This window comes from Talpa europaea (assembly GCF_964194135.1).
Source record: "Talpa europaea genome assembly, chromosome: 8".
Taxonomy (NCBI): domain Eukaryota; kingdom Metazoa; phylum Chordata; class Mammalia; order Eulipotyphla; family Talpidae; genus Talpa; species Talpa europaea.
In genome coordinates this window covers 35,293,342-35,365,430 of record NC_140075.1, presented here as the reverse complement: position 1 = coordinate 35,365,430, position 72,089 = coordinate 35,293,342, and the positions used below count along the sequence as shown (strand labels likewise).

The 72,089-nt window shown below is 42.1% G+C and overlaps 1 protein-coding gene across 1 annotated transcript; it reads right to left on the bottom strand.

The window, feature by feature from the left end:
- Positions 1-47,070: 47,070 nt before the first annotated feature.
- Positions 47,071-68,449, bottom strand: SQOR (sulfide quinone oxidoreductase; the record flags this gene model as incomplete). Its single annotated transcript, XM_084239989.1, has 9 exons — positions 47,071-47,233; positions 48,525-48,703; positions 49,001-49,068; positions 53,305-53,488; positions 55,499-55,708; positions 58,584-58,778; positions 61,169-61,222; positions 65,314-65,484; positions 68,216-68,449. 9 exons carry the CDS (start codon positions 68,447-68,449, stop codon positions 47,176-47,178), a joined length of 1,353 nt encoding a protein of 450 aa, XP_084096115.1. The 3' UTR covers positions 47,071-47,175.
- Between the last annotated feature and the right edge of the window lie 3,640 nt (positions 68,450-72,089).

The following is a 72,089-nucleotide window of genomic DNA, read 5'->3' as shown; positions in this document are numbered from 1 at the left end:
TCAAATAATTCTGACATCTACTATTTTCTCTCCCTCTTAATAAAAAAATACTCTCAGGATCTAATAGGGGTCAGTCATACTTTAGTGTGAATTGAGTCAATCTGGAATCTTAATGGAACCTGAAAGATTTTTCAACCAAAAAAGAAATCCTTTGGGGAAGGAGGGCATTCCCCGGTGTCACTGAAGTCGCAATAATCTTTTTTAACCTAGAGCCCTCCTTAAACTTATGATTATGATCTGGGAGCCATGCTCAGGGGCTGGGTTTCAGTTTTCTCTGTCCAGCCCTAATCACAATCACAACCTCCACTCCATCTGGGGAAGGAGAAAGCACTGAATTTTTTAGGCACGAGTCTCTGGCCTGCAGGTACCTACCGCATAGTCTTAGAAAACTCAATTATTAATGTGAGTAAATGAACATCATTTTCTTGTGATTAGATTTCACTTTAATTTAAATTTTGTTAAAGCCACAAGGGAGCAAAGAAGCAGTCTCGTGAAATAAACTAGTCAGTCTCAGTTTTATTTTTCATGTTGGCATGCCAGGATTATTGGCAAATCTTATCAGTCAGGCAGCAAATTACCAAGGACTACATTAAAAATGTGTATAGTCATTTTCATTTTTGAAAGATTCAAGACTATAAATAATTAAATGCATTAGACATCTGTTATTTATGAGCTGAAATGACAGTTTTAATTTAGTTCTTCATCTAGCTAGGCTTGACGTATAGTGACTCTAAAGGAAAACACAGGAAGTATCTAAAAATGACATCTTACAGCGCCTGCAGTGACCAGAGGTGCAACTCAAAGCCTGGTTAGTTGCACTTCCCTTCAAGGCCTGTCAAGACACAGTCTCCATCCATGACCTTGTGGTGTCTATCCTCGGGAATTCTGACTGGCTGACAGAACAGGCTGTATCTGCTTGTTTCACAGTGTAAATCAGGCAGCTTAGTCGGAGCTGTGAACATGCTCCCAATTCATTATAATTGTGAAACTAAGTCACTACACCACATCTACAGCACACTTCAGGAGCATGCCGAGAACTCAAAGCACCTATTTGGGTTTCCCAAAGATGTGCAAAACCTCATGGATTCTGGAAAGGAAGAGACAAGAAACAGATGCAGGGGGTGTGATGTTAATAATTAAGGATGTTAATAATTAAGGTGCACTGCAGTCACTAACTAAAGTGAGAAAGTGAGAGAATCATTTTTGGAAATGTAGGCTCCCTAAAACACAGTCCCACAAACCCACACACATCAGCACATGCCCTGTGACAAGATTTTGGATTTCTGGCTAAGAGGAAACAGAGTTTTCTTCAGTTTGGAGCATTTGAAAGCTACAGCGAATCCTGGGGTGACCTTGGCCTTAGGTGATGGAGAATCACCTTAGCCTTTGTCAGAGCTCCTGAAAGTATGGCAGGTCACATTACCTGTCCTGGGCCAGCTAGGATATGCACCATTTGATTGAGCTTGTCAAGCATTGAAGATTACTGCAGTACTCAATGTTTGCTGATTCCAGTCAGGTAACTGAGTGGTTGGTTTGTGGTTTTTTATCTTAAACAATGGAGAATTGTATCTATGGTGTGTGTTTTTTATGTATGCAGTGCTTAAAGCTTTAAGACTCCTAAAGTAAACTGACTAGAACAGAATTAGGTGAATGCTGACCCCCTTAGACTTGTTTACCAGGTTAACGTGGACATACATTTCAGGATCATTTGCAATTACTTCTTTTTGGGGGAAGGAGGACCAATGTGCTGGATTTTTTCCCAATATGCAAAATATAAGTCAGAAAACAAATCAGTATATTCCAGCAGAAATGATGCACATAAGGTAGTAATCCCTGGATCCCAACTCCTGCATCTATCCAAACTCCCAGTCAGGGCCATTTTGCCCTTTCTCATAGCTGAAGAAATGGAAGCACTTCTGGGGCTCAGGGACTCACTTTTGTTGAGCCCAGAGGTGCTCCTGCCCTGACCCTGTATCCCAGATCCAGAGCCAGGATTCCTTGATTTCCTTCTTACAACAAAAGTCAGCCTTACCAACCAGTATCCATGTGGTCCTCAGAATTCCCAAATCCTTGCCTTCATCTCCCCTCATCTTGCTTGACCTTCTGTACTAGTCCCCCACTAACTAGTGTTCTATCCCTTTAGCCTACCGCCAACAATGAGGCCAGACTCCAGATGCAGCCAGGCTGAATGCCTGCCAGGATCTTCCTGAGGCTCCCTAGGCCCAGCCAGGACAGTTATTGGTCACCTCTGATGAAATTCCCCCTTCACTTGCCCCAAAGGACTGGGTTTCTCAGGCTCCAAGGCTGGCCTATTCTCATAATGGCATCCTTTATCTGACAGCTAGGTATTTAGGCTTCTCTGTGTAATTTTTCCTCTGCTCCATCCAAGAAGCCTGACTGACAGCTTTTCTGGGATTTCTGACTTCCCCAGCTGCTAATCCTGCTCCTCACCCAGCTCTGTATTCCCCTGTTCCAATTAATCTAGGCAGGAGCTGATTCGGCTTGTAATGTGAGGTTAATTACAGAAATGATAACATTTCTAAATAAGAATGAGCTCAACTTCAAAAATCTAAATTAAAATAAAACCAGAAGGAAATCATTTTGGGTTACAAGATACAACGACAACTCCTGATGCGTGTAAGCATTTTCCAGCCAGCAGAGCTCACCCTGGTCAGCACAGCCAGCTTGAGCAGTCACAAAGGACCTTGCCTTCAGAAGGACCCCGTCCTAGGTTAATGCACTTCTCTTTCTGCCTAAAGAGTCTTCATTTTATCTTCGAACTTGTGTTTCACAAGTGAAGCCCAATGGGACAAGGGAACAACATGCACATTCCCTACCATTCCCTGCTGCCCGACAAGCACGGCACTCCAGTGCACCCGCCCTGCCACAGTAAAACTCAAAGTGACAGAGCCTCCCCTGGTGGTGCAGGCAGTTGAGCACTGCTCTGTGAAGCTGTCTGCAGCCTCTGCAGCATGAGTTCGATCCCAGACGGCCAGGGAGCAACCCACATGGCGACACAGACCTCTCCTGACTCGTCCGCTGCTCCCCTCAGCAGTGTACTTTGGTTGATCTGCCTGTTCTGTATCCCCACTCTGTCTCTGGTGAATCCTCTCACCCTCCCACACATCTGGCCTGTACCATGGTTCTGTTGTGCCCAAGATCAGCAGACTCGGCGAGCATAGCCTCCAAGAATCCAAAGACAGCTGATGTAAATGCAAAAGGGAGTTTATTACGGGCTCGAGTCCGGGCCCTCGACACGCACCGATGCAACGGCAGAGGTCGAGAGCCTCGAACAGAGGAAGCTGGCGCGAATTTTGAAAGAAGCTGGCAATTATTCACTGGCTACTACAAAGGCATTTTGGCGCGCACGGTTACAGTTTCAAACTGATTGGACGGTTAGAGATGCTGCCCCATTTATGGACAGGACTGCCCTCATTGGCGGCTGGGGTGGTCTGCTTTTTCGTCACCAAGTGGAGTGAGGGTTGTGACTGCTGAAACTATCTCCGGAATGCGGCTGGACAAGGACTAACATATCAAGGTGGAGGATATACAAAATGGCGAAACCTTGGCTAAGCTTGGTTCCACAGTTCCTGTATAAAATAAATAAATCTTGAAAAAAAAAACTCAAAGTGACTATAAGGTACATGTTACATCTACAACTGACTAAACAGGGGGTGCTGACATCCCCAAAGGCCCACCACTTCTGTTCAATCAAACCAGAGCTTGCTTCCACCATGGGGACTCCCCAGCCCTCTTTGTTCTCGGGATGTAGTCTTGGTACCCAAATTTCCTGCTGGTCAAGCTGAAATGTAGAGTCAGGCAGGGGGCCTCTCACCAGGACAAAAGTGTTGGTATTAGGATAGCTGCTGAAAACAGCAGGCAGACATTATGGTCAGATTAGCATAACCAGCTAGACTACCACCGGGTTGACAGGAAGTCAAGCATAAGCAGGGACTAGAGATATACTGTTTTAATCAGCAGAACCAATGTAGCCCCAGGCAACAGCCCCTTTTTACTCCCCATTAGTTTGTGCCAGACTATTGTGCATCCCCAATACACATTGTGACCACTCACATTCCTCCACACATCCCAACACCGACTTGCCCACCTTCCCTGAATCTGACACCCAAAAAATGTGAGATTGGACCCGAAAATCCAATGCTGGAGGGGCTGCATCTCCAGACCCTCTAGATCTCTCTCTCTCTCTACTTGGACTTTGAGTTGTCTTTCCTCCATCCCGCACCACTCCCAACACTGCCACACTGCAAGGTGACACCACTACAGAAAGAATGTAATGGTGTCCAGAGAATCAAGAATACTTGGGGACCCTATCACACATTCTGCTTTCCTTTTTTACTTATTTGGTTTCCTACCAATTATGTCCAACCATTTCCAGTGAAAATGATGATGCAAAAGAAAAGGGAAATTGAGGGCACCCACCATTCCCTCCCCTACTCCTCAATAAAGCAAAGGTTTGGAAGGACGTGCGCACATCAAGAAGTGAAATGAGTACAGTTGTGTTTGTTTTGTGTGTGGTTCCCAGTTCTGACCAGAAAAAAAAAATACATATGCATGCATTTTGCTTAAAATACAAATTGTGTCATTTCAGGGAATCTATATATGAGTTAAATGTTCATATTTGATGGCCAACAGGCATATGAAAAAATGTTCAACATCACTTGTAATCAGGGAAATGCAAATCAAAACTACCATGAGATACCATCTTACACCAGTGAGAATGGCACAAATTAGAAAAACTAGCAACAACAAATGTTGTCGAGGGTGTGGAGAAAAAGGAACTCTCCTGCACTGTTGGTGGGAGTGCAAACTGGTCCAACCACTATGGAGAGCTGTGTGGAGATTTCTGGACCTACTAAACATAGAGCTTCCATATGATCCAGCAATTCCACTCCTAGGTATTTACCCAAAGGACACAGAAACATCAATTCCAAAGAGCACCTGCACCCCTGTGTTTATAGCAGCACTGTTTACAATAGCTAAGCTTTGGAACCAGCCCAAATGCCCAAAAATAGATGACTGGATCAAGAAGATGTGGTACATATATACCATGGAATATTACTCAGCATTCAAAAAAGATAAACACATGCAATTGCAGCAACATGGATGGCGCTGGAAGGGATCATGCTCAGCGAAATAAGCCAGAAAGAAAAAGAAAAATACCGGATGGTCTCACTCATAGCAGGAATCTAGAAAACTTAAATAAGGGACCAGGAAAATGAATAACTATAAGAAAGTGAAAATCAAAATCAACAATAAACTATGAACCAGAGACACTCTATGGGGGGGGCGGGGAGGGGAGGGATTGGGGTCAAAATAAGGGGGCTGCAATTGTATGGGGAATATAAAAATAAAATTTATTTAAAAATAAATAAATAAAATAAAATAAATGTTCATATATATGCATTTAAAACTGGCTTTGTATAATATAAAGTTAAACAGTAAAATTCATGCTAATAATCTAAAATTTCTCTTTGTCTTTTAATTAGAAAGACATTAAATAGCAAATAAAGATGACCATGGCAAATGTGAGAGAGACCTGGGATAAAGAAAAAAGTTGTGTATTTTAGTACTCTAGCTGGATCGGTTCCATTTTGTAATAAAAACTCCCCTAGACCAAAATTTAGGATTAAGTAGAATTGAAACTCTAACCACCCTTTGTTCTGTCTTCCCCCACTCACCTCCTTGTGATTGACCTTCAACTTGCAACTAATGCATTTCTCTCCAACCACATTCCCAGAAACTTGGGAAACTTGGAAAACTGATTGTATTACATCCCTAACAAACATTTTCTGTGCTTCTTTGAGGCTGATGGTAACATAAAAAACAAACACCTGCTGATTGTTGCCAGGCAATGACCCAAAGGAGACACTCACTGCAGAGAAGGCCAAACACCTTGACTCACGATGTCTAGCTTGCCCTGTACTAAATCAGACTTGGAAACTCAAATCCCCCCACTTCCATTTGGTGGAAGCCTTGACTATAGTCCTCTGTGAAAAGATTTTCTTATAGTTCAGAGTTTGCTTTCTGGGTGGCCAGCAAAAGACCTAGTCTGGTCACTTTTAGTACTTTTCATATCACTTTTTTCTGCATTTTTAACAAGGGACCCCACATTTTCATTCTGCTCTAGACCTAGTCAGGAGCAGACTAGTTGGGCAGGCAGACACTAACCAACTCTTGAAGGCCCCTCAGTCCCAGAATGTTTCCAACTCTGACCTTGAGTTTCAGCTCCGCAGTCTAACGTGGGCTTGAGTCTCCTATGGTGGACTCCAATGTGGCACAATTTTGGCTCCTGCCAAAACCCTCGGCTGCCAACCCTGAGGCCCGAGCCACACCACCTCTCCATCTCCGGCTCACTCTCTTCACACCAATCTTCTGCATTGTCTACCTTGCCAAACTTGCTACATTGCCCTGCCTCCCAACAGCTGTTGTCTTTCCAGGTCTTCTAAGCAGCAGGGCCAGTTCTTGGCCACCAGACCCCTTGCTGGTTCAATTCCTATTTTGGTCTTTCTGTCACCAGGCATCTAGCACTTCACCACTTCCCCTCCTGCATGTGATCACAGTGTGGGGATCAGAGCGGGGTGGGCAGTGTTGACTGGAGCCAGTTTCCATGTGGGAGGTGAAAGGGGGCATTGGGGGCACCCTGCCCAGTGAGAGAAGCCTCACAAGTCCATCAAATGTTACTTGGCTTTGGAACCAAAATCCAATCATCCAAAGACAGTTCCCATCAGAGGTTGGCCGCCTCTGATGCAATGAATCCAATGGATTCCATCCATTGGAATCACCTGAGGAGATTTTAATACACACAGGCTCCTGCCCAAATTTCTAATTGAACTGATCTGGGGTCAGGCTCAACACGTATTTTTTTACACCTTTCTAAAGGTTTGTAATGTACATCCAATGCATCCAGCCATAACATAAAAAACTTAACTGAGCCAAAGGAGCAAAGCTAAGAATAGAAGACAGAGGGGCCTCCCCGGTGACGCAGCGGCTGAGCTCTGGGCTGCAAAGCTGCCCGCAGCCTCTGCAGCGCCGGTTCGATCCCCGGCCACCGGCGAGGGTCCCACATGGCGAGCAGACCTCTCCTGGCGCCCGCTGCTCCCCTCAGCAGTGTCCTTTGTCAGTGTGCTTGTTCTGCTCCCCGCTCTGGCTCTGGTGAATTCTCTCACCCTCCCGTGCTTCTGACTGTGCCCAGTGCTTGTATAAATAAATAAATCTTAAAAAATTTAAAAAAAAAAATAGAAGACAGAATCAACACAGTTACCTCGAGATCACTGCTTGGTCCCAGGTCTCTTGTGGCTCTGGGCAAACCACTTATGTCACTGAACCTCACTTTCTCCCTGTGCAAAGCAGAAGTAATTTTATAAAATCCTGTTACTGATGCTATAAAAGTAGAACACTAAAACATTCCTCGCATTTTGGGTCATGATTTACAATTCCCAGCATTATTTTAGCTATCAAACCCTGAGATTATCCAGGCACACTGGGTCTACAATGTGAATGTTTGTGCTCCCCAAAAACTCATCTATTGAAACCTAACCCCCAAAGTGCTGGTAAATGCAAAAGGGATCTTTTAAAGGTGATTGGGTCATAAGGACACCACCCTTATAAAAAAGATTCCAGGAAGTTGTCTTGCCCCTCCAATCATATGAGGTTATAACAAAAAAGACCACTATCTATCACTAGCTCTCACCCCACGCCTTGAATTTGGACTGCCAGCTTCCAGAACTGTGAGAAATAATTTCTGTTGCTTATAAAGCCTCCCTGTCTATGATATTCTGTTCCAGCAGACAGACCAGAGCAAGGCAGTCGGGGAGGCGGGACATGTATTGATAAGCATGGACCACCTGGTTAGTGTCCTGAGGACACCTGGCGGGGACCTTTGCTCCATCTCTGAAAATTCTCCACTGACACTTATTTTGATAAATGAGTATGCTAGTAAGACACAAACTCAAAATTCATCAGTAACACTCTCAATTGTTCCTGGTACTGTTTTTTTTTAATATATTCCCTTATTCATAGAGAGATTTCTATTAAAACATTATGATGGGTGTAGGGTAAAGAAAAAATGTCAGGCTTTTCTGCCCTCCCACCATCAGGATAGATGATGGATCCTTGCAGTCCTAAATGCGTGCCTGAAGGCGGGCACCTGGAATAGGGTGTGGGCATAGGTAGATGGGATTCACCTGGGCTGAGACTGGGCTTTTAAGGGCGGCGTCATGGGGACGCCAGCAGAAGCCGAAAGAGAAGCCGAGACAGGAGCAGAGAAGCCGAGACAGGAGCAGCAGAAATTGAGAGAGAAGCAGAGAAGGCCGGAGAGCCCAGATAGAGTGAAAAATTGCTGGGGGGCTGGGAGGCCTGCCAGCCTCCCAGCCCCCCAGCCTGCTGTGTACTGGGTAAATTCCAATAAAAACCTGCAAAAAAACACTGAGAACTCTGACTCCCACTTTACCTGCTCTGCTGGATCATAGAAAACCTGCTCAGTGGCCCGTTCCTGACCCTACAACGGGCCTCCCCCGTGGCGCAGCGGGTTGAGCGCCGCGCTGTGAAGCTGTCTGCAGTGTCTGCAGTGCAGGTTCGATCCCGGCCGGCTGGCGAGAATCCCACAAGTTGCATCAGACCTCTCCTGTCGCGCCCGCTGCTCCTCAGCAGTGTACTTCAGTCAGTCTAACTGTTCTGTTCCCCTCTCTGTCTCTGGTGAATCCTCTCACCCTCCCAAGCCTCTGGCCTGTACCCCAACTCTTACATAAAAATAAATAAATCTTTTAAAATAAATAAAAGGTTATGACTGCTTAATGAACTGCCCCATTCTGTTCTTTAATTTAAAACACCTTGGTCAAGGGCTTTAAGGAATCTGACTAGAATAGCGTGTCATCTTTGGGCCTCCCCAGTGGCGCAGTGGTTGAGCGCTGGGTTGTGAAGCTGCCCGCAGCCTCTGCAGCGCCGGTTCGATCCCCGGCTGCTCCCCGGCCACCAGAGGAGAGTCCCACATGGCGCGCAGACCTCTCCTGCCGCCCGCTGCTCCCCTCAGCAGTGTACTTCGGTCCTTCTGCCTGCTCTGCTCCCCGCTCTGGCTCTGGTGAATTCTCTCACCCTCCTGCGCTTCTGACTGTCCCCAGTGCATGTTTAAACAAAACAAACAAATAAATAAATAGAACATGCCTCTATTAAAAAAAAAAATCTTAAAAAAAAAAAAGCGCGTCATCTTCTATCTTGTTGCTAACTTCTCACTATTTCTCCCTTTCTTTCCTTTCCTCCCTGAAGCTCCCCTACTCTTTCCTGGCTTCAGCTTTCTTTGCCTCCTCTTTCAACTTCTCTCAGAGACTCACCTTAGAAGGGCCTTTTCTCATGGTATCTAGTCCAATTACTTGGCTGATTACACTACTAAGCAGCTCTGCTGAAATGACAGTCAGCCATCTCTGGACTTAATCCTACAGTCCAGTGCATCCTCCTCAGAGTCATGAGGAGCCTTAGACTATACAACGCAAAATTTTCACTGCTGTTCTTGTTACCTGAGCTCCCCTTCCTTCCTTGATGATAATTGGTTTCCAGCCTGCCTCAAAGTTGATTGCAGTGGAATCAGCTGGTAGAGCCTGGCAACTGTAAACAATGGCAGAGAACAAGTCTGGGGCAACTTGGGCTTGATAGGCAATTTATGGGCTATGGAAGGACACTTTACTCTCAGAAGCTGGCAGCCCTGGTCAGCCCAGACTGTCCTTAGGGCAAGAATCAAAGATTGATTCTTCCTGTTTACACCTGCAGTAGAAAATACAAAATGTTATCAGAAAAGGCCACAAGAAGGATATTTGTTTTCTTGCTATGCCTTTTTCCTAGTTTATAAACACACATATACATTCACACTCTACATCTATCTCTTAATTTTCCTTCTCAGTTTCCTCTATTCCTTTTCCTTCCCAGCTTTCTTTCTTTACACATAAGCACTGAGTTTAATAAAACCTAAGGATATTCATCTTCATTAAGTAACTGGTGAGACACCTAAAAGACAATTAATTGTGATCACTGGGGAAAATAAAACACTTTATCAGAATCCACTTTGGGTTTTTTTTCTTAATAAACATTACTTTTAGAGCAGTTTTACCTTCTCAGCTAAACTGAGAGAAAGATACAGTTTCTACATAGCCCCTGTTCCCATATTTGCACACACTGTCCCCACCTCATTGAGCTAAGCTCCAAGCTGGCAAATGCAGAGGAGGAGCATGACCTAGAGGAGACCTCCAATAAAAATTTAAAATCTCACTTATCTGAAAAAGAAAAGAAACCTCATCATAATCCTCCATGTATGGACTGTCCTGTAACTATCCAGTGAACTTCAAACAAGTTTACTATTCTTTGCCCTTAACCCACTCCTCAACCAGTAAAATTTTTTTTAAATAATGAATTTTATTTTTATATTCCCCATTCAATTGCAACCCCCCCCATTCTGACCCCAATCCCTCCCCTCCCGCCCCCCACCCCCCAAAAAGTGTCTCTGGTTCATAGTTTTTTGTTGATTTTGATTTTCACTTTCTTATTTATTTTCCTGGTCCCTTATTTAAGTTTTCTAGATTCCTGCTATGAGTGAGACCATCCGGTATTTTTCTTTTTCTTTCTGGCTTATTTCGCTGAGCATGATCCCTTCCAGCACCATCCATGTTGCTGCAAATTGCATGTGTTTATCTTTTTTGAATTCAGCCAGTAAAATTTAACTCCTTTGTTCTCCCCCGAAACCCTATTAGCCCCTCCCCCTAACTAGACAGGATGGCAACTTTGAGTTTTTCTCTTGCCTCTTTGCTCATCAACCTTCAATAAACTTTTTCTGCTCTCAAAACTGGCATCATGAGATAGCAGTCCTTTGCTCAATAACAGCTTAATAGTTCATTTCTTTTAGTCCTGAATAATATTTCATTACCTATATGTACACAAGTTTATTCATCCACCTACTGGAAGACATGTCAGTTGCTTCCAAGTTTTGGCCATTATGAAAAAACTACGATAAGCATCCATGTGCAGGTTTCTATGTGGACATAAATTTTTTATATATTATTTAATTCATTTGCTAATATTTTGTTGAGGATTTTTGCAGAAATTCCTTGCCTATATGCCAACAATGAACAGTAGAATTCACGATAGGTACTGGTCTGCAGTTTTCTCTTCTTGTAATGTCTTTGTCTGATTTTGACATCAGGGAAATGCTAGCTTCAGAATAATAACTCAGGAAATATTCCTCTGCTTTGAGCTCCTGAAACAGGAGCTGGTATAAAAACTGGTATAAAATTCTTCCATAAATTCATCAGTGAACGCTTTTGGGCTTGGTGCTTTCTATTTTTGAAGATTATTAATTATTGATTCATTTACATTAAAATATATAGGCATATTTAGATTTTCTAGTAGTTCTTGTGGAGTTATGACTGTGCCTTTAATAATCATGTTACTAAATCTGCAGACAAAGTTGTCTCATTTCTTTATTATCCTCTTTGTGTCTATGGCATCTGTAGTGGTGTCCCCTTTTCATCGCTGATATTAGCAATTGTGACTTTTTTTTTTTTTTTTTAGTTAGGCTAAAGTTTTATCAATTCTATTGATTTTACCAAAGAAATAGTTTCTGGCTTTGTTTTTTCTATTAATTTCCTGTTTCAATTTCATTGATTTCTGCCTTACATTTATTATTTCCCTTCTTCTTCTTTAGATTTAATCAATCTTATTTTTCCAGTTCCCTAAGATAGAAACTTAGATGATTGATTTTTAGATCTTTCTCTTTTCTATATCATATATATTCAATACTATCCATTTTCCTCTAAGCACTACTTTCACATTTTTGAAATGCTGTGTTTTCATTTATTTCAAAATATATTTAATTTTTCTTGAGATTTCTTCTTTGTTCTATGTGTTACTTGTAAGTGTGTTATTTAATCTTCAAGTATCTGGAATTTTCCAGTTATCTTTTTTTTTTTTTTTTGTACTTCTAGGTTAATGCCATTGTGTCTAAGAACATACATTGTGTAGTCTCTCTTTTGTAAAGATATTTTTATGGCACAGAATGCAGTCAATTTTGCTCAAGGTAAACTTGAGAAGAATGTGTATTCTGCTATTATTGGAAGAAGTATTCTACAGATGTTAGTAATATCCAGTTGATAGATGATATTACTGAGTTCATCTATGTCCTTACTGATTTTCTGCTTGCTGGATTTATTTCTGATAGAGCAGTGTTGAAGTCTCCAACTTTCAATTGTTGATTTATCTGTCCTGTTTCTTTTCAAAGTCCTATCAGTTTCTCCCTCACATCTGTTGACTCTTTTTCATTTGGTGCATATACATTATTACAACTTCTTGGAGAACTGACCCTTTGTCATTATGTAATGTGCCCCTCTTTCCTTGCTCTGAAGTCTGCTCGAACAAGTAAGACCCTCCATTTTCAGTGTCACTGAAGTAGGAACTTGCGGAGGCCCCTAATTATGAAGAATTCCCAGGGCATGTGCACACACTCTATGGTGTGGTACAATGAGCCAACTTCATTTTGCAAACCATAGAGTGTTGTAAGGAATTAGTACACATGGATCAACCTGAGTCTGTTTACCAATCCAGTCTATTCTTATCTGAGTGGCTAGAACAAGGACTTGAGCTTCCTTCAAACTCTCCCCCTCTTACTCTATGATACATGAGGTCAATCCCTCATGACATGATCTTTTTCTTCCTGCTAAGAACACGAGTTTACCTGGGGTGGGTGATGTGCTCCATCTAGCACAAAAAGCTCTGGACATTCAACTTTTTTTGGAGACATCATATGAGTGGACAAGTATGGACTTTGGGGTCACAGGCCTCAGTTTTCTCATCTGTAAAGTAAGAGAGGAAGTTCTTCATAGTTTGTTATGAAGATTAAGTGAGGTACAGTATATAAAATATCTAACATGGGAACTTAGCAAATGTTCAGAAAATGATAGGGAAGTGTCTCCCCAGAACTGGTCATCTATTACAAAGGGAAAAACAGTAACTTAACAGTAGAAAACCATGAATGATATTACTTCAACATTAATATCACTAATAATGAGACAATCTGAGGTCAAGTGCATCCCAATGTGCATTTCTATTACATTCCTGCCAAATATATATAATTGAATCTAATTAAGAAAAAAATATCAGGCAAATCCAAGTGAAGTGACAGTCTACAAAATAGCTGGCCTATATTCTTCAAAAATGTCAGAGTCATTAAAGACAATAATACTGAAGGACTATCCAAGATTATAGGACTAAAGAGACATAACTAAATGCAGTGCATGATCTTGTGTTGAATCCAGTACAACAGAAAACAATAGCTATGAAAGATATTATAAGGACAAATGGTGAAATTTTAATATGGGATATATGTTAGACTATATGTTAGAGTTAAATTTTGTGAATCTGATCACTATGTTGTGGCTATATAAAAGAATATCTTTCATTCTGAAGTATTTATTGGCAAAGGTGCATCATGTCTGCATCTTACCATCAAATGGCTCAGAAAAAAAAATCATTTTTAACAGATAGGTGAATTGAGGGAAAAAAGCCAAAATACTAACAAATGGATCAGGGTAAAGTATATACAGAAGTCCTTTGTGCAACTTTCTGTTTTGTGTGTTGCAGCTTTTCCATATGTTTTAATTTATTTCAAAATAAAATGGGAATCAGTTCTAATTGGGAAAAGAAATCAAGGTATACTGCCACATTCTCAAAAAGGAAGAGGATCTCTTGGGGAAGGACTTTCTAATCTCGGTGTAACACTGTTTTCAGTCACACCGTATCTGAGCAGTTCCACCCAAAGCAATGTTCTGGAATTTGTGCTGGCAAACCATTTCCTTATGGAGCAGTGGCTCTCCAGAATATGCACACACACACACAAGATGCATACACACATCTTGGCACACACTGTGCCAACACATACATATACAACACTGCACACACACACACAGATCACAAACAAGCATACTATATGCACACTATGTGCACACAGAGATGCAAATACACAAACATACACTGAGATACACACATTCAAGCACATAAACATTCAGGGACAAACTATAATTGGCAATGGAATTTCAAGCTATGTCTTCTTAAAGTCCAATATATCCATTGTATCTCTAACCTAGAGCCTTATATTATCACCTAACTGGTCTACTGTTTTCACTCTTTTCTTCCTCCAGTTTATCTCTTCTACATTCTTCTTTCTAGTATCAGTAAAAAATAAATATGGTCATGTCATTCATTTGTTTAAAAAGCTTCAACACTTCCCAATCGTTAAACTAATTCCTTCTCTTACTTTCCTCAGAGCATCTGCAATGTGAGGCAGCTGTGTGCAGATTTCTCCTGAAAGATGGGAGGTAATTGGAGGGACATTACATTGCACGGCAGCAAATCATTCAAAATTGAAAAAGATTACCATTTATTTTTCTTGAAGCAGAGTAATTTGACTTTTTTTTTCCTTAACCGAAACTACCTTGGAACATCCTAAAGATAACTGATTCAGAGTTTGTCCTTTCCGCAGTGATTCGTCACCCCGACTGTGCACTGAAATGCCATAGGGAGCTGGAACCACACCCCAAACCAGGTGTGGAATCAGAATGTCAAGAGATATGTCTCCTCCCACATCCCTACACCTAAAAGCAAGAAAAACAACATAAAGATGCATCCTCCTTTAGAGCAAGTGCCCAGGTCGTGGTGGTTTCATTTATACACTCTGTGGTCCATCAGCATCTCAAGAACCGATGCTCCATGCTATCTTTTTTGTCAGACACCAAGCTAGACCTTAAGGAACTTACAGTGTCCTCAACAGGTCATATTATTCAGCAATCAAAAAAGATAAACACATGCAATTTGCAGCAACATGGATGGCGCTGGAAGGGATCATGCTCAGCAAAATAAGCCAGAAAGAAAAAGAAAAATACCGGATGGTCTCACTCATAGCAGGAATCTAGAAAACTTAAATAAGGGAGCAGGAAAAAGAATAACTATAAGAAAGTAAAAATCAAAATCAACAAAAAACTATGAACCAGAGACACTCTATGGGGCATGGGGGGCGGGAAGGGGGGGGATTGGGGTCAAAATAAGGGGGTTGCATTTGTACGGGGAATATAAAAATAAAATTTATTTTTAAAAAAAAGTTACTCTTTTTTGTAACACATGTAGATTGGGCATTTTATATATTTTACCTTATTAAACAGATCATAGTGAGAACTGGTATTATTAGATCAGATCATTAAATAATAATTACAGATCATTATAATAGGCATTGTCATCTCCATGTTATGGATGATGAAACTGAGGGTCTAGGGAATAACTGATGAGCATCAGGTCACATTCACACTTTAGTAAGTGATGTTGCCCAAATCTGAACTCCCATCCTTCTCACTTCCAAGTCCTTGATATTTCTACTACATCCTCCCACAATGTATCATTAGACTCAAGTAAGAAAAAATCTTTGACATTTCTTTTGCTATAAAATTCCTAATTATTTCAAACAATTCATGAGTTCTGGTTGCAGCTTATATATTTCCTTAGAATTCACATCAGAAATAATCTTTGATAGTGCACTATTATAGATAACCCTGGTCCCCAAGGATGAGTGTCACAATGCATCATTCCCATCCAAACTTGCATTTCACATGACTGAGCAAAGGAGTATGGGACTGATTGCTTCTGAATGTCCAAATGAATACATCTCAAATAGCAGATGAGGAGTACATCCTAAAAAGTTCAGAACCATGGGAGAGGGGGCGGAGCAACATGGCGGCGAGGAGACGCTGCGAGTAAGATCTCCCATTAAAAAAAGTTAATAGGGAGGAAAAGCGGCAGGTCCCAGTGAGAACTGGGACACGGAAGATAAACAGACGACTCCAGCAAACTGCCCGAAGAAGAAAGTTGCCATAAAAGAGGACGAGAAGGGAGGGAAGCGCAGAACCCTGCTCCCCTCCCCCGCCCACAGAGGCGGCACTCTCCGACCGGCAGAGACGAGGGAAACAACAAACCAAAACGCCCAACAAGAAAAACGGATGCAGCAAGTGGGACTGTGAGTGGAAAGGAACTATTTCAGCCACCACACCCCGTGAACGGGAGCTGAGGCGAACCCTGCAGGATCCGCCGCGGAGGTGAGCTCCAGGCGCCTTTAAAGAGAGCCCCGCCCACCAGGAGGAGACCAGCACCAGCACACAGCCCCGGCTGGTAAGCTTGCGCGAAAGCGCTGCTCGGATTGCAGCTGCCCAGGCACCTGCGCCTGCGACCTAGGCTTGCGGGGAGACAGCGGAGGCCCTCCCTGAGTGAGCAGGAACAAGGTGCCCAGGCAGGGGAGCGGGATTCAAAAGGCGCCATTCCCGCGCCACTGATCTGGGCTACAGCCCGCGTCCTGGAACTGAGGGCTTTGGAACTGAGACCCTGGCGGAGGCCCTCCCTGAGTGAGCAGGAACAAGGCGCCCAGGCAGGGGAGCGGGATTCAAAAGGCGCCATTCCCGCGCCACTGATCTGGGCTACAGCCCGCGTCCTGGAACTGAGGGCTTTGGAACTGAGACCCGGGGCACGAAATTAGGGGCGTGGGTTCCCCACGACGGTGGGGCACAAGGCAGACACAGCACCCCAAAGCCGTTGAGGTGTACCCTACCATCCCCGCTCTGCTCCCTGTCCCACGGGGTGGAAAATCAGCTCCCCAAGGGCTCTAGGAGAGATCTCTGGTGCCACCTAGCGACTTGACCCCAGCACAGGCTACTGAAGGAGCTAGTGGCCAGCTGGGGAGTTAGCCCACACCGGGCCCCTTCTGAACAAGTAGTCTGAGCCCACAGGGAGAGCGAGCACCCACAGCCGGGGCAGACCAGGCGCGCAGAAGAGTGTGCCTGAGACCAGAAGCGCAGGGAGTGTCCCACATCACCATTTTAGAACAGGGACATTTCTTCAGTAAAGACTACCTGCAGAAGGCTTCCTCAGGAGCCAGAGGTGAGCGGGGGAAGTTCGCCCACGCCAGACCCCCTCTGGCCTGCAGTCCAAGCCCAGAGGGGAGCAGGAACCCACCGCCGGGGCAGACCAGGCGCACAGGGGAGTGTGTCCCCACATCGGCATTTTAGAACAGGGACCTTTCTCCAGTAAAGGCTGCTTGAAACTGACAGATGACTCCTGGAAGAACCAGAGGGGAACAGAGAAGCCCACCCAAGATGCCGGCCAGTCCCAACAACACAGTGTCCCAACGCATACGGCAAATTAGAAAACAGACAGTAGGGAGGAGAAGAACCACACGCAACCTAGCAACTCTCCAGAAAAAAAGCACACCACAAAAAGAAAGCCAGCCCCCAGATTGCAACGACAATAACTTGGAAGAATTTCTGAGCCTTCCAGAAAGAGAATTTAAAATTGCCGTGATTAAAAAACTGACAGAAGTCATAAAGGAAAACAATGATAAGGGAAAAATAATCAACGATCAGAAGAATGCAATTGAGTCCCTAGAGAGGGAAAACAATGGTCAGAAGAAAGAAATTGAGTCCCTAAAGAGGGAAGTAAAAGAAATGCAGGAGATCAAAGAATTAATGGAAGAACTAAAGAATTCTGGGGAAAGCAATGAAAGCAGAATAGAAGAAATGGAAGAACGAATAAGTAATCTTGAAGACACAGAAATAAAAAGAACCAAAACAGAAAAGGAAAGAGAAGTACGAAGGAAAAAGAACGAAGAAAGACTTCGGGAACTATCTGACTCCATGAGGAAAGGAAATATAAGAGTTATAGGAATACCAGAAGGAGAGGAGAGAGATGTAGGAACAGAGAAAATATTCAAAGAGATAATTGAAGAGAACTTCCCAAATGTGAAGAAGGAGCTGAAAATTGATATACAAGAAGCAAGAAGAACACCAAACTTCCACGACGAAAGGAAAAATACAGCAAGACACATAATAGTAAAGCTCCCAAGAATCCAGGACAAGGAAAAAATAATGAAGCTGGCAAGAGGGAAGAAACAGATAACATTCAAAGGAAAACCAATCAGGCTGACATCAGACTTCTCCGAAGAAACACTACGGGCAAGGAGAGAGTGGAGGGACATAGTCAACAGACTCCAAGAAAACAGATGCCAACCAAGAATACTCTATCCCGCAAAGCTCTCCTTCCTCTTTGAAGAAAGAATATGGACCTTCCCAGACAAACAGAAACTCCGGAATTTCATTGCAACTAAACCCCCACTCCAAAAAATACTACAAGGAGTCCTAAAGCCAGAACCTCAGAGCGATGAATAACAATGAAAGAAGGCCAAAAAAAAAAAAAGTTATTAAAAGAATAAATAAATAAAATCAAAGGAAAGACAAACACAATGGCAAATACAGATGTTAACATATCAATATTAACTCTAAATGTAAATGGCCTAAACTCTTCAATAAAAAGACACAGAGTTGCAGCCTGGATTAAGAAACAAAACCCAACCTTTTGCTGTCTCCAGGAAACACATTTAGCTACAAAAGATAAAAATAGGCTCAAAGTTAAAGGATGGAAAACAATCCTACAAGCAAATGGACCAAAAAAGAAAGCAGGAACAGCTATACTTATATCAGATAAAACAGATTTCAAACTCAAAAAGATAAAAAGAGACCCCAATGGTCACTACATTATGATCAAGGGGACAATACTTCAAGAAGAAATAACACTCATTAACATATACTCACCAAACGAAGGAGCACCAAAATATATCAGACAACTGTTGTCCTCTCTGAAAACAGACATCAGAGAAAACACATACGTAGTGGGAGACTTCAACACACCACTATCAACAATGGATAGATCAACAAGACAAAAAATAAGTAAAGAAACCAAAGCTCTAAATAAAGACCTAGAGCAATTGGGCTTAACAGACATCTATAGAACACTAAACCCCAAAAAAACGGAGTACACATTTTTCTCAAGCGCACACGGATCATTCTCCAGGATCGATCACATACTGGGGCACAAGACAAACATCAACAGATACACCAAGATTGAAATCATATCAACCATCTTTTCTGACCATGAAGGCATCAAACTAGAAATAAACCATAAAAAGAAGGCAAGGAACTTTCCTACCTCATGGAGATTAAAAACCACACTACTGGAAGACCATTGGACTAATGAGGAGATCAAAGAAATTAAAAAATTTTTTGAATTGAACGACAAGGAGGACACCAATATCCTAAATGTATGGGATGCAGCAAAAGCAGTAATAAGAGGAAAATATATAGCAATAGAAGCTCACATCAAGAAACAAGAAAGAACGCAAAGAAACAACCTAATCTCGAAGCTCAAAGATCTAGAAAAAGAACAACAAAAAAACCCCAAAACCAGTAGAAGAAAAGAAATAATAAAAACCAAAGCAGAAATAAATGAAATTGAAACTAAAAAAACAATCCAAAAGATCAATGAAACCAAGAGCTGGTTCTTTGAAAAAATAAATAAAATAGACAAACCCCTAGCCAGGCTCACAAAGGAAAAAAGGGAGAAAGCACAAATAAACAGGATCATCAATGAAAGAGGAGAAATCAAAACGGACACAGCAGAAATCAAAAGAATAATCAGTAACTACTATGAACAGTTATATGGAAACAAGTTTAACAATCTAGAGGAGATGGACAAATTCCTACAACTCTACAATCACCCAAAGCTAGATAAAGAAGAAATAGAACACCTAAACAGACCAATTACAATTAGCGAAATTGAAATGGTAATCAAAAACCTCCCCAAAAACAAAAGCCCAGGACCTGATGGATTTACAAATGAATTCTACCAAACATTCAGAGACGAATTAGTGCCTATCCTTCACAAACTCTTCCAAAAAATTGAGAAGGAAGGGACAATACCAAACACGTTCTATGAAGCCAACATTACACTAATACCAAAACCGAACAAGGACAACACAAAAAAGGAAAACTACAGGCCAATCTCCCTAATGAACACTGATGCAAAAATCCTCAATAAAATTTTAGCTATCAGAATCCAACAATGTATCCATAAGATAATTCACCACGACCAAGTTGGATTCATTCCAGGGGCACAAGGATGGTTTAACATCCGAAAATCAATCAACGTTATCCAACACATCAACAAAAAGAAATATAAAAACCATATGATAATATCAATAGATGCTGAGAAAGCCTTCGACAAAGTGCAACACCCATTCATGATAAAAGCCCTTGAAATTCTTGGGATACAAGGAACATACCTCAACATCATAAAGGCCATCTATGACAAGCCAACAGCCAGTATCATTCTCAATGGTGAAAAGCTGAAAGCAATTCCATTAAGATCTGGAACAAGACAAGGATGTCCACTCTCACCATTGCTTTTCAATATAATACTGGAAGTCCTAGCCAGGGCAATAAGACAAGAGAAAGACATCCAAGGAATCCAAATAGGAAAAGAAGAAGTCAAACTATCACTATTTGCAGACGATATGATATTATACATAGAGAACCCCAAAAACTCCACAGAAAAGCTAATTCAACTCATCAATCAGTTCAGTAAAGTGGCAGGATACAAAATCAACACGCAAAAATCAGTAGCCTTCCTATACACAAACAATAAATCTGAAGAAGAAGAAATCAAAAAGACCATCCCTTTTGTTATTGAAACAAAAAAAATCAAATATTTGGGAATAAATCTAACAAAAGAGGTAAAGGACCTATACAAAGAAAACTACAAAACACTGTTAAAAGAAATAGAAGAAGACACAAAGAAATGGAGAGACATCCCCTGCTCATGGATTGGAAGAATAAACATTATTAAAATGGCCATCCTTCCAAAAGCAATATACAGATTCAATGCTATTCCAATCAAAATTTCAATGTCATTCTTCAAAGAAAAAGAACAATTATTGATGAAATTCATATGGAATCACAAAAAACCCCGAATAGCCAAAGCTCTCCTGAAAAAAAAAGAAGGGAATGGAGGCATCACACTCCCAGACTTCAAACTATACTACAAAGCCATAATCATCAAAACTGCATGGTATTGGAACAAGAACAGACATACAGACCAATGGAATCGAATAGAAAATCCAGAAATAAACCCACAGATTTATGGTCAACTAATCTTTGACAAAGGAGCAAAGAATATGCATTGGAGCAAAGAAAGTTTGTTCAATAAATGGTGCTGGGAAAACTGGGTCGCTACATGCAAAAGAATGAAGCTTGACCACCACCTCACACCATACACAAAAATCAACTCAAAATGGATTAAAGAACTAGACATAAGACCTGAAACCATAAAATATATAGAAGGAAATATAGGCGAAACACTACGTGATTTGCACATCAAAGACATCTTTACAGACACATCACCCAAAGCAGTGATAGTGAAGGCAAAGATAAACAGCTGGGACTATATCAAATTAAAGAGCTTTTGCACAGCAAAAGAGACAATAACAAAAACAAAGAGAAACCCCACCAACTGGGAGAACATTTTTGCACCCAACACTAATGATAAAGGACTGATCACAAAAATCTGCAAAGAGCTGATGAGACTCAACAACAACAAAGAAAATAATCCAGTCAAAAAATGGGCAGAAGAGCTTAAAAGAAACTTCTCTGAAGAGGAAATGCAAATGACCAACAGGCATATGAAAAAATGTTCAACATCACTTGTCATCAGGGAAATGCAAATCAAAACTACCATGAGATACCATCTTACACCAGTGAGAATGGCACATATTAAAAAAACTAGCAACAACAAATGTTGGCGAGGGTGTGGAGAAAAAGGAACTCTTCTGCACTGTTGGTGGGAGTGCAAACTGGTCCAACCACTGTGGAAAGCTGTGTGGAGATTTCTGGACCTACTAAACATAGAGCTTCCATATGACCCAGCAATTCCACTCCTAGGTATTTACCCAAAGGACACAGAAACATCAATTCCAAAGAACACCTGCACCCCTATGTTTATAGCAGCACTGTTTACAATAGCTAAGCTTTGGAAACAACCCAAATGCCCAAAAATAGATGACTGGATCAAGAAGATGTGGTACATATATACCATGGAATATTACTCAGCATTCAAAAAAGATAAACACATGCAATTTGCTGCAACATGGATGGCGCTGGAAGGGATCATGCTCAGCGAAATAAGCCAAAAAGAAAAAGAAAAATACCGGATGGTCTCACTCATAGCAGGAATCTAGAGAACTTAAATAAGGGACCAGGAAAATGAATAACTATAAGAAAGTGAAAATCAAAATCAACAAAAAACTATGAACCAGAGACACTTTTAGGGGGGCGGGGGCGGGAGGGGAGGGATTGGGGTCAGAATGGGGGGCTGCAATTGTATGGGGCATATAACAATAAAATTTATAAAAAAAAAAAAAAAAAGTTCAGAACCATGTGGAAATTTATGAGATCTCACATAGAACTTCCATGTGCTCCAAGTCTTAACTGTGAGTGGCAGAATAAGTAAGCTCTGCTTGATTGTGGAGGTAACCTGTTAACATTGGAAGCTTTGGATAAAGATGTTATTTCTTGAGGTTTGTTCACAGTAAAATGTGGCAAATAAATAACTCTTTGGTAGTTTGTTGTATTAGATGGAATATCTAAGGTGTTTACCATAATATATAGTTAAAACACTGTATCTGTAATTATAATAGATTTTATTTTTTTAAAAGATTTTATTTATACAAGAACCGGGGTACAGGCCAGATGCACGGGAGGGTGAGAGGATTCACCAGAGACAAAGTGGGGAACAGAACAGGCAGACTGACGAAATACACTGCTGAGGGGAGCAGCGGGCAAGACAGGAAAGGTCTGTCGCACCATGTGGGACCCTCGCCGGCTGGCTGGGATCAAACCCACACTGCAGAGGCTGCGGGCAGCTTCACAGTGTGGCGCTCAACCGCCTGCGCCACCAGGGAGGCCCTATATTAGATTTTATAATTACACTTTCATGAGTTCTCTCCCTTGCTCAGAAAAAATTTCACACAGTGAGTCTGAGATGATGGCATTAAAGTTTGGGATCATAGGGCCTCCCTGGCGCAGGTGTTTGAGCACAGCACAGTGAAGGTGTGGGCAGCCTCTGTAGTGCTGGTTCGAGCCCCATAGGCTGGTGAGATACCCACATGGTGTGGCAGACTTCTGTCTCACCCACTGCTCTCCTCAGCAGTGTATTTCAGTCAGTCTGCCTGTTCCGTTCCCTGCCCTGTCTCTAGTGAATTCTCTCACCCTCCTGCACATCTGACCTGTACCCCGGCTCTTATATAAATAAATCTTAAAAAAAAAAGTTTGGGATCATAATGGGCAGATTGAATATTTTTTTTCTCAGATAAGCATGTGTATGTTCTTCTTTCAAGAACCATTTGAAGAGTTAATCTGGAAAACATTTGGGATTGGTCCCTGGGAGCTTCCAGGGATTAAGGAGGCTGAAGCCCCATTCATTGCAAGGTTTGTTAGTACAGTCACCTTCAATAACTCCTACGTTCCACACGTTTCCTCTGCTCTCTTTTGTATCACCTAACTCCTAAATGCTTATTTTATGTTCTCTCAGGCTTCTGGATGTAACTCCACTCAGCACTTACTATTTACTCTTAATCTTTATATGCAATACCTTAGACAATGTCTCTAGGTTTTTTGGATTATTTTTATTTTATGACAAAGACCCTTCTCATAATGAATATATGAAATGTACCTACGACTGTGTCTGACAAAGGGCTCTAAACTACCGACGTAATAAACTACCACAATGCTGGTACTGATGTGGCTGGACCGGTGATGGCTAGCTGATATTTATTGAGGATTAACTCTGTGCCAGGCACTGTTAGCTAAAGGTTTTTTGGTTGGGGTCAGATTATCCAGAATCAATGCACTTATGGGGACATTTTTAAGCCATTGCATTGGTATTCAAATTGATGGTCTAGGTGCTTTCTCCCTCACAGAAACAGATGCTTGATGAAGTACAAGATGCTGAGATGATCCCATGAAGAAAGTATTTTGAAAAAATTCTTGCTATCTCATCATTCTCAACAGCCTCACACATAAAATTTGATAGCTGACCATTTAACACACCCAACCAGAAACAAATCATCATCTTTAAGCATCACTGATAGGCCATCCGCTAAGCAGATGTGTGAGGGTTTGTGTTGTAATTACCTACAGGTGAGCTGCCAGCAGTTATTGCCCCAGAAAATGTTTTCAAGCACTAAGGAGTATTTTATATCTAGTGTCAATATGCCAGTAATCAAAGGTAGTTTAGCAGCAATATTAGGTATCTAACTATCTATAATAATGTTTTTGATGCCCTCAGTGTCAAACTAGTGTTCTTCCTAATACTCTTAAATCCTAATACTCTTAAATCCTTTCGCTGTTCATTTCTGGTTACAGCTGTCTTTCTGATCCATGAAAACCGTCTCTACTAGTAACATACTTCACCACAAAAAAAAAAAAAAAAAAACCAGCAATAAAATCCTAGCCCTCATATTACCAGTGTATGAATAACCCTTCGTATCAGGACCTTGGCATTGTAATAAACTACCAAACTCATACATTAGCAAATACACTCTCCTCTCAGTGTTTGCCACCCTTCTCTCACCAGCGCTATCAGGGCCAACTTCTTTGCCCCAGTGATCATTCATTACTACCCCAGAGTCAAATAACTGTGCATATTTTTCCATCAGACTACTTCAGCCCTATGACTTACCTCTCTCCCCATACCCAGGTTAAGTCAAGTCTTCTCCTCCACCACGTTCAGCTGCCTCTCATCCTCCATGTTTTCTCCCCTTCTACTCACCTCCTTAGTTGGATGTACTTTCCTCCTTTGCTATGGTGTCCATGGAAGACCCCTGCTTCCCGCTCTCATTCCAATATGTGGGTCCAGTCTGGGGTGTGGCTCCATCACACCCCAAAGCTTCACCCAGTTCTTCTCACTTTAGTCATCCTTGGCCCCACCTACTTTAATTTCGCGGAGAGGAGGTTCTTTTTGGAAAAAAAAAAACTTTTCAGGGCCGCCCTGGTGGCTCAAGGGGTTAACACATGGCCTATGAAGCTGTCTGCGGCCACTGCAGCACGAGTTCGATCCTCAGCCAGGGAGAAACCCACATGACGCAGCAGACCTCTCCTGGCTTGCCCTGTGCTCCCTTCAGCAGTGTACTTTGGTCAATCTGCCTATTCTGTTCCTCACTCTGTCTCTGGTGAATCCTCTCACCCTCCAACCTCTGGCCTGTACCCCAGTTCTTGTATGCATAAAATAAATCTTTAAAAAAAATTAAAAATTTCTAGTTTTACTGAGGTGTAATTGACAATTACATTGTATTAGTTTTAAGTGTACAACATAAGGATTGAAGTGACTGAAAGGATGTGACTGCCATCTCATCCTCAAGCTGTGGGCCCAGGCAACCAGAGACTCCTTCCCCACTAGGGAGGTGCTTTCCACTTGTGCTAGAAACTGCCCCCCAGGAACCGCCACAGTTTTCCATAGTGGTTACACCCATTTGTGTTCCCACCAAGAGTGCATCAGGGCTCCCTCTGCCCCACATCCTCACCAGCATTTGTTAACTCTTGTCTTTTTAATGGTTGCCATTCTAACAGGTATGAGGAGACAGCTCATTACAGCTTTGGTTTGCATTTCCCTGATGATGAATGATGTTTAGCCCCTTTTCGTGTAGCTGTTGGCCATTTGTATGTCTAGTCAGTTACTTTTCATTGCTCTTCCATCCACTCCCATCTCTCCCCACACCACCACTTGTGGAATTACTTCCCCATGTGGTTTTTGCCCAAGATGTTTGCACAGGTGGACTGGTCACTGCTTGTGCCCCACCCGAACCCAAGCTGTTGGGTTACAGAGCCGCTACCCTGCCATTATTGCAAAAGAAAGTGTTGAAGACAGACAGTGCAAACTTTTAGGCAGAAAGTAAGGGGCATCTCATTGCCAGTCAAGCCTATTTCATCTGGTCATAAATGTTCCTGGTACTACAACCAGGGATTCTGCAGTCTAGGCACCCAGATCCACCATAAGAATGTGTAGTAGATGTTTATGTGGTTGTTGGGAGATTTGAGTATTGGGAAAACATCTGGGTTTTCTTCATAGCATTTTAGCTTTTTTTTCTTTTGTTTTTATTGCTGAGAATTTAGTTATCTTGATTTGTACTGATTTGAAAGTTCCTTTATTCGGTCTCCCCTGGTGGTGCAGCAGTTGAGCGCTGGGCTGCGAAGCTGCCCACAGCCTCTGCAGCGCCGGTTCAATCCCTGGCCACCGACGAGGGTCCCAAATGGTGTGACAGACCTCTCCTGCCGCCTGCTGCTCCCCTCAGCAGTGTACTTCGGTCCTTCTGCCTGCTCTGCTCCCCGCTCTGACTCTGGTGAATTCTCTCACCCTCCCGCGCTTCTGACTGTACCCAGTGCTTGTATAAATAAATAAATAAATCTTTTTTAAAAAAAAAAAAGTTAAAAGTTAATAAATAAATAATAAAAGTTCCTTTATTCTTTATTTTATCTGTCCCGCTCAGTTCAAGTTTTTGATTTTCTTTTTAAAATATTTTCTCTTAATCCTCTTTGTTAAAGTACTAGCACTCAAAAGAGCATTCTTAATTCCTTGATCTTATATGTAAGCTTGAAATCCAGCTATTTTTATGTTTTTAACACTTTTTTCATAGGTTTCAGTCAGCTATCCTCTTAAGCTTTTTTCTCTTTGATGTGTTTAACCTTTTACCTTGTTGATTTATATTATTGTATCTTTTATCTTAAAGCTTACTTATTATTGTGTCATTATTCTTTATTCTCAATTTTTATTTTATTTATAGCTTGCCAGATTTATTTTTTAACTTTATTCTGACTTCAGTTTTATTTACTCCTCCAACTTTATTTCAATGACTCCAGTCCTCTATTTTCTTTACCTTAAACTATATTTATCTTTCAAGAGTATTTGAAGTCTTAACCTTTTATCTGTACTGAGCTTTATTTTCTTATTATAACATATATCGTACTCTTGGGCCTCCCTGGTGGTGCAAGGGGTTAAGACGCAATGTATGAAGCAGTCCACAGCCTCCACAGCACGAGTTCGATCCCCGGCTGGCCAGGGAGCTACCCACATGGCGCAGCAGACCTCTCCTGACTTGCCCGCTGCTCCCCTCAGCAGTGTATTTCAGTCAGTCTCCTGTTCTGTTCCCCCATTCTGTCTCTGGTGAATCCTCTCACCCCCAGCATCTCTGGCCTGTACCCCGGTTCTTGTATGCATAATCTTTTTTTAAAAAAAGAATTCATTTAAAAACATATATTGTACTTTTTTTCTTTCAACTTTCTTTTTCCAAGTCTCGGTGTTTTAATGTTAATGTTCTCTTAGACCTCTGCCCTGCTTTTATTATTTTATGTACGTTTTCTCACCTTTCTTTTCCTACATTTTTATTTATTTTTAGGACTGGGGTTTCAGTCTCTAGCAGGAGTATTAATGAGAGAAAAATTCCACCTTCCTCAGGCAGAAATCGCAAATCTTCTCCCCCAAAGGAACTTTCCCTGACTTTCCCCCTACCCCGTTCCCCATCTCCGGCATCCCCAACCCTTTAAGGAGACTTGAGCGATCCTCCTGTAACTCCAAGTGGGCAATGAGCATGACTTCACTAAAGGGCATTGCCTCCTGGCATCTTATATTATCCTTGACATTTTTTTAATCCGTTTGCATTTGGGGCTGCCCCAAACTTCAGCCTATGTGGAAGCATTTTAACAAAACAGCCCTGTGAAAACAAAAAGATCAAGTAGTGGAAGGAAACAATGGGGGTTGCTGAAGATGAAGCTTGTTCCTGTAACAGAAACATTTTCTTGAGATTGGTACTGGTTCCTGTCTTATATGAACCGTTCATGTTTTCCTCATGTTGGCTACTAAAGTCACCAAATGTGTGACCTGTCCCAGTGAAGTTCCCAGAACCTGCGGGCAGGCCCCAGTTCCACTAAACTACCCCACTTCCTCCTAACTTTTTCTCACCTGTAATCTCCTGAGTGACCTTAGGCTAAATAGTTGATCTCTCTGTACTTCATCTTCATATCTGTGAAATGGAGATGACAGAATCTACCTCATGAGTGACTACAAGGATTAAATGAGCTACTGCATGTCAAGCACTTAGCACAGGGCCTAGCAAACTCCAAGTGTTTAACATAGTGTAGCTCAATTGAGAAAGGGGCTCTGAGAAAGAACGGGACCCATCCAGCAAGCTTACTAAAGTGATATATAAATGAGTTGCTACAGATTGTATTTTCCATACTTGGCAGCAACAATATTTTCCATACCACCTGCCCCTCAATAGTGTGAACCAGCTACTCCATTATCATGAAGAAAATCTATAATCCCATCACCTTGAATCTGAGCTCATGTAGGGAGCAGAATAAAACAAGCATACCTTGAATTTCCTGGCAGTTTCTGCTTCTTTCTTTAGGGGGCCAGCGACCATTAAAAAGTGCTACTACCCTGAGACCAACATACTGTGAGAATCCTAAGACATTTGAAAAGACCCTGGAAGATGAAATCGTGCAGAGAATGAAACACAAAAAGCACCCAAGAAACAAGGCATGTGAGAGAAGCTATCCGGGAAATGGATCTTCCCAGTCCCCAGCCATCCAGTTGACACAGTCAATGCCTTCCAAAATTGTTGACCCACAAAATTGCAAGCAAAATAAAATGCTTGTTTTAAAACACTAAGTACTTACTACGATGTCATATGGCAATAGATAACAAATGGAAATAGAAGTGCTAAGTAAAACATGTAACTGTCAGATTTTCACACCAACTCTTTATAGGTGAGTGGAATCAAATATTACTTCAATCATATGCCAAAAGTCAACCTCCTAGTGGACAACGGCCATGTCTGATACTTCTTCTGGACCCTTCAATAATTCCTAACTTCTGAGTAGTACATTTTGTTATAAAGGCTATGTGTTCAGCTACACAGGATATTTATGCATTCATTCAACAGACATATACTGAGTACCTACTATGCGTCCAGCGCTGTTCATATGTTGGAGGCATCATGATGAACATGTCAGATCAAGTCTGTGTTCTCACAGAGCTGGTGCAGAATCTTTTCTGGTTATTCATTGGCCAGATCCATTCTCCTCTCTTCTCTGTATTTTGGAGGCTGACATCTATGGTTTACCTCAACTGTGCTCCTCAGACTCTGTTTCCTCATTAAATTGCAGAGAATTTACTGAAGGGGCTGTTAAGTAAATAGGTTAAGACATTGGAAAGCACCAAAAGATCAAGGACTGGAAGGAGAGAAAGGTCAGGTGACTGCTTCCCAGCCCCCTCCCTGCCTCATCTGCCTCGCCTCCTGCAGCACTTTATCTCTCAACATAAGGTCTCAGTTCCCGTAGTGGAATCCTTCTTCCATGCCTCCAGCTCTTTTCAGGGTCCATAACAGTCTTCTTTGCTTTCCCATTCAGGCCAAGAAATGAAAGTGGCTTGTTAGTCTACTTCTTACTTTTGCTAGTACCTGAATGCCTCATCACCCGCTTTGGTTCCCTTAACCCTGCCTTGACCTACATCAATAGCTTCAGTAAATTCTCTGCAGTTTCTCACTTTGAATGTGCCATCTGTCACCACCCAGGAACCCAACTGCTATGTTCTCATTTCAAATATTCAGCATCACTAGAACCTTTATATGAATCACATTTCTAATTTACATTTGAAAAATATGGCCATTGTGGACTTCCAGAAGTACTGATGACTCAGTTACCAACTTTAGACAGCTCGAAAACCCAGCATTCAAAGACAGAGATGAATGAACCCCAATCACTCTCAATTATGCATAAAGAGAGGTCTTAATTCATGTGCTAACACCAATTACTTGGAAGAGGCTGCCTAGAGCACATTGAGAAGAACTATAGGGTTATATCTGGACTCTGCAGGAATGAGTTCTGGGGTCAATTAACAATGTCTGCTACTGGTGTAGGTTGGGCAGTGGCAGCAGGTGAAAGACATACATCTCATTTCAGGCCATACTTTTAGCATTACTTCTGCATCACTATATGTCATTGATATCTTCTAAAAATTACTTTTTAAAACAAGTTGATATACAAAAAAACATAATAAGTAAATGTACTTCAAACAAATCTATTTCCCAGAGTCAGATATTTTTTTCAACTCACCTAGACAATAAGGAACTGAGTTGAACTGAAGACTATAACCTTGAACCCATCAATGTAGAGGTCCAGTTGAACCAAACTAAACTTCAAGCTACTAAACTTCTTATATCCACACCTTTGTATTTCTTTGGCTATAGTAACTGCCACAGTGATTTTAAAAATTTCTTTAGCAACAGAACACTTCCTTTAATTAGTCTCACACAGAACACTAAACAGATAAAAGTAGAGTCACTCTGATTAAAGAGAAAAAAGCCAGAGAAAAAAGCCAATTATTACCTTGCCTATAATTCCCACCTCAACATGTTAGATCTCTTCAGCCTGGCGGGCACAGCTTGAACACTAGGAGGAAATCTCTTAGGTCCTATAGGGTTCTGTGTGATTTCAGCAGTATAATATTTTGATATATTAACCAATTCTTTTCATCTTGATACTCCCAGTTACCCTGTGAGCCAGTCCCATTCATGCATCCAGACATGGCCTCAAGGAACACCCATCTCATGGGTGTGCAAAACCACAGCATTCAACACTTAGCTTTTATTTTCAAAAGGTAAAGTCCAGATTGAATTGTCTGCCTGATTAATATTATACTATTACAGCAAGGCTTAAACCAGAAGTGTTAGTGACTTAGCATAAGAAACTTATTTGGGTTGAGCCTCCTCCTCCATCTTTCGCAACACCATCTGGAACACATGACATTGGGGGTCAGTGCAGCAGAGAAAGAGAGAGGATGAAGAACTCACTCAATTTTAAATTCCTCAACTTGTGTATTAGTCTGCTCAGATTGGCTGCCTTAAAAAATACCACAGAATGGTTGGCTCGCACAACAAAATCTTACTTCTCACAGTTCAAGAGACTGTGTCCACAGAAACATCAATTCCAAAGAGCACCTGCACCCCTATGTTTATAGCAGCACTGTTTACAATAGCTAAGCTTTGGAAACAGCCCAGATGCCCAAAAATAGATGACTGGATCAAGAAGATGTGGTACATATATACCATGGAATATTACTCAGCATTCAAAAAAAGATAAACACATGCAATTTGCATCAACATGGATGGCGCTGGAAGGGATCATGCTCAGTGAAATAAGCCAGAAAGAAAAAGAAAAATACCGGATGGTCTCACTCATAGCAGGAATCTAGAAAACTTAAATAAGGGACCAGGAAATTGAATAACTATAAGAAAGTGAAAATCAACAAAAATTATGAACCAGAGACACTTTTTGTGGGGTGGGGGGAGGGAGGAGAGGGATTGGGGTCAGAATGGAGGAGTTGAAATTGTATGGGGAATATAAAAATAAAATTTATTATTAAAAAAAAAAAGAGACTGTGTCCAAACCCCGGCACTAGGAGACAACTGGAAGCTGAGTTAGTGCTCAAAGATGGCCCAAACTCCATTCCACTCAAGGAGGTACTGGACACCCTCCACGGCAGCCTCGCGCTGCCTATCATCCTCCCCTCTTGGTATCTGGGCGGGATCTTTTATCAACAGTAACTAGAATGCTGCCCACTGATCATCCAGAGGGCCTGTCCCATGTGCCGCAGACCTAGTCAGGTCCTGACTGCCCCATCATCTGACTACTGTGGTGGACAGCCCCTCACACACACTCACACACACTCACTAGTGTGCACCATGATCCAGATGCAGAGGGTGGGGACAGTGATGGGGGCAGGGAGGAGGTGGTGTTTCATCTGCCATTCTCCTCTGCAGTGGGACTAAATGAAATAGCTCAAGATTCCCCCACCACCAGGGCCAAAGTGAATTAGGCTCCTACATCAAGAGGCACAAAACCAAGTTGTGTGGAACAAGGAAAACCATAGAGCCATCTACTGGTCACAAGTAAAAAGAGAAGGCACCTGAAAACAATAAACAGGAAAACATTAAGATAATCTAATTCAATGTTAATAACTTCATTATAGAAATTGATGGGAAGAACCATCGCATTCCCTTCAATACAAGATAATATTAGAGACACCCCAAGTCGGACATGACCTTAATAAATACAATAAATGTGTTTAGGGAATGAAATTTCAACATGCTAGGGGATCATTTAGCATATAGTTCTTAGGTACCTTTCAATTCTCTCAATTCTACATGTTCGAATTCTGTAAATATGTGACACAGATTCATTTTACGAAACCCGAAACCTCCAAGTTTAATTAAAGAATTTGGATCCTGCAGCTTGTCAGATAAGTAATCTACCTGCTCTTAAATGCTGGTACAGATCACATCCCTGGTCCACAGGGTCGTGAGATGGATTCCCCTGGTCAGGAATGATTTTTACAAAAAAGACCTCCAAAGACTTGGGGACGGGGAAGGGTACAATAAAGGCCACATTCAAGTAGGTATCACAATAACGGGCAATTCTGGATTTACAAATTGAGTCACATCAGCTAAAAAGCCCAGCAGCTCGCTGCTCAGAAGGAAGTTGATGAGTTATGCTCAGCCCAACACCCCAACCTCACCCGTGTAGAATGTGACTCTACTGCAGTCTCTGCTTTCAAGAACAAAACCCAGAAAAGGCTACCAAGGCAAAGGCCCGGGAGAAACACCTCAGGGTCATTTTCACAGCCTGTGGGCATAATTCCAAAGCTCAATCTGGGACACGATCCAGCCTACGGTGAATGCTACATTGGAGCATAGACGGCTGACCTTCCGTTTAGGGTCAGAAATCAGCTAATCTGTTTCTCAGACTTGCTTCACAGAAGCTGTACAGATAGATCAAGTTTAACTAAAAAGATGCCAGCCGCGCCATCCCTTCTCCAAAAGGAAACCTTGGAGACAGGCTGTCCATCCTGCACCGAGTACACAGTGCCACCTACAGCTCGAAGGGAGCGATTCATCACAGCTCTCTTCAAAGGCGGCATTGGAAAGAGCTGAAGCCAGATGGGAGAACGCTTCTGCCCATTCCAAGACAGGGCAGAAAGAATGTGACCTGGACTTTAAACCTGGCAGACATTATGTTTATTTGGGGATGGATTTTAAAAAATAGAAAAATTTGATGACAAGCAGGAGGTTGGACTTATTGGATACAGGCTTGTCTATTTGCTTTCATTCTGGCTTTCCACAACAGCATGGAATCTAATATAGTACCTTTTTTTCCTAAGATCTGTTGCAAGAATTGACCACGGAGTAAAATCAATCACAATAACCATAAAGAGCAGTTGACATGGAAATCAATCATCTGCCACCTCTGAAGTTTAGAAAAGAAAACCCTTACAAGAAGAGGCTCCAGAGTCCTCAAACTTACAGAAGCTGAAATTGAGGGTGATCACATAGTGGGTTCTGGAAAGGGTTGGTACAGTCATCTCCCCACTGACTCCTAAAAGTCCACTATCTTTCCCCTTTCTGAGTCTTCACAGGTTCTTTTATTTATGTTTTAATTCAAAGGGATCAAGCCTCCACCTTGCAGCACAGGGAGAAGAAAGGGGAGAAACTATAAAGATGAGATTAACTCTTACCCTCAAAATCATGTGCCTTTTATACTGCCACGCATTATAATTTTATCACTTCAATATAATGGGCACTAATATACAAATCCTTGTTTTCTACCAAGTTTTATTTGTTGAGGAAAGGAAAGGATCCCTGGGCCTGGAAGGAACACCTCATGAAAAGGGGGGAAATTTTCTTCAAATTCAAGCTCAAATGTCATCAGGGAACAATGTGTCCAACAGAAGGAATGACATGAGCAAAGGCATGGAGGTAGGAAAGTACTAGATGTGCTCTCCATGAAATAGCGCTTGCAATCAAGCGCACAGGCAGAAATAAAAATGAATACACATCACTCACACCAAACCCCTCTGTCTCCTTCAACTGCTTTGTTCCTTCCCACAGGTGTTTATTATCACCTGATTTACATATATCCATGTGATTACCTTCTGGCTCTCTCCATGACAAGCTGTAAGGCAGCAGGAACTCTGTTTCATTCATTCTTTATTCTCAGTGCCTAATTCAGAGCCTGGTATATTACATCATCCAAACAAGTAAAGATGGGAGGGTTGTTGGGACAGTTAAAAAAGGTTGAGTCGGGGGGGGGGGGTCTGTAAATTGGATGAAAATATATATCAATGCTGAATTTTTTTTTTTCCTTTGGAGTATTGTATGGTTGTTATTTAGGAAAAGTGTCTTTGAGGGTGCAAGACCCACTGGAGTTTTTAGAGGTGCTGGGACATCATAGCTGCAACTTAAATATTCCCAAAAAAAGAGAGAAACAGGGGCTTTATATAATTACATACATAAAATTCACAGACGATGTATTTTATCTAATGGTGTTAATTACATGAGGTGGTATAGGTAAAGCGCGTGGCACATGGTCAGTCCTCATTACAAGTTAGTTGTCTTGTCCAAGAAAAAAGGAGAAAATGTTAAGCTTATGCCTATACACTGTCCAAAATAAGACTCACATCACATAAATACTCTCTTGAAAATACAACACTGAGGCCCACACCGCAATAGCAGTGATAATAACTGGTCTTTCGCAATATGCCATTATAATGATACCTCTTTTTGGATTACAAAGCACTTTTGACTTCATTATCTCATTTTGTCCTCACAATATCCCAGTGAGACAAGCAATTATCATTATTGTTGCCTTCTTCTGTTATTATTATTATGGTTATTATCATAAAGATATGGCAGTTCAGAAACCTCAGAGTAGGGCTAAATAAATAATAATTAAAATGATACTTTAGTTACTTTCTCAGGAAAAGAAGATTGTACTCATAACTGCAATCACCAAAACAAAATGTGATCTTATGTAACTCCCCAAGTCTCAGTTCCTCATTCATAAAGTAGATGCAATGATAATAACTTTTGAGCTAAAATACGCATTAACCAACCACCTATATTTTATAACAGACAAATGCCATTGTTCAGAAATCAAACATTTCATCATTGAAATGCAAAACTGGGGGCCTCCCTGGTGACGTAAGGGATTAAGATGCAGCACTATGAAGCTACCTGCAGCCTCGGTAGCATGAGTTCCATCCCCTGCCAGGGAGCAACCCACATGGTGCAGCAGACCTCTCCTGACTCGCCCGCTGCTGCCCTCAGCAGTGTATTTCATTCAATCTGCCTGTTCTGCTCCCCACTCTGTCTCTGGTGAATCCTCTCACCCCGACACCTCTGGCCTGTACCCAAGTTCTTGTATACATAAATAAATAAATCTTAAAAAAAAAAATACGCAACTGACTTTAACCTTGTAATGGCATTTCTCCCCTAGGTTTAATGGTTTGAATTTCCATTGCCCAGTTCCCATTTCTCCAGCTATGCGGTTTGCCTGAAATGACACCCAAGATTTCCTGAAGCGTATGATTTTCTCTGCACTTCTGGCTTCTGTGACCCCCACCTCTCGTGCCAAGCCAGGACTGAGCAAAAACAGTGGTGGGCTCATCACCATCCACACTCCTGTCTTACTGGAAATGGCAGACAAGTGCAACAGGACCCACGCTAAAGTGGATAACAGTTCAGAATGCACAACCACAACCTGATCCCGAGAAAACAGCAAACAGATAACCTATTTTAGAGCAGGAATATGTCCTTCAAAAATGTTGAATTCTATGGAGACTACATCTCAGGGGCGTGACGGGGGGAGCAAACATTGTTTTAAAATGAGCAGTGATGTAAAATATATATAAATATTTTTTTAAAGGGGGGGGCCTCCCCTAGTTGCGCAGGCGGTTGAGCGCTGCACTGTGAAGCTGCCCGCAGCCTCTGCAGTGCCGGTTCATTCCTGGCCTGCCAGCAAGGGTCCCACAAGGCGTGGCAGACTTCTACTGCCTCACCCGCTGCTCCCCTTAGCAGCGTATTTCATCAGTCTGCCTGTTCTGTTCTCTGTCTCTGGTGAATCTTCTCACCCTCCCGCACATCTGGCCTGCACCCCAGGTCTTGTGTAAATAAATAATTTTTTTAAGAGGGGGGGTCCCCCTGGTGGCACAAGGATTAAAGTCTCAGGACTACCAAGCTATCGCCAGCCACTGCAGTATGAGTTCAATCCCTGGCCAGGGAGCTGACCCACATGGCACAACAGACCTGTCCTGTCTGGCCTGCTGTGCCCTTAACAGTGTATCCCAGTCGATCTGCCTGTTCTGTTCCCCACTCTGTCTCTAGTGAATCCTTTCACCCTCACACCTCCGGCCTACACCCCAGTTCTTGTATGCATAAATAAATAAATAAATCTTTAAAAAAACTGTTAAAAATTGTTCAATTAATGTTGAAAAATGTTAGATTACAGATGTGCACATAAGACCTGAAACTAACTCTTAAAAGAAAATATAGGGAATAAGCTCCTTGACATCAGTCTTGGCAGTGGTTTTTTGGATTTGACACTAAAAACAAAGGCAAGAATAAACAAGTGGACTACAGGAAGCTAAAATGCTTCTGCATGGCAAAGGAAACCATCAACAACAAAAAGTCAACTTACAGAATGGGAGAAAATATTTACAAATGATGTATCTGATAAGGGGTCAATACCCAATATATATAAAGAACTTTTATAACTTAATGGCAGAAAAATAATCCAATTAAAAAGTGGGTGATGGAACTGAAGAGGCATATGTCCAATAGACATATGGATGGCAAATAGGTACATGAAAAAGTGCTGAACATTATTAATCATCAGGAAAATGCAAATAAAAACCACAATGAGCTATCACCTCATACCTGTTAGAATGGCAATCATCAAAAAGAGAGAAGTATGGGTGAGGATTGGGGAGAAAAGGGAAGGCTTGGGCACTCTTGGTACAGAAGTAAATTGGTGCAGCCAATATGAAATCTCAAGGGAATCTCAAAGGAAAAAAAAAATAGAGCTGCCATATGATCCAGCAATCTCACTTTCAGGTATACATCCAGAGATAACCAGCATCAGGACCCAACACAGGTACATAGTAAGGTACAAAAAGTAGACAGGGTCTTTGCCTTCCAGAAGCCTAAATGTTGGTGGGGAAAATCAGTGGGTACAAACTTCTCTAATGAAGGCTTAAAAACTATCACTTTGAATCAACTGAAAATTAGAAACTAGAATGGTTACTCACAATCAGAAATGACCTCTTGAAATGAGGCGATCAGAAATGGTCTCTTCATTCCCTTGTCATATTATATAGGCAAAAAATTAAAAAAATAAAAAAAATTAAAAAAAAAGAAATGGTCTCTTCCAACAGTAGAATTTGCTTTTATTTTAAGCTATTTTAAACAAATTTTTCGATTGACCCCCTGCTTAAAAAGCTATATAATTTGGGGAGTGTAATCTCACCCTCCACCAAAGCTCCAGTGACAATACCCAATCATTTAATCCCCCCATCACATTCCCTGCCCTCTCCCATGCCTCTTCTCTGGTAAGCACTGTATTTTTCCCAGAGTCTAAGTTATTTTTTATGTGTTTTACCAGTTCATTTTCTTTGGTTTATTATATTCCACAAATGAGTGAAACCATCCAATAATTGTCTTTCATGTTTCAACTTATTCCACCTCGTATAATCACCTCAAAAGTCATTTATTTTGACCCAAAAGGCATTATTTCATCCTTTTTAATAGCAGAGCGTATTACATTGAGTATCTATTCCACAATATCTTTACCAGTCCTTTGCCTAGAGGCATTTAGGTTGATTCCTCAACTTGGCTATTATGAATGATGGGGCTGTACACATAGAAATGCATAAAGCTTTTCGTATTAGTGTTTTCATGTTCTTTGGGTAAATGTCAGCTGTGATATTGCCACATCATATGGTATTTCCAATTTTTAAGGAATTCTGATACTGTTTTCCAAATAGGTTTTACATATTTACATTCTTAACAACCATGAATGAGAGTTACTTTTTCTCCACATTCTCACGGACACTTGCTGTTTCCAGTCTCTTTGATGTGGGCCATTCTCACAGGGTGAGGTGGTATCTCTTTGTGGATTTGATTTGCATTTCCTTTATAATAAGTGATGCTCAGCATTTTTCATATATCTATGGTCCGTATGTATATCTTCTTTGGACAAATGTCGAAATCTTTTACCCAATTTTTTTTGCCCATTTTTTTTGCCCGATTTTGTTGTTGAGTTATAAGAGTTCTTTTAATATTGAAACTTTACCCTTCATCAGACATGTGTTATACAAAGTTCTTCTCCCAGTCCACAGGTTTTGACTTTGGTTTCTCAGATTTTTACTATTTTAACCATCAGAAAAGAGGTGCTATGGGCTCTGAGGACCAGGTAAACCTAGTTACTAAAGCTTTTTAGTTTGATAAAGTTCCATTTGTTTGGCTTTGTTTCCCTTACCTTTGGAGTGAGTCCCCAAATACATCTCTGAGGTTGATGTCCAGGAGTGTATCGCCTATGTTTTTTCTTATGTAATTTATGGTTTCAGATCATTTATGCATGTAGAATTTAGTCACATGGAATCCTGAGTCATACCAAAACTTAGAAATAAAAAGAAAATTCGGAGAAGGGAATAGGGAAAAAGGAAGACTGACTCTTAAATTATTTTAGGCAGAGGAAAGCAGCTGCTCCCGACTTTCATCCTAAGTGTAATCAGGACAAGAGAGAACTCAGGACTTTGGAGAGCAAGCTGCAAGCAAGTTTGCATACATGCACTCACCACATGGTTTGCCAGTCATAACTCAGGAAGACCTCTCCTAGTTTTACATTTTCACCCCAAATGGCAATGATGACCAACATCCCAGATTATACTGATATGACTCCTAAATTTGAAAGTTGTGCCTGCTTTTACCCCAGATGTAACAAATTCCAGTTCCAAAAATATGCTCATCCTACTTATACTTCATGTCCCCAAAGGTGCCTATATCCTCAAATAAACACACACACACCCACACACACACACAGTATTTATGTGGGTTTTACATTTATCAAAATATAATGTGAGTTTCCCTACAGAAAAACTAGATCCATAGAGCGACACAGGAAAAAAAAAGCGCCCTCTTGTGGCTCTTGTCTCACCTTGCAGCTTACTAGCCAGGTGAGCTAACCAAGTCGTTACTCTTTAAACCTCAACCCTCTTTAAGGTAAGGGGATTGCAGTTGTATGGGGAATATAAAAATAAAATTTATTTTAAAAAAAAGGCGTCCTCCCATGCTATGATCAACCGTGGAGATTAAAATTAGCAACTGGATGCAACTCACCAAGTTGGGTGTCTACCTCAAAGTTTTCAAAACAGTAGCAATATTTTTTTGATTATGAGTTTGATGAAGAATAGGGCTATGCAAACTCACCTTAGCCAGAAATGGTTAAGGAAGAGGAATGTAGCCCTGTCCCTGTGTGGTGTGAGATGGCAGGGACTCCCCTTGGCATGGGCAGCTAATCAGGCACAACTGGTAAACACATACACAGCTGGCTTTACTTCAAACCCAGATTTTTCTAGGCACAACTTGTAAAAGATTCGGAGGGACAGAAACCCAGCAGGAACCAGATTTCTGCAGTTTGCGGAAGCTCCAATTCTCCCACAGGAGGCGCACACAACCTGGCTCCGGGACCCAAACCAATGGCTCTTTCCCCATTCCCCCTCAGGCCAGTGAGCCATCACTTCATCGGCTGTCTGAGACCAGAGAGGTCCTGTGAAGCTGCAAGAGCCCTTTTTGGCAGGGGCTGGCAGGAATCCCTGGTGTCAGCAGACATGCTGGAGGAGCTGCAGCAAGTGTCCAAGAGGATGCTCCCTGAGAACTCAGGACCCCTTCCATTCTAAACTTCTTCAAGGCAGGAACTCATCTAGCTCAGCTGAGGACCCCCAGCAGCTGGCCAGGACTTGTGCATATATATTTGGAGAATGAATGAATAAGTAGAATAACTTTGATCATGAAGACAGGATGTGCTCATCTTCTTATCCCTGTGGTATAAATAGTTTAACCTCAGCATCTCATTGGAGAATCACACACAAACATACACACGCACGCGTGCCAACCCACATACACATGTGCACACACACTCTCACACAGGGCTGACCCAATCCTCTCCCCCAAAAGTGGGCAGATGATTGGTTCAAGAAAACTCACAAACTCAACTTGTACCATAAAATCTCCTCTCAAATTTTTACCATTTTAAACTATCAGAAAAGAGGGACTGTGGGATCTGAGGACCAGGTAAACCTGGCCCTGCCTGAGACTACTTTGCCAACACATGAAGTACAGTGCCTGAGGAGGAAGCCAGCACAAAGAAAGGCAGAGCAAAAACAAGAGGGCAAGTAGTTGAGCCTCTGGATCCAGCCATGTCTGATCTCCTTCCTAGACTTCTAGATACATAGGCCAATTTTTTTGATACTTGCAAAGTGAGAGTCAGGAGTCTACTACTGAACAGAAATGACAGCACTGAACTAAGAGCAGCCTTCCAAAGCAATCCTGATATCAATAATTTTTCCAAGACAGTGGTGAGAGAACAGACTGAAGTTCGAATCCCCATTCTACTTCTCATTTACTATATAATCTTGAAATATCTTTCAGGCCTTTGAATGGTGAATACATAGTTCTAGTCACCAGTGAGAGCACCTCTCTTAATTTAGAAATTGGATCCTAGAAAAGTTTCATATTTATCACACCATTCAAATTATATTGTTTTCAGTTTTAATATTTAAGCACCGACAGTATTGTACTTGCACATAAACACCTTTAGAAGGCATTCTTCATGGAGAAGACAACCACTGATTAGCCAGATACACAGCAGATTGCTACAATATAAAACTAGATTTACAAATTTGACTATTACCAATTTGGAGGAAATAAAGAAATAAAATCAGTTTTGCTGGTTTGAAAAGGCATACAGTTGAGGTTTCTTAGTCTCATGCCTCCATTTGCTCAGAGCAGGAAGTAGGATGGGGGAAGAGTTTCCTGTCACAGTCTTGTTAAATTTCAGAGCACGGTCCCCAGTTAACAGCAGGACACCAACTCTGGGAGGAAGTGTCCTGCCTGACCACTGACACAATAAGAGGTGGTGGCAAAGGCCCAAGACAGGTAGCAGTTATCCCATCACTCACCCCATGTCTTCCCAGTGTCCCCATACAGAGTCAGGTGATCACTTCCTTTATTAATGAGATCCGTCCCCAGGTTCACCCTTTCTCTCCTTCCACCATTTGCCCTCCTCACTGCATCGCCCTGCTGCAGCCCTCTGCCATTCACACGCATATGCCAGAGGACCCATGTCTCATTCCTGGAAGGTCTCCTTTAAACCTATCCAAAGGCCTGAAGGGAGAGAATCTATACTTCCAAAATACTAACAATGATGTACACAATGTACTTCAGTACACTTATACTTAGTATATACTTACAACATATAACTTCTTTGGCCTACAAACTGAATAGTCATCAACCTTGGAAAGATGTGTTAAGTCCCAGGCTTGGGACTTAATTTTATTTTATTTTGAATTTTATTTTCTGTTGAAAAGACAGGACTGTGGGCCTCCCCAGTGGTGCAGCGGTTGAGCGCTGGGTTGCGAAGCTGCCCGCAGCCTCTGCAGAGCCAGTTCGATCCCCGGCTGCTCCCCAGCCACCGGAGGAGGGTCCCACATGGCGCGCAGACCTCTCCTGGCGCCCGCTGCTCCCCTCAGCAGTGTCCTTTGTCAGTGTGCTTGTTCTGCTCCCCGCTCTGGCTCTGGTGAATTCTCTCACCCTCCCGTGCTTCTGACTGTACCCAGTGCCTGTATAAATAAATAAATCTTTAAAAAAAAAAGGAAAAGACTGGATGATTTTACTCCATGAATATGACTGAGTGACAGAGTCTAAGTTAAAACGCCATTGCCAGCTGGTGTGACTCCATAGTTGACAGGCTTTGGGGAGTCTGACCTCCTGGGAGTGCTGCTCTTCCTATCCAGAACTGTCTCCTTTCTCTACCATTCCTTGCCCTCTCCATGGTGGCACTTTCATTCATCAGAGTCACCCATGTCTGGGAGTCGCCCCAGCTCCTGTATCCATCATCCCTTACTACTCATCCCAAAGTCCTGGGCTTGTGCATCCCTGTCCCCTTTACACTCACCTCTGTATCAAGATGAAAGATAGAAAGGACAACCAGTTTCATTCAGTCTGCCGCTGAGGGAGACTGACACCAAAATGAAAGACAGCAAAGAAGGTCTGGCCAGAGTGGGCATTTATGTCTATAGATTGAAGCTTGCCAAGACTTTCAGGCAGTCACCTACTTTTATGCGGCAGACAGCTGGGATCACTGGAGCTAGTGTTCTTGCAAGTTCTGCAGCTCCTGGTCTCCTGAAAACCAGAAGTTTTCCATGCTGTTTGGTCCCCTAGCCATTCCTTCAATTCTGTAAGTGCCTTCCCAGTGTTCTGAAAGTTACTTCCCAATGCTTCTAGAAGTTGGAAAGCTTAATTCTTTCTCAAAAGGGCCAGCTAGTAATTATTTTGGACCTCAAGGATACATGCAGTCTGTGTCACAACTGCTCGACTCTGCCACTGGAATGCAAAGCAGCCCCACCAGCGCTGAGGAACATGAGTGTGCTCCAAGAGAACTGGATTGTAAGAGCAGCCAGTGGGCTGGATCTGGCTCACATTTATTTGTCCATTGGGTGATAATCACAGACCTTCTCCAGAACTGGTCTATAGATGTTTAGAAAGCAATGTTCCTCCAGTCAGGCCTGGCTGGGAGGCCATGCATGCAGTCCTCTTCCTTGGCCACAGTAATGGAGTCCATCTTTCCTGAGTTGTTTCTACAGAACATCTCATTACAAGTCACAAGGAAGCAGCCAGTCAATTGTTAATTGATTTGAAGCAATTAATAATAGTTTATACATTGAACAAGCATGGGATTTGGTAGGCCCTATGCAAGAGTCCTCACAATAGTCCAGTAAGGTACGAGAAAGCAGGGACCCAGACTTTCAGGGACTCCCTAGATCAGACAGCCCATGAGAGGCACTGCTAGGATTCCAATCCAGATCCAGGCCAGCTTGATCCATGTCTATACTCTTAGCCACTATCCTATATGGGCTAATCTATAAAACTTGGAATTTCCCAACTCTGAAAGTCCACAAAAGTGAGGCAGGGAGGGTGTGACTGTCCACTAACAGTGCAAGGATGGTGGAGACCACTCTCATGACTCCATTTCTCCCAGACACGTAGGAATTTCTAATCTAAGGGGAAATTGTATTTCTGAGTGCTGAATTAGACAAGTGGAGTTAATGACAATAAAAGCTATAATATATATATATACCAAACTGCCTCAAAGTCAAGCCTTGATTCATATAATACTTAGATCAACTCTGAGAAGCAGGTATTAAAACTCACTCCACAGATGAGGTGTCAACTAAAATGCTTAAGTTGGGCGCTAGAGGTACCAGTTCGTGGGAGAATCTGAAACCAAATCCAGGTCTGTAGTTCCGAATACTATGGTCCATCTGGCTATGCGTCAAGAGGATCCAAATCCAACTTGTGCCAGACCAGAGTTCCCATCTTTTTGCAGTCTCTACCCACTGTGGCCTGCAAGTAGCTCTGAACTGTACCTGAGGGATGTAATTACAGGAGTTTTACTGCATGCAAACATGGAAATTTATAACTTAATTTAGTTCACAGCATGCTTTTATTCCAGAGAAGTTACTTTTACTTTTAAAAAATCAATATTGGGGGAAAAAACTGTCCAGTATTTCACCATCTGTCTTTCTCAACTGTCCCTTGTGACTTTTCTACCTATCTGCTGCAAAGTATTAACCTTGACTTTCTCCAGCATATAGACAAGCAACCTCCTTGGTCACTTGACAGGTAGCCTAACCAGAAAGACCTTGTTTTCATGAATTGAGAAAGCTTCATCTTATCCAGAGCATTTCTTGTTCCTTCCCTCCTTGAATGACCACAATGAATCAATCCCAAATGAAAGCTCCTCTTGTGGTCCTAGGACATGAAGGGGGGATTTTGTTTAAAAATTGTCCTGAGGGCGTCTAGTACATGAGGTTGTCTAGTACATTAAGACAGTCAGAGGAATTACTCTCAAGCACTGGATTACAAAAGCCCCTTTCCTCAAAAGGAATAATACTTCGTGTCTGATAATTCCACTCAAAGATTGTTGTAGTATTTTGTGGGAAAGGATCCAGTGCCAACTATATACCAGAATCCCTGGTATATACCTTAGGTATACCAGGCACAGGACAAACATTTGTTACACTAATTAATTGGCAATTCATTTTCTCAGTTTGCATCAACGATCGGTGCTCCTTGAGTAATTACTCACCAATCGTTTCTCTACAACCAACCATTAGTTCTTTGATGCATATTAAGTATAAAGCACAGGTCACAAAACAGTGCTTGGAGTAGCATCCCTATTTGTTTTCAGGAACTTTCTATGTGAAAAATATTAGGTCAATAGAAAAAGAGTTGTGAAGATGTTATTCATTGTTATAACTGGGCGATGGTTCTGGGGTGACTTTTATTCCTTTTGTTGATCTCCGTTCTCTATATTTTCAACAAAATTGAGATCAACAAAATAAACACTAAAAATGCTTTTAAAATGCAAAAATTCTAAATCTGAAATTCTGTGTTTCCCCTGGCACTTAAGTCTTATACCCTCCCTATGCCACAGTAGTCCCTAGGCAGCCATCTCAGCTCGGCTATTATGCCCACTGCTCACTCAAGGCTGATGCCAATACAGGAACTTCAATTCCTGGGAAGAAGTTCTGGGGGGAAAAGGCAGGGGTGAAGAGGACTTCCCAATTCAAAGGTACTAGCCCATGTCTTTTGGACTCTGAAGTCCTCAGCCTCTGAGTTGTACAACATCACCCTGCCTCAAGGTACTACCTTTGGAGAAACCATCCACTCTTGTGCCTATGCTGGCCTTATCTCCCCTTTTCCTGCTATCTAATTCTAATAACTGAGGGCAGTCCCTGAGGAAGACCTCCCCCTTAGCCAAGCCCTCATTTGTTGTGGGGAATAAGGTTTTAAAGGCCAAGCTTTTGTGGAATTCAGCACATTACTGAGCTTTTGCTCAGACCAATGTACTGACCAATAGTGGTTACTGCTCCCTCCAGCCTTGGCAATAAATTCTGCCCAGTGTAATGTGAACCTGGAAGCAATTCCCTGATGCTGGAGGTTTACTCAGAATGCATACTCATAAACATGCCCAAGAGACTCCAGCTCACTCTGCAAAAGATTTCTTGGTGACCTGCACTAAGACTTTAGCCATCCCTAAGCCACAGTCCCATTCTCTGAAAATACAGAAATTGGCCTTGCCAGCATTTTTCAACATGCAGAAGTGTCCTGGCTAGTTATTTCCAGAACTTCCCAGACCTTGCTGAGGAAGATCAGCTGGGGTAAACAGCCTCAGAATAGGGCAGAGTAACTCCACCCCTGCTTGTTTCACAAGCAAGACATGAGAGCAAATATGTCATAGTAGCACTGCTCTCCTACTCTGGGACTAAAGCAGGCGGAAGAGCTGTGGAGGGGACAATATGATCTCTAGAGAGGCCAGCTAATCTATTGTCCAAACTGGGACATTCTGGAAAGTGAAAGGGGAGCTATTAAATTCTATGTCAAGATAACAGATGGTAGGCAGGAATATTCCAGACAAACCAGGATGTGTGGTCACCCCAGAACACATCTCCCATTCCTGTTACAGCTTAGAAAGCTGCTTGCTGTTCTCTCCCTGCATGTGTATGACTAAAGAAAGTCTAGTTTCCAAATAAAACCGAGGCCTCATTGAGCAAGCTCCCTGGCATCCCAGGAAAAGAAAGAAGAAATTATCACAGGAACCACAAAATGTGGGCAGGGCCCTACATGTCTGCTCCATCACTGCATTTCCTGGGCCAAGACAAAGCTTGGCAGGGAGTAGGTCCTCAGTGAGTGTTTGCTGAATTAATGAATGAATGCCTGAACAGAGTTTCTCAAGTCATCAGGAGAACTGCAGGTGACAAGAGATTTGGCAATCCAAGTTAACACTCTTACCTAAACTAGGTATGTTAGATAAACTAGGTAACATTTTAGGATTGACCTCTGAATTGTTATAAAAATATAAGGCATTGCATAGACTGCATTTCCCTTTGGTGGAATTTAAAAATATGCAAAGTACAAAGCTTTAAAATGCCAGATTGAACTGAAACTGTAAGTTTCTATAAATAAATGGACTGAACTTCAGCTAAACTAGCACAATTTCCTGCCATATCTCCAAGATGAACTTACTCAAACTTTCATTGGCCAACTGGGACTGAATGAAGCAAATGCTTACCAGACACAACAGAATTCCTCTAACCACATTCTCACAGTATGTAAGTTCTCTGAGAAACAGCTGTCATAAGGAAATGAGATTTGCAAGAGATGTAGCAAGGAAGCATCTGAAGGCAAATAAGGAGCAGCGGGAGAAGGCAGGCAGGGCTTTCAAACCATGACGCAGGTCAAACACCTGGAAAAGGAAGAGGGGAAGTAAGATTTGCTGGAGGAGAACCTCAGGGTGGGCATAGTTCCAGGAAATTTCCAGCCAAGCTGATGGGGAAACTTGAGGTCAATCTGCCTGGAGGAGGCGTGTCACCTGCTACAGGAATGGGCCTGTCATGTCCAGCGCTGGCTGGGAACAAACACAGTGATGGAGCAGGAGCTCTAAGCAGCATGTGTTCGGGGTCATCACACATTTTTCAGAATAATAATTCTCCATGGAGTGGCTCATGTTTTCTGTGACTCCAAACAGGCTCTGTGAAATTATACCAACCATCAGCTAAAAACTCATAGTAGCATGAACCAGAGACACTTTTTGGGGGGCAGGGGCGGGAGGGGAGGGATTGGGGTCAGAATGGGGGGGGCTGCAATCGTATGGGGAATATAAAAATAAAATTTATTATTTAAAAAAAAAAAAACTCATAGTAGCTAACAAGCAAGCTATGCCACCACCATCTTTTCTTCCCAAGTGCTATTCAAAATAAAATTCTGTCATAGATTTTTCAATCAATGGCAAAGCTTTTATTTAAAAAATAGAAATCTATTCTTTCATTTAGATACATCCAAAGAATCACGCTCATCCTGGGCAGCCCACACAGTGGCTGTCCAGAAGTCCTGAAGAAGAAGGCATTTGATCACCATCATCCAGGAGTAAACTCTTTGTAGGGTTAGGTTTTGAGTTCTCCGTGCTGTCTTTGGCCAATCAATGACTGTAATTTGGGTCCAGAGGTCATCCAAGGTAAGCGAGGGTTGAGGCAGCCTTAACTCATACCCAAATGGCACAGCTTCCGCAGAAAGGCTGGTCCACCCCAGTAACCCCTGTAAGAAATGACACAGAAAGACATTGGAGCAGAAAAATGCAGATGACTTCAGCCTGTAGGATACTGCAAGGAAAGCCAGCTTGTTCACAGAGCATACTTATCACACTATAAAGCAAGATCTATCTAATGAGATAGAAAGAGCTGATGACTAGGAGGGGACAACCTACTTGAATTCTAGCTTTGACGCTGACTTCCTATGTGAGTCTGGACATGCTGATGAAGTTCAGCAAACCTATACGAATGCTGCACTACATACAAATTGCAATCCTCTCTACTTTCACTTGCTTATAAATGAAGTATAGATCGGGGTTTCTCATTGTCAACCTTACTGGCATTTTGGACCAGACAGTCCTTTGTTATAGGGTACATTATAGGATGCTTACCAACACCCCTGGCTTCTACCCACAAGATGCCACTAGCATCCCCTCCAGTTGTGACAACCTAATATGCCTCCAGGTATTGCCAAATATTTTTGGGGGGCAGGGAGGAGGAATAGGAAGGTGGGGCAAAATCACTCCTAGTTGAAAACCACTGATATATATATCCTATCTCACCTCTCTCATAGGGGTTTGGAAAAGTCAAGAAGAGACTATCATTTTTAGGGAACTAACAAGGGAATTATTTTTATTACTTGATTTACTTATTATATGCCAACTATGCAACTTTCCCTTTATATGTTATCTCATTAATCCCCATGCTGTGAAGCAAAGAATATTATTTTTAATTTGCAGATAAGAAACTTAAATACAGAGGGTTTAAATAACCTGCCTGAGGACACACAGCTAGTAACCAGCAGAAGCATGACTCAAGCACAGATCTGACTCCAAAGCTTATGCTCTTAATCACTATGGTTCATTTTCCCTATCACATAATAAATTAAGGTCACAGATGAAAAAGCATTTGATGTATAAAAGTGATATTGTTGTTGTTGTTGTTGTTGTTATATTATTTCAGCAGCAACAGAGGGCCAGAGCATGGAAGACAGAAGTCTTGACCACTGTCAATAACAAAGAATAGAGGCTACAACCCCTGTGGGTGGTACATGTGCTACAGCTCCCTTCCTCACCTAGGGGAGCCTCTTTCTCACTGAGTCTGGCTGAGAGTTCAGAAGCCTTTGCTGCTGCCATCACCAATCCATGGAACATGGCAGAGCAAGGTAGGTCCCATTCACCAGTCCTGCTTTAGGGTCATGATCTCTCCTGATTAGCAAGGCCTCCTTGAAAGAACTACCCTGCAGAAGCTGGTGAAATATGCTAGAAGATACACCCCTGCCCAAGCGGCACACTTACCTTAGCATCATATTCCAATACAAGATAGGCATCAGGTCAGCCTTCATGAGATACATCGAAAGTCGCTCTTTACCCTGGTCAAAGGGGAAGGTTTCCAGTGGCTGAGCATTGTAGTCAAACTCCGCAAGAATCACACGGCTGTAGCCAGTCACCAATGGACACGATGTATAGCCATCATACTAAAATTTTACGAGACTGAGTTGGAAAGTGACTTTTTTATCATGGTGTTTAACACTTCAGAAATTAGTATTTACTCTAAGAAGTTGCATTTTTTTCTCTAAAATTTGGTATACTCTAATTTCTATACAGTAAAAAAATGAAAATTATTTAACAAAAAATATACTAAAGGCAAAAATTGATGTGCCCATATTGAAGAAACTGATTAAGAAAGAAAGTTGCAATATTGTGGGCTAACACTGTTTTCATGAATAATGCAAAATGATCATTGAGATACTGATTTTACAAGGCATACAAACCTTCTTCCTTGGTGTTTGATTCTTCATAATCAAAGAAATTGTTTTTTCAAGTATTCCTGACTGGGCAGCTACAAGAGAAATGAAAATGTCAGAAAAATATAAGCGTCTAGGTTTTCCATGAAAACTAATTTGCCAGTGATTTAAATGTGAAAGAGTTAAAAAGGCTTCCTCCATTCCCCTTCTTGCTAGATTATAACTTACTACTCTTTTTATTACTCAAAGCTCTGGATACCAGAGGAGTTCCTCAACTCATCAAAAGCCCACACAGATGTCTCTGTCAGTCGAAACTGAAGAGTCAGTTTCCTCCAACAGGAAGCCTGGCAATTTCAAACAAGGGGACTGCAAGTGTAACCATACCCTAACCACAATTCCCCTCTACCTAGGGGTCAGTTGTTATCAACATGGTCTGTGTACCCAGAATCCCTTAGCTCTCCAGGATGTCCCTGTTTGCCTGTTTAGACAACCTACTATAGTCAACCAAGTATATTCAGTTAGACAAAACACTGAGCTTCCCTTTATACTGAACTCCCTGGGTAAGACAAGATACAAACATAGATAGGCAGATGAGACAGATGATTGACTGATAAATGGATAGATGGATGCATGCATGCATGAATTTTGCTTTCTGATGGCAAAAGTGAGAGGCTACCTTTTTTATTATGAAAATTTTCAAACCCTGTCATCCCTATTCTATCTATCCCATCATACTTGCCCCCATTTTTTTCTGGAATATTTTTACAGCAAACATAGTAACTATTCACCCAAAAATATGTCTGTCATGTCTTTAAAAAAAAAAAATTAAGGACAAACATAACAGCATTTTTATTCCCAAGATACTAGCAAGATTTCTTTCATATCATCTAATCCCAGTCTGTGTTCAATATTAAATAACTAAGACTGTACTGTTAAAGATACAAGTAGTTTGTGTCTCTAGAGGTAGAGGAGAGGATTTACTTTTGAGGATTTTACAGGTTACCTTTATATTGTAAAATGCTCTTTAAACTGTTTGTTTAAACTATTTATTTTGCATACCCAAAGTCAGGGGTCAGCATATTCTTTCTGTGAAATGCTTTCGCCAAATAGACTGAGTGGCAAAATCAGATATTATATGAGAGAAAACAAATTCTAAAAAAAAAATCCATATTCACAAAACTCACAATATAGTAATGAACTGAGAACAGAATGAGAATAGAAAACTTTTTCTTAGGATAATAAAAAGAGTTTCCCTGTCATCAAATCAATTACAAATTGATTTGTAATTTGTAATTGATTTGTCCATCTATGAAACCATTATTGAGCAGCAGTACAAAAAAGGGCAGCTGGCTGCATTTTGCCAGGAGGCTATGGTTTGTTGATGCCCAAATCCAAAGAACAATAAATTCTGTCCTGGAATGAAGGTTTCCAAAATATGAGGAATAAACAACTCTGCTTAAAACTATTATAAATGGGTGTCTTCATTATGGACAAGGTAACATATCAAAAGGTATGTGGGCAAGGTAACATACCAAAAGGTATGTTAAACCTGTTAAACCAGGAAAACTGTTCTGTTGGGGGACAGCAAGAGTTGAGGATCTTTGTGTCATTCCTCTTTGAGGACATACAGTTTGGAAGCTGTACTGAGAACACCGGAGGAGCCCCCTGCAGCAGGGCATCAAGGTCAACAGAGAAGACACCAGTGGTGCCACCTGCAGAGAGGTCAGGCCCATGACCCGAAAGCCATCACACTCAACACACAGGTTAAAGGTGTACAGGTATGAGGGCATCTGTGATTTTTAGGGAGGTTTTGCCCTGTATTATAATTCCAGTCTGCAGTTAACTTTTGTTAAATGCCACCTCCTGGTCTCCATCATACTGTGGATAATTAAGGGAGAATCCTGGTGCAGAGAGAAGCAGAGGAAGAAGCATGAGCTGCAGGAAAGCCAGATGCAATGTAGCAAGACAATGTCTTGCCCACATAATACAGAGGTCTGGACTGAGGTAAGCATCGCCCAGGGCTCCTCAGAGCAATAGAGAGGGGAACGTAGTGAGAAATGTAGATCATAAGGGGAAAACTAGGACTACTGTCATGCAGACATTAAAGAGAAGAGCAAGTAGCCTTTTGCATATAAAGTGACATAAAGACTGCAATGCTTCCTGTTTGAGATAAAAATGAGTTGAAAATAATACAAATATAAATTAAATGTGGACTCATTAATTTCTGGACCAACCAGAATTTAGAATACAGATTGCCAAAAAAAAAAAAAAAAGACGGGAAAGCAACAGGCACTCTCTACATGTTGAGGGGGGATATAGAAGCTGAGCAAATGCAAGGCAGGGTTGGAAGTAAGAGTTTTTCTTCTGTTTATTTAATTGTATTTAATATTATCTATTCGGAACATTAAATGAAATGTATGTTTATTTAAAGAAGGTCAAAACTGGGTAATCCAGGCCTTATAAATATCATAGGTTATTTTCAACATAAATTCAACAAAATTGTATTAAGAAAACTACACATACAGTTATGTAAAAATCACAAAGAGCAATGATGCTTTAGCAGTAGAGAGAACCAAGCTTAACCTAGCAATGAGCTCCAGCTCCACGAGGACGTGACAAACTAGCAGGACAGACTCCTAAGCAGACACAGTGGGAGCACACAGCCTCACAGACCGAGGGGCTTGCCGAAAAGTATACCCTGTGTCTAACCATAAGAAAACAACTAGAGGGGCCTCCCCGGTGGCGCAGCGGTTGAGCGCTGGGTTGCGAAGCTGCCCACGGCCTCTGCGGCGCCGGTTCGATCCCCGGCTGCTCCCCGGCCAGCGGCGGAGGATCCCACATGGCGCGCAGACCTCTCCTGCCGCCCGCTGCTCCCCTCAGCAGTGTACTTCGGTCCTTCTGCCTGCTCTGCTCCCCGCTCTGGCTCTGGTGAATTCTCTCACCCTCCCGCGCTTCTGACTGTACCCAGTGCATGTATAAACAAAACAAACAAACAAATAAATAAATAAATAAATAAATAAATAAATAAATAAATAAAAGAAAACAACTAGACAATTCTAAACTGTGGCATACTCTACAAGATAATCAGCCTAGACTCTTTAAAAATGCCAATGGCATGAAAGTTAAAAAAAAAAACAACAACAAAACACTGTCAGAAAGCCTGTTCTAGATTAAAGGAAACCAAAGAGACATCACATCCAATGCAGTTCATGGTGCTTGACTGGCACATGATTTAAGGAGACAGCAGTGAGTAGAAATGACATTTTTAGGAAAACTAGAGAAAATCTAACTGGATATAGAAGACGATTTGATAGTATAATGTCCAATTTTTTTAACATTATAATGGTCTTGTTAATAAAAAAGAGAGTCCTTGAAGGCAAGTTGAAGTATTTAAGGGTAAAATATGATATCAAAACTTACTTTTAAATGGACTCAAGAAATATACATAGAGAAATAAAGCAAATGTCAAAAAATACTAATTGGTTAATACCTAATTTTTTTCAAATTCTCCATAGGCTCGATTTTGAAATTAAAAGTTGGGGGTAATTACTATTGATAATGAGAAAGACATTCAGTTGGTTTCCAAGAAAGTGCTCCTTAGGCTGAAGTAGTCAGCGAAAATAATACATGTTCTGCCAGTGTGTAATTCACACGAAACACTAGCATACCCAAGGGCCGGGAGCTCAGTGTTTTACAGTATCTGGAGGAGACAGTTCCTGTCTTCAGAAGACAAGATCTAAAAGGTAATTCTCCCCATCACTGCTAGTGCAGAACATTGAGGTAAAGAACTCAGTTTTCCAGGCTGAGGCCTTAATCGTGTACCAATCAGGGCACGCTCCACTGTATTTGTCTTAACAGAACAATTTTCTGCTCTGCAAGCTTTCATTGACTTGCATGTGTTTCCTGGGGAAATAAATGCTTCCTTGGCTTACCAAGTCTTTCAGACAGAAGAAAAATAGCCAACCTGCCTTGTGTCAGGAGCAAAGAAGGCCAGGGGTGCAAAGCAAGGCAGAGTCTGAGAAGTAACAGAATTCTAGAAAGCTTGAAAATCCCTCTCTCCCAATGTACCTCTCCTGAAAGAGTCCCTCTGACCTAGAAAAGGCAGATGAGGTCATGCTACTCTATTAGTGCAAAACGCTCAATAAATACTTTCTTTACACAGCACAGGGTTCACTGACAGCAAGCCTCTGTGTCACCGAGGTCGAAGTCATTTTTAGGTCAGAAACGTTTCATTATTAACCACTGCCATTTATGCCAGACTTTTGGTTTTGATATGCTGGTGCCTTCCGGTGACATCATTTGGAGAGGAGAAATAGAGCTTGTCATCTTACCTACAGCAGCAGCAGTCCTTGAAGTAGGAAGGTTGGTACAGTCCCCAATCCCAAACACATTGGGGTATTTCTTGTGCTGTAGATTGTCTTTATCCACGTCTACCCAGCCAGCAGCATCAGCCACAGGGCTTGTCTTGAGGACATCTGGTGGGCTCATTGGTGGTGTCACATGAAGCATTTCATACTGCAAGAAAAGGACAGCATCCACATTTGTGTTCCTTCCAAGATTTCCATTGCTCAAAAAGCTCTTCACCATCTCCCTCACACATATTGTACGATGGCTGCATGCAGCACTAGACACTTAGTGCTTACACTATAACACACCCTCTCCAAGGTCTCACATGCTCCCATGCAGGCTGGTAACAAAGAACTACCAATCTCTCAGTTGACATGGTCTCCCCATACAGAGTCCATGTGATTTCTCTGGCATGGGAGAGATACCAAAGTGCATCTCTGTAGGACACAGTTTCTATGATTACTAATAGTAAGGGGACAGTGTATCTGAGTTGTTCTCTTCCTGACCCTTAGCTTTTGACTTGGAAAAGTCTGATACCTATAAAGAGGTGCTCAGTCACTGAAACTTTTTAAGACCCTGTTAGGAACTGGTAAGAGACAGCCCAATATGAGTTAACTCCCAAAACACACTATAATCCAAGAGGGATGCAAATAGCATCTTTCTTTACAACCCCTTTAGAAGAACAGAAACTACTTCTCTGTCCAAGTCCCGACCTGCAGCCTCAACTGTCCAAAGCATAGCTGAGCACTCAAGTTTAAAAAAGAACAAACAGCAAGTCAGTTCATGCTCTCAAACTGATACACTTTGCTCCTACAATTATGCTTTGGACCCTCAAGCATAGCCCATTTGCTTTCACTTTACATAAAATTTAACAAGTTTGGCTACCTCACTTTCTAGTCAATAAAAATTAGAAGCAGCAGTTTAAAACAGCTGAATCTGGAGGAACCTCTCAAAATATTTAAAACTACCTAACAGCCAAGAAAGAAGAAAAACCACAAAACGAGAAGTACAATTTTGGGGACAATTTATATACATTATAATAATAATAATATATAATATATGTAATACATAAAAATATAATTATATATACATGCAACATTTATTATGTAGTATTTACTTATATATTATTTGTATATAGTTTTAGTGGGTACAAATGATAAAGCACATGGAATAAAATTCTATAGTAAGTTAATCTAGGTAAAGGCTATACAGACTACTTTATGCTATTTTATTTTTACAACTTCTCTAAGTTTATTTCCAAATAAAAGTTTTTAAAAACCATGACATGAGTCACCAGTGACATTTTAAATAACAGTCAATACTCTCCATTTAAAAAAGGAAAGTCATGTGCAATACATTTTAGAAAGAGCTCAAGAGAAAAAGCTTAAAATTTGAAGTTTTGATGTTTAGAAGATTAATCTGAGGCTCATTTCAAAATTCCTTTTTATGGAAACCTTCATTCTTCTACAAAGACCAAATGAGCAAAATGTCACTGCTATGTTTCATCACTGCTAACAGCGCTCAACAGGATAGTAGAAACAAATAATTCTGCCCACCATGCTTCATCCAAATGACTTGACATCTTGTCCTGACCCTCCCACACGTCTACAAAGCGTACTATTCCCACTTCACAGGAGAAGAATCCAGACACGGGGAAGCCAAGCCCACATACGAGAGCTAGGTCTTTCCATATTGTGTGTAGCTCCACCAAATCTTTCAAGGATCTTTAAGTGCTTCATTTGAGGCTCGGGTGAATGGTATTTAAAGACAGCCTCTTCCACAGGTGAGAGACAACCTGTCATTCTTGAATGATTCACAAGCGCGGCTATTGCCCACACCCCACAAACTGAAATAACCACCAGATCCCACGATTAAGGAAGCCCCACCTGAACTCGGGACTGTAACTAACAATGTGAAATATTTTTGATTGCTTCAAGTGACTCAGAACCAAGAAAAGTAGAGACACAAAATAGGAGGAAAATTCACTTGGTACTGGTAAAACGCCCTCCTCACCTCCCATGAAACAACCTCTTACCTCTTTCTCCTCCCCACCCATTTTCTCCAGCTAACACTAAGATGCTCACTTTAGCCAGCCGCCCCCAGCACATGATGATGGTGGCAAGGGAAGGCTGTGCGTCACCTGCACCATTCTGTTGACAGCTTAACCTCAACACTCACTGAAAACACTTGAGTCTCTCCAGGTTTGTCCAGATTTTCAAATACAGCCTCTTGTTTATCAGCTCGGACTTCAATGAGGTTATGCTTGTAGTTAACAGTGAGGTTCCTCTCCCGGATGATCTCTTGCAGGGCATCAGCATACTTCTTAACCGCAAAAATCGTTCCAAGAGAAGTGTTGAAAATGATATTGGCCTTGGATCGCTTCCCTGTCTGAAAAAAAGAATAGAAACAACTAACACCAAAGCACTACTCCAACCATTCTTTTTTAACTGAAATAAGAAGTAAAACATTCGGAAGAGAAGTTTTCTCCACCACTAAGCCCTGCAGGGGTGAGGCATGAGCCAATCTTCCTCTTTATTTTTTGTTAGTGTAGGGTCAATGGTTATCAGGCTTTTCTGCCCTCCCGCCATTAGGATTGATGATGGATCCCCACGATCTTGAATGCATGCCTGCTGGCGGGCACCTGGAGCAGGGTGTGAGCATGCATGGGTGGGTTCACCTGGACTGAGACTGGGCTTTTAGGGGCAGCGTCACTGGGACAGCAGCAGAACAGAGAGAGCGAAACAGACTAGGGGAACAGCAGAATAAAAGAGCAAAGGAGAGACCAGAACAAGAGAGAGAGCAAAGCCACGAGAGAACGCCAGAGAGCCCAGAAAGAGTGATGATTCGCTGGGGGCTGGGAGGCCTGCCAGCCTGCTGTGTACCTGGTAAATCCAAACAAAAGCCTGAAAAAGCCACTAAGGGCTCCAGGACTCCTACTTCACTGGTCTGCCCGATCATAGCAAGTCTGCCCCGCCCCTTCCTGCCACTATAGTTAGCAACACAGGAACTCACATGCACACTTGAGTCGGGGGGTGAGGGCACTTTTCAGCTGAACACAACTAAATTAGTATGGACAGAGGTGACGGTCAAGTTCAGGTAAAAAGAGAGAGGAACCTTTCAGTCACTCAATAGGTATCTAATGCAGTCCTAGAGTTGGCCAGGGACTAGCCAGCTAGTTGTAGGTGCTGAGGACACAGCAGTGAACGAAAGCTCCAGGCCCTTTGGTTCAAACGCACTAGTATTGCCCACATGTCTCAGAGAGGCCAGTGTTCTCCCAAATGCCTAGAAGATGGCACACCTGAACGAAAATTCCTCTCAGGCCATCCAAGACCTGGGAGAAAGAGTTACCCAAAGAGAATTTCCAGAAGGGAAGAAAACAACTATTGTCTTATTCTTTTCTTCTGTTCAGCTCTTTTTTTTTTTTTTAAGTTCTTTTTCTTTTTTTTTTTTTTAAAGATTTATATTTATTTATACAAGAGCTGGGATACAGGCCAGATGCGTGGGAGGGTGAGAGGATTCACCAGAGACAGAGCAGGGAACAGAACAGGCAGACTGAGGAAATACACTGCTGAGGGGAGCAGTGGGCGGGACAGGAGAGGTCTGCCACGCCAAGTGGGATTCTCACCAGCCGGGTCGGGATGGAACCCGCACTGCAGAGGCTGCGGACAGCTTCACAGTGCGGCGCTCAATGGCCTGTGCCACGAGGGAGGCCCTGTTCAGCTCTTTTAAGGATTTGCTCACTTGCTCACTCACTTGAACTATTTGCAAGAAGTTAGGTGGGGAAGAACATCAAAAGGCTATGGCAACCCAGAATTCTCATGACCCAGACTGGCCTTTCTTTGAAAGGGTGACTAGCACTGCCCCTGGATTTCCTGGGCTGGTGCAGACTTACACAAGTCTGGGCAGACTTATATAACCCCAACACCTCTTCAGTCCCCCCTCCCCATAGGCTGATGAGAATTCTGCCACTGTCTCAAGTCAAACCATGCTTGGTAAGCCAGAATGTCACATCCCACACAAGGGCCAGAGGGTAAGAACAGGAGGGTATGCCGTACCCCGCCCCCCAAATTTATAGCAGACATACTTGACCTGCAGAAGCTGGCTCTCACACACAGGGTATTTGAGGGATGCTCAGAAACCTTCCTCTACCTGAGTATCTCCACTGAGGATTGAAGTTCTACATGAACACTTTTTTTTGCCTTTAGAATTCACTTTTGCCAATTACATTTTCAAAAATGTTTATCAAGAGCCAGGAAATATTCATAGCCTTGAACTTGAATAGGAGCAGCTGAAAATACTATTATTTATAAGAATGAACAACTTGCAACTAATTGCCTATATGGACATATGTAAACAATTAGAACACACCCTCTCGATAGACTTTTATATATTAAAAGGTGTGATGCAAAAAATTATTTAATACCATTTACATCTAAATTAGTATGGACAGTATGATTATAACCATGTTTTTAAAGGGTATTGAGGGCCTCTCTGGTGGCGCAAAGGGTTAAGTCTCAGCACTGTGAAGCTATTCCCAGCCACTGCAGCATGAGTTTGATCCCTGACCAGGGAACTAAGCTACATGTGGTGCAACAGACCTCTCCTATCTTGCCCGCTGCTCCCCTCAGCAGTGTACTTCAGTCACTGAAATCTGCCTGTTCTGCTCCCAGCCCTGCCTCTGGTGAATCGTCTCATCCCCCTATCTCTGGCCTACACCCCAGCTCTTGCATGCATAAATAAATAAAATAATTTTAAAAAAAAAAAGTGTATAGAGGGCCTCCCTTGTGGTGCAAGGGGTTAAGCACCGCACTATGAAGCAATCCACAGCCTCTGCAGCATGAGTTCGATCCCAGACGGCCAGGGAGCAACCCACATGGTGACACAGACCTCTCCTGACTCGTCCGCTGCTCCCCTCAGCAGTGTACTTCGGTCAATCTGCCTGTTCTGTTCCCCACTCTGTCTCTGGTGAATCCTCTCACCACCTGCATCTCTGGCCTGTACCCCAGCTCTTGTATGCATAAATAAATGAATCTTTTAAAAAAAAGTGTATAGAAAAAAATTAGAAAGACAGGTCAAATTGATAATAGCAATTATATTGAAGCAATTGGACTAGGAATGACTTTCTCCTTTTTTTCTATTTATAAGTTTCCAAACATATAATTTTGTAGATATATAATAAAGATTTAGATAAAAAAGGAATCGTGGCCCTCTGAGTTAGCATCATCTGCCCTCCTTGTCTCTGTCCCTGGAAAAGTAAGAATACCTTTCTGAAATAGGCTTCCGATAAATACATGATCTTCTGTGGGGCTCCAGCACACTTTATCGGAGTATTTGGGAAGGTAAAAATGGCGTTGCCCTCTTTGAAGTCCTGCAGAGCTTTCCATGTCTTCTCCACTGTCTTAACTGAGTAATTGGACCCTATTTTTGGATGGGCAAAACCTTCAGGTAGGCCTTTAATCTGCAACAAAGCATACAAAGAAATTATTTTTTTAACAGATATGCAAATGGCTTTGGAGTCCTAGTTCTTTGCTATCCCTACAACCCTCCTAATATCTCCATCACCTTTTCATTCCCAGTACTCAACACAGTGGAGCAGGCAGATGGATGGGGGATCTTCTAAGACCAGAACTGTGGTACCTGGAGTCACCTGTCAAACTGCAGAAAGGACTTGGCCCAAGAGAACCCTCCATCCTCCCTTGGTCTTGAGGCCCTACAATGACTATATCCCCACCAGAAGGAGGACAATTTATTTCGTCTGTCCATCAGAGTTAAGGACAAGAAGTCAGCCATACTTCCCTTTTGAAGGACCAGTTGCCTTACTAGGATGGAGATCTATAGTAACAGCACAGGTTATCAGTAATAGCACACTTAAAATACCCTTTTCAAGTTGTAACAGATCAAATTCTTAGATCAGGAGATCAGTTAGATCAAAACTGATGCTTGTCTTAAATGTTAGAAGGTTCATGGAGCACAGTAATGATGGCACAGATTGAGTTAAGAAACTCACATACCAGTTCTTCCAGCAACAGCAGGGAACCATCAAAAACCAGTCATCAGCCTGGGCTGGTTCTTCAGAAGGTCCCCAGGCTAATCTCCCAGCGCTGGGGCAACCACCTCCAGAGTCACAGATACCCATCCCTCAGGTCTCAACAAAACAAAGTCCTGTGATCTCCATGACACTCAGTGTTGAGAGCAACTATCCTCTGATTACTGATCAGAGATCCCTGTTTGTTTAAACCCACCTGAGTAACTTCCTGGTATTTACAATCAAAGGGTGTCAGCTAATACAATCGGCCCTGGTAATGTATTTACATTCTCTTGCCCTCAGTTTCCTCACCTATTAAATTGAGATAAAATATCTACCTTGAAAGCAGTTGTGAGGCATACTAGCAAGGTTCCCAGGAAAGCACAGAATCTCCACAATAATAGTTACTTTAAAAGGGTTTATTTCTTGGTTTGCTGCAAGAGGCTGCTTAGAACGCTCAGTCTGGGTCTCTTCAAACAGCCCCTCACACACACTGGGCCTGCTGGGGACACAGCAGCAGGGAGATGCACTCTTTGCTAAGTCAACACAGGCAGGAGCATGAGAGGCATGGACACCTTCCAAGATCTAACGGCACCATTCTCCTTGGAGTCTACTCCACTGTCTGTTTCAGGAGAGTCAGGGCCAATACCATCACTCCAACCTGCCCCAAACTTCACACCAATTCATGGTTACTTTGGACCTTCAGAGAACATAAGCCAGAACCTGTCATTACCCTCATCCTGGACAAGTTGTGATTAAGGGGTTTTTGTTTTTGTTGGCGGGGGGGTTGTTTTTTAAAGTAGAAACGTATGTCAAAGGTGTTATGAGCCAACTCAGATGAGGTCTCTGCCTGAATCACCGTCCTGTAGCTTGTGACTTGGTTGTCACTCTGCTTTATGTGGTGCAATCATTTATCCACAGTCCCCAACAAGCTTCTGGAAAAACATAATAATTACTGACTTGCTCCATTATGTTTTAGAAAAATAAACTGGGATCTCACAATTGTCAGATAACATCTAGACCCCAGGCTCACTGAAATGGGAGATCTACTTCTAAGATAATATCTACATTTCATTGCTCATTTCATAATACCAGAAGTTCCAGCCTCTACACAACAAAACCAGACACCCTTCCAGTGTGTGAACTAACTTCTGATAATGAACTAACCCCTGAGGTCTGCTTACAATTTCACAATCTAAATATTACTTTCAAAAGAAAATTTAATCTGTAATAGGCCAACTCAGTTCTGCTTAGAAAGGGAGTTTTCTTGTTGGTATGGAAAAGAATGCTGTTTTTTGATAATTAACATTAGAGTATAAACATGTTAACTCTCATTATAGCATAAGACTAGAACATTAACATTGGCAAAATCTTAGGAAAAATAATTTCATGACAACAAAAAGACTGCAGAGAAGTAAAACTAAAAGTGGTTTCTTAGAACACTTTCTTATCAAAATTAATATACAGCACTAAATGCAGCTTTTGATCTTGACATAAGCGGACAAGTATATCACAGAAATATTTTAAAACAGGGCTTCCCCAGTGGCACAGCAGTTGAGCGCTGGGCTGCAAAGCTGCCTGCAGCCTCTGCAGCGCCAGTTCAATCCCCGGCCACCAGCAAGGCTCCCACATGGCACACAAACCTCTCCTGCTGCACCCACTGCTCCCCTCAGCAGTGTACTTTGTCAGTCTGCCTGTTCTGCTCCCGGCTCTGGCTCTGGTGAATTCTCTCACCCTCCCATGCTTCTGACTGTACCCAGTGCTCATATAAATAAATAAATAAATCTTAAAAAAAAAAGAAAAGAAATATTTTAAAACAGTACCTTCTCATAGTCCAACTGGATTCCGAGAGCAATAATAAGATATTTGTAGGATATCTGCAACACAAAACAATGTTATTTTAGACCAGAATCTCAAAAGTGGCAGCCCAAGGCTGACTTAGGCCCCAGACTTGCTCAGCCAGTACCAAGTTTCTGTTTTTGAATGAGTAGCCGGGGGCTCTGGGTGGTGGGCAGGGCTGCAGGGCAGGAGCACAGCCCAGGCAGCCATCCTGACCACATTCTCTGTTGTCTCATACCTCACTGCATCACAAATCTATGTAACCTGCCTGATCCCAAAGAGACTGGGGAGAATGATAGCAAAGAAGTCACAGTTATTGTGCAGTGCTTCTGTTAACACTCTTTTGTGTTAAAGGGTGCAGAATGATTTCCTAATCATAAAAGACAATAACATTTCTTTAAAATATATGGGGGGGGTATAAGCAAATCGGACCTGCCATATGGATTGGATCACTATCATAACAGAGTAACTGCTCTTTTGAGAGTAATGAAAAAGAATGTGATATGCTAGATCTAATCCTATTCAATAATCTGTTTGGAACTTAAAAGTCCCCTGTTTAAGGAAGGATGTTGTGATTACTCAAGCTGAGGAGAACATATCTACACACATTGTGATAGAAATAGGAATAATGTAGGGGACCAAATAAGGGACCAGGAAAAAAATTATTATATTAAAAAGCAAAATTAACAGGCAACTATTGATCCAAGACACTCTGCAGGGAAGGGGGAGGGAGAGGGATCCAAACAGGGGAGGCAATGTGTTCTTACACAAGGGACCATGGTGATGGTGCATGGGTGAATTGGTGATGGGAATTTTGCAGGGGCTACACCCGAGAGGAGAGAGCATGCATTGCACAAAAAGGAAGAACGATGTAAAAAATACATAAAATTAAATTATTAAAAAAAAGAAGAAAAATGTGGGTTTTAGGATGAGGAGGAAGACAGACTGAGGCCAGGAAGTGTAAACAAGAGGGATGCCAAGTAAAAGGACCAGCCTAGAAAACTGGAGATGGTAAATGATCAGTGAAACTCCAGATTCCAGAAAGGGGCAATAGGCACTAATAGCACAGTCTTGAACTAAATGGAGAAGCAGAGCAGTGAGCTCAGCAGATCATAATTGAAGAGAAAAGACTCCAAGTCCTGAGAGAGCTTGGCTCAGACTGGGGGACCCAGGGGAGAAAGTCGTTTAAGAGGTTCTGCCCTAGAACCCAGGAGACTCAGCTCCAAGGTCACCTCCCTAGTGAAGCCCACAGGTCCCTCCGGGAGCGCCCTTAGCACAGTACATGAAGCTTTATAGCACCTGTCATGTTTATGGGAGTCATGTCATCTTCTACATCAAAACACTCCCAGAGGATAAGGGTTATGTCTTATTCCTTATATTCCTAGAATCTAGCACAGTCACTAAATTAAGTGAGGAACTTAGTAATGGCTGGAAGGATAGAAGGATCAATAATTTCAGTTGCTTGAAAAAACATAATTATTTAAAGTAGAAAGATAATATATACATCTGCATCTGTGTGATTTGCTTATCCATAGAGAGTTGGTGCCCTAGAATGTCTTGTTCTATAGGAAAGTATACTGGGATCATTAAATAGCTTAACTGTGTTGAATCTTCAGGGTATGTGAGGTCAGAGGTGGCATGGGGACTAGGGGAATGATCTACTGGTAAAAGATACAACCATCATCAACAAGAAATGCCTTTGCTTTGTCCGTGCCTTGATGGCTTTATTAGAGCGTAACATAAAATCTGACACTAACAACTTAATTAGGATATTCATCCACTGCAAAATTCCAGACTCACCCACTAAACAGCTATGTCTTAGTAAATTGATAAAAGGATGAGCGTGAACACAGCTTCACAGATTGCTAATAATATTTCTTGAGCATTCACTCTGCAAGGCAGAATTGCATGTTTTAATTCTTTTAATCCTCACAACTAAAAAGGATAGGTATTATTTCCTACCCCTCCAGGAACTCAGTCTAATGGGAAGCCAGGCATTACCAGATAATCACACATATAATTACTAAATCACAGAATGTTGTGATAGCATGTCAAGAGGGAACCTGACCTAGTCTAGTTAGACCAGGGACAGCTTACCTGAAAAGGTCATATATATGCTAAATATGAATAAGAGTAACTTAGAAGAAGCAAGTACAGTATGTGCAAATGTCCTGAGGAATGAAGAGGCAGAGACATTTGAGGGAATGAAAGGCCAGTACACTGGAGCAGAAACAAGAAGCAGGTTAAGTCTGGAGAAGGAGCAAGGCCCAGTATATGCAAGGTAGATGGGATATGTTCCAGGCAAACAGATCTCTGGGTCTTAGAAAAATCAGAAACAGGCCAAGTCTGGGTTTCAGCAGTGCCTTCAACTCAGTCTTTCACACTGTTACTAGGATCAGAAATTATAAGCTAAGATGGTATAATTTGATAAATTTTATTTTATCTTTTTTTATTTTATTTTTTTATTTTTTAATTTTTTTTAATTTTTTATTTTATTTTTTTTTAATTTATTTATTTATGTATGTGGGGGGGGGCGGGACCCTCGCCAGCAGCCGGGGAATGAACCGGCGCTGCAGAGGCTGCAGGCAGCCTCGCAGCCCAGCTTTCAACTGCTGCGCCACCAGGGGAGGCCCTGATTTGGTAAATTTCAAAATACATGCTAAAAAATATTGGTCAATTTATACATGATTTTACAAACATGTTACAGAAGTAAAGGCTGGAACTGAAGTGAGGTCATCATGGATTAAGTTAGGGGGAAATGCTAAAAAATAAAGAAGGATAACTTGTCAGAGAACACCTTAACCCTGGGACAAGTAATTATCAACCCATTTTAAATTCAACCCCAACCCCACATGCCCCAGTCCCAATTACTCAACTCTTTTTTTCCATAACATTCAACAATTTCTAACCACTATCTAATTCACTTATTATGTCTATTATGTATTGTATGTTCTCCCCCCACTATAAAATAAAATCCAGGATAATAAGGATTTTGTATGCTTTGTTCACTTTAAGACTATAACTAGCTTATAGCAGATGCTTAATAAATATTTGGAAAGGAAGGCAGGAAGGCAGGCAGGAAGGAAGGCAGGCAGGGGCAAGTGAATGCAGGCCAGAGAGCCAAGGATCATGAATGCTGTAAAGCAGGTAACCTTGATCAGGCTTCACAGAAAGGATACAATGAATCTCTGAATTCCTTGAAATTACGTGCAAAATTTGGAACATATATACACATTTCTAGAGAGGACTTTCATCAGGTGCTCAGAACAATCCATTACCCAAGGAAATGTTAAGAATGTCTGAGGCCAATGAGTCCCTGCTTAGAGGAAGGGGTTGGGATTCCCACTGACTCTCAGATTCTACAATTCTGTCAAAATGCTGGTGTGCCCCCTTTGAAGCAAAAGCAGGCAGGATACTAAGGCCCATAACATGCTTGGGGCTCAAGAACCACAAGAACTTGGACCAGGCAGGGGACAGCAGGATGGCTGTACTGCCAGCTGCTGTCTTCACGCAACAGTAAAATGAGGGGACAGGACACCACAACCTGTCTCCCTATCTTGTTCTCATCCTCTCAGACACACAAGGGGCAGCAGCTGCTGAAAGACTCTAATCCCTGGCAATCAGGGTGAGGAGCAACTTCTAAATGGGGCTGACCAATAGTGAGCCTCTGACTCCAGTCTCGGCAATTCTCCTTAGGCCCCAGCACAAACCTCAGGGTCCGAGGATTCCCTTACAATTCTGGCATAGTGGCCCCTAGTGTGACTGGGTGGATATTTCCCAGTATCCCCTTCCTCTGGGAGGCCTACCATCAGAGAAGCTGGCAGAGATGTCTGGTATTTTACCATGAAGTACTAGTACTGAGCATCAGATGCAAGATATCTTACCAAGCAATAGGGCAAACAGATGGTGTTCAATAAATACCTATCTTAGTTGTTCATTTATTAATCCCACATCACTCAGTCCTTTCTCTAATCACTATACACCTTCCCATCTCATGTGGCATTCAACACATACACATACGTGCACACACACACATACCGCCCTCTCACCATCAAGCCGCCTGGTTGGTAATGACGACATTAATACAAGCCCTCAGGTTAACAAAAGCCAAAGGGCCCTCACTGGGTACCTCCTTGCCATTGTCTGTGCGGATGCAGTTCTTGTCTGGGTTCAGCTCAGCCACTCTAGCTTTGATCCATTCTACACCAGATGGAATCACAGTTGCTGTGGGACGCCCAGATGAGGATAACTGCTTGGCACCAGCACCCACCAGTGTCCAGATTGGCTGGTAGTAATGACTCTGAAAAAGAAAATATTTAGAGATTTATTCTTTTGGGGACTGATCAAAAGGGTCATAGTTAAAGGCACACTCTGATGGTTAAAGCTATACTCTCAATTACTCCCTCCTTATCCATAGAAAATTCTCCAGAAGCTTGGTCACACCCCACACACACACTAGTCGGTGTCTCCTAAGCTCTGAATAGCAATCACCTAACACAAGAATTCTGAAAGATGATTAAAAAAAAAAATACACTGTTTTTACAGTCCATTGTATTCTTTACTGCTGAAAGTTGATTTGGTGTTTAACATGTTTTATATATACGCTCATAATATATACCTACCTTTAAGTGCACAGATACAAAGAAAAATTAAGCCCAGTAGTCTAAATATGATTCCTCAGAAATATGTGGGGAATATGATAAATCTGGTTTTCAGGCATTTCTGGGGACCCTTGAAACTTCCATATTGGCCCCTCTTCTTTCTCAGAGCTTTTACGCCCCCAGCCAGGAAGCACCAGATCCTACGCATAAGACAGGCCAACTTCTGTTCTCTGGAGGCACTGCTTTGATGGTCCACTCTTGATTGAAAGGAAAAGTTCTGGACCCGAGGGCAAAGGGCAGATTGGTTTAATGTTCTCTGAGAATTCCAACTGAGTCTCCACATTGCCAAAGTGCCTCAAACTGGCTGGACAAAATTGCCAACACACACTCAGAGGTGAAGGAAAACCTTCACATTTTCCCCTCCAGCCAAAAATGGTATGATCAAAGAGGAGGGGGCAGAGGTCCCCAGTTGTGACAGTTCATTGATTTCAAGTCTGTTTTGAAAAGGAAGAGGAGTGAAAATACAAGCACACACTGTTTTTAGACCAGGAAGAAAAATCAGCCTCAGCAATCACGAAAGCAGACACTGGAGGGAAAGCGGCAAATACCTTAGTCTCTGGCAGATCCTTGGAAAGACTCCACATTCATTTCTTGTGGGGCAGGACAGAAGCAATTCTGGCCTCCTAGTTTGGAGGTCAAACTAGGGAGACTTGCCCCAGTGTTAGTTACAACACACCACTGGTCACCTGATAAAGCTCAGACCACTGCCATTTAAAAGATTGTCTGAATCAGTCATTTTAAAAGGAAAGTGATTAATCTTTGATAAAGGAGCTACCACCATACACTGGAAAAAGCAAAATCTCTTCAAGGTGCCTGAACTGCTCTGCCTTACCACCTGCCACACTTGCACCTGGGGATTAGAGCAGCCTCCTCTGCTGTGGTTCAGGAGCCCAGGTCCTCACCAAGAAAAAGGCCAAGTTTCCAGGAAAAAAAAAGAAAAAAGAAAAAACACAAGGCCCGTGGGCCAACCATCTATCTACATCTTGCAGCAGGGGAAGAGGGGATGCAATCAGAGCAGGGAAGAGAGACAGAGGGGAGCTGGGTGGTGGTGCGCAGGTGGATTATTGGTGGGAGGGCCACACCTAATGGGAACAATAACGACAGAAAGATGACCCATAATGTGAGAAAATAAATATATATTTTTTAAAAAGTAAAATCTCTTCAATAAGTGGCACTGGGACACTTGGACAGTCACAGGCGAAAAATGAAACTAGATCATTACTTAACTTCCTACACAAAACTTAATTCAAAATAAAGACTTGGATATAAGACCTGAAACTGTTAAAAATACACCTCCATGAAAGAGGGAGGAGCACTGAATAGGTGCTAGTTTCCCACCCCACTTACACCTAGCCACCTTGAACTACAAATCCCAGCAGGCCATGAACCAGATTTCCTGAATGGCAGGAAGCTGGCAAGAAGCAAGGTGGATATATACATTTGGTGAAACAAAGGAGACACATGGAGGAAACATGGAGAGACACTTAGAAGAGACACGTTGGTGAGAGGCACATGGGGAGGTTGCTCCTGGTCCCTGACAAGAAACAACAGCAGATATTTCTTTTGACTTCATGGTAGATTATGTGGTATATTATGAACTTTGAGTCTCTCCTTCCATCCCAGCTTTCTGGGACATGCCTAACCCCTTTCTTGTGGTTCCTTACCTACCAGAAGTTACCGTAGACTTATGCAACAGAGAGAAGAAAGTGCGTGGCCACTGACTGTCATCTGCACATAAGGTTGGAGGTGGGAAGGTTTTGTGGGTTGAATTGTCTCTTCCAAAAAGAAATGTTGAAGTCTTAACCCCGGTCCTGTGAATGTAACCTTATTAAAATGAATTCATGCTGGACTAGAGTAGGCCCAAAATCCGATGACTGGTGGCCTTTTAAGAAGGTCATGAGGAGTTACTGGTACAAAGAGAAGGTCATGGAAAGGTGGCAGAGATTAGTGGACAAACCAAGGAACACCAAGGATTTCCGGCAACCACCAGAAACTAAGAGAAAGGCATGGGACAAACACCCCTTTGCTCCACAGCCTTCAGAGGAGCATGACCCTGCTAACACCTTTGTTTTGGATTTCTGGGCTCCAAAACTGCCTGGTTTAGTGACTGCTGAGAATAAATATCTGCTGTTTTAAGTCACCAAATTTGTAGTAATTTGTCATGGCAGCCCTGAAGAAACAGATGAGAACATAAAAGCCAAGAGCTTGTCCTCCCACCTCCCAATCTATTTGAATGGCCTGGTGTTTACGACCTAAAAGAAAGGCACTAACTTGGGGACATGAAGGCCCAATGCCTGACCCCACCCTACACACACACACACACACACACACACACACACACACACGGGCACTCCAAAGTGGGGCACTCACCTCACTGGGTTCAACAATGGCCACATTCTCTGCGCCCACTCTCCTCTTCATACGGGCAGCCATGGTGACCCCACCACTGCCCCCGCCCAGCACCAGCACCTCATAGTAGTTCTTGGCCATGAGGTTGGCCCCTGTGTGCAGCTGAAGTGGGCTGGCCTGCTGAGGACCCAGCCTGAGCAGGCAGGCAAAGAGCCGGGCGCGGGGACCGGACACCACGGTGACCAGTGGGGACATCTTCAGGCTGGATCAGGCTAGAAAAAAATAAAAAAAGCTCTGAGTACTAAGGAAGGGACAACTATGGGACCAAAGCACTTTTTCTTTCAGGAAGGATAGGCTGGCACCTGGTCAGTTCTAGCTGGTTCCCATACCTTCCATCAAGACTACCTTCCATCAAGACCTTGGCTGTTTCCCCAAGATCTCCTGGCAATGCTCCATGGAGAGGTAAGAGTGGGCTAAGCTTTTCATTTCTTCCCCCACCCCCCACCCCACTTTTACAGGACATCTAGAACTTTGAATCAGGTCATCTTTAAAGTCTTCCTGATAACTTGTGTGTCCCCATCCTTGTCCATCCAGCTATAATCCTGCTGTCACCATTCACCTCCAGGAACATTCCTTACTTCTGACTTTTCAGTTCATTAATGATATATGATTCCCCAGGTTGAGACCTGCACAATTCCTTGCCATAAAGGGCACCAAAGACCTTACTGAAACTGTAACGGGGGGGTCCCCAGGAAAGGGGGAGCTTCCAGGTTTCCTGCCCCACCCAAGGGAGGGTGGAGCTGAGCAGGGAGAGAAGAAGCTGCAGAGACTGAGGAAGGAAGCAGGATGGAGCCAGAAGGAGACCTGGAGGAGGCACTTGGAGCCTAGAGACATGTGAAGAAACTGTGCTTGTCTTTTGGTCGTGGACAGGGTGACATAGATGTGGGTGAGACCCATGGGGAGGTGACAATGGCAGCTTTTATCTTGATTTGATTTTGCTCTTTTCCTTCCAGACTTGTCTGGTTGTTTGTGACCCTTTTCTGTGGGTCCCCACTGGAAGATGCTTTAGACTTGGGGCAGGCTTTGGGGCCTTGCTCTGGGCCGATCCCATTTGGATGGAGTTTTACCCATGAGGGGACGGGTAACTTTGGGTGCCTGATTTAGAAACTAGATTCTTTGCCTTGCCTGTATTGTTTCCTAATTGTATTAAAGTTCCTTCCCATTAAAGTCTCATGTTTTGTGTTAATGCGGCGGATGCCTATATAGAATAGGCAGGTTTGTGGGGTTTAGGCTGCCCCTCTCCCTGCCCTGTAACAAAACTACTAGACTACTGATGTAGTCCAGCAAGAAACTCCCCTCTTGCAACTCAGAGTTCAGACCACAGTAATTGGGGCCCTAGCCCCACCTGGAGTCCTCCTGGCTCTCTTGCCCAGAGACAAGCAATTTTATCAAATCACTGAGTATAAACTTGAAAGCGAAAGGCCTCCACATCTTTGGCAATTTCAACCAGATGATTAAAAAGGCCATAAAAAGAGGCCTGCTTGGTATCATAAAATTATATTTTATGTAAGAACCTACGCATGTTTCTGACCAGTCTCTATTATATTCAATTCAGTATACAATCTCCCCTAATAGTTCCTCTGAAAGACACACTTTACCTTTAGGAAAATAAGTTTCTGTGTGTTCTGACAATGAGAAAGGCTACTCAGGGGCTGGACCCATCCACAGACCTGACCCGACATCTCAGATACCATCTACTTGTATTGAGAGGCCCAGACTCAAAATAGCTGCCCCCAATTCCAGCATCAAATTCAGTTCTTCTGGCTCAATAATGCTCTAAACCCTTTATTAAATTGCAAGTACCCAGCATGCTAAGTCTTAACAGGAATGATTTACTTATATGATTCCCCCACCCTGGAAAAAGAAGACAGTTATACAAGAGGAATGGAGACAGGGGGGAGAGGAAAAGGCTATGAGAGGAAGAAGGAAAAGCCCTGGAGGAGTGAGAATTTACAGAGTAGAAAGGAGGAGCTGAGAGTTCATATTAAGATTTTATTAATTTTTGCATAAAGAACTGCGGTATAGGCCAGAGGTGTAGGGGGTGAGAGGATTCACCAGAGACAGAGTGGGGAGCAGAAGGCAGATTTACTGAAATACACTGCTGCGGGGAGCAGCAGGCAAGGCAGGAGAGGTCTGCTGCGCCATGTGTGAAGTAGCAGCAACTTGGCTGGGGATTGAACTCAGTTCTTCTCGGCGGGCCATCTCAGGGATAGCACTGAGACTTAACCCATAGGCCATGGGAGGTCCTGAGCCTGAGTGTTCATTTTAATTAGGATTCACTCTATTCCACAATTTTGCACCACTGGTAATTTCCTCAATATTTCAGATCTGAAAAGAGCTGGGAAGAAGAGATTTGGGGGCCCAGAGTAAGCGGAGCAAACTCGGACACTGTTGCTGTAAGTTCAAAATCAATATGACCCTTTTAGAAAATAATTTGGCATCCTTTGATGCTTCATTTTCATTTCTAGGACTCTAGAGCAAGGAAAAAAAACTCTATTACTGAAGAAGAAAAGTCCTGACAAATATTACTTCTCACACATTCATTCTTACAGTCAATTCTCAGCTAACTGGTTTGAGGGTTGGATATAATTAAACCTGGCTACAGAAAATACAACCACAGGCTCCAACCTGGCCAGGGAAGTCAGGTCACCAACTGTATTAACCAAGGTTAATTTACAATTACTTCGATTTAATGTAGGAAGGAGGGACAGGGATAGCATTCTGAAAGTCAAAACACTGGGACAAGGTTAATTAAAATGTGATTACAGAAGATGACTTATGTAGCCTTTTAAAATTATGTTTATACAGAGCATATAAAATGCTTATGTTATAGTCAGGGCACAAATCAGAAACAGAATAGGACCTCAAACTATAAGAGAAAATGAATTTTAAAAAAGATAACTAAAATGTTAATACCACTTCAGTTGTTTTCTCTGGGTTTCAGAATTATGGGTGATTTTGATTTCTTCTGCTTTTCTGCGGTCTATAAGTTTCTGCTGTATGTATATTAACATTATAATATTAAATATTTGGGGGTTTTTTGGTTTTTTTAACATTTATTTATGCATACAAGAGCTGAGGTACAGGCCAGAGATGCAAGGCGTGAGAGGACTCACCAGAGACAGAGTGGGGAACAGAAAAGGCAGACTGACTAAAAAACACTGCTGAGGGGAACAGCAGGCGAGACAGGAGAGGTCTGCTGCACCATGTGGGTGCTCCCTAGTAAGCCGGGGATCAAACTTGTATTGCAGAGGCTGTGGATTGCTTCATAGTGTGGTGCTTCACCCCTTGTGCCACCAGGAGACCCAATATTAAATATTTGTTTTTATGATGGCAACATATATTCAGTATCTGTCTGAGCACCTAACTTGTAATGGGCTGCCATTATCATTCCTATTTTACAGGTGAAAAACACTGAGGTGGGGAGTAGGTAAGTGACTCCCTAAGGTCATACAGCCTATAAGTGGTTACTCCAGTTTGAACTCAGAAACCGTTGGTGCCAGAGCCTGTACTTTAAACCACTACACTCTAATATCTCCGTGATTTTAATCAACAATAATGAAACAATAGATTTATATGATCATTTTAAATTTTAAAAAAAAAAGATATTTTCCACACTTCTTAGAAAAGAGAAACCATTTTTCATGGTACTGAAACCTAAATATTTGTAACATTTTGGCATAACTATAATCAAATTTTCTTCTTCTTTGTGTGTGCTTTTCTGTAATAAACTTAAACTAATTTTTTTTTTTATTTCTCAAATTTGTTTATGATTGAAGAGTAGAGGAAGTCACTGCTTGGTAGGGAAGAAGCTATTTTATGGTGAACAGATAGT